The 72,089-nt window shown below is 35.6% G+C and overlaps 2 protein-coding genes across 2 annotated transcripts; both read left to right on the plus strand.

Moving 5' to 3' along the window:
* The first annotated feature begins 23,491 nt into the window (after positions 1–23,491).
* LOC129232854 (zinc finger protein 271-like) lies at positions 23,492–24,541 on the plus strand. The gene has a single exon (XM_054866953.1). It carries the CDS (start codon positions 23,492–23,494, stop codon positions 24,539–24,541), a length of 1,050 nt encoding a protein of 349 aa, XP_054722928.1.
* A 462-nt stretch (positions 24,542–25,003) lies between these two features.
* LOC129232855 (zinc finger protein 271-like) lies at positions 25,004–52,216 on the plus strand. Its single transcript, XM_054866954.1, has 2 exons — positions 25,004–25,282; positions 49,729–52,216. The coding sequence occupies exons 1-2, from the start codon at positions 25,004–25,006 to the stop codon at positions 50,620–50,622; spliced, it is 1,173 nt and encodes a 390-aa protein (XP_054722929.1). The 3' UTR covers positions 50,623–52,216.
* The last annotated feature ends 19,873 nt before the right edge of the window (positions 52,217–72,089 follow it).

Genomic DNA, 72,089 nt, shown 5'->3' on the forward strand with positions numbered 1-72,089 from the left:
TTAAAAAAGCACACATTTGCAGATTACTGCATACAACAGTTTCGGCGTTTAAGGGAACGCCTTTTTCAATGCAAAAAGTAAAGAGCTTATAGACTTTTTGCTTTGAAAAAGGCGTTCCCTGAAACGCTGAAACACATGTATGCAGTAATCTGCGAATTTGTGCTTTTTTGACGTTGTTTATGTTTACTTTACCACCTTAAACTGTTAAAAACCATTTCTTTAATTTGTAACTGAAAAAAGTGAAGAGGATGATTTATGCTGCGTGATCAAACTGTTATTCTAATATATTTTTAAATACAGTTGCTTCACTAGTTATTTTATAATGTTTCTATCTATTATAGCAACACCCCTCTTCCTGGTTTATTCACAATACAAGAACAGCTTCTATTTTCATAATTTTTTGCATTTTACTAAGATACTACTCGGTGAACTTTTAGATTTCCTTTTTCTTGACTTTTAATTGTTTGTATGGAAGATTCATTCATACCTAATTGTCGTGCTACCTTCGACGCAATTTTTAGTTGAGCTTCAGCTTTTCATGAAGCTTTAGCTTTTCTTAAATTGTCAGAAACTTTCTCTTTTTTTTTCTATCTTCACAAACTTGAAACAGCGCTCTTATATGTGTCATTATACTTCATCAACTTTTGCATTTAGAATGAAATAAATAAAGGAAAAATGAGGAGTAGTTGTTTGTGTAAGCGATGTTTACACTTGTACGGCGTGGGAATTTTCGCTCTCAGTGATGCTAAAAGGATGAAAGTTCATTCACGAAAAAAGAAAGCAGATAATAACAAAGCCGATACGTACACATCACGATTCTCATTGGAAAATTTTACGTTGCGGGTGAGGAATTCGCGTTAGGTCTAAAATTCTTCACTGTTGAAAAAAATCGCGTTATAGCCATTTCATGTAAGTCGGATCGCGTTGTAGCGGAAGTCGACTGTACTACTGTTTTTTCCTTCTTTTTTTTTAAATTTAAAACAATTTGTATTATTTATCATAAAATTTTTATTTGCGCTGCATTTTGGTTTTCCCTGCATTTTTTAAATCATTTTATCGCTATTTCAAAGCACGTGCTCTGTAGCACCTGCAAAACCGATCTTAACCGGTCTTAAACCCATTTTTTTTCTTTTTATAAACAATAATTTTACTCGATTTATGTTCTCTTGCACCGAATTTTATTATTTTGTCGCTTTATATGTCCATATTTAATTCTATGTGATGGTTTCAAATTTAACCGCGTGGTTTTCGGCTAAATGCATTGTTTTACCATGCCGATTTGTTGAAATAATAGGTTATTTCTTTGGTATTATTTCATTTTGTGACAGGTTTATTATTTTAATGTCATTTCATGATTTGTGCTGATTAAAATGGATATTTAGTTTTTTGACCACACTTGAAAACGCATCGTTTTACGATATCGAACTCTTCCCGAAAACGGATGATGAAACATCAAGAAAATCATTTGACAGCATCTTAATTATTAGTCCATCGTTTCACATTTCCAGGAATAATTCAGCCCTCCTTGTCCCAAGAACATTCATTGTATAGCTTTTAGGAATATTTCAAACAACTCTCTACCTCATTTAGAATATTTTGCATCTGTTCTGCTTAACGCTGATCGGATAAATAAATCCATCTCCACAGTTTTACGCAAATGGAGGGTTGAAGCAACATTCATTTTTTAATTTCCTTTTTTTCCAGGGTTGGCAAAAACCCGGGTTTTTTGGGTTGTTTAAATAAAACCCAACTAAAGCTGGGTTTTTTTAAAAGAAATGTGTTATTTTTTGTCTTTTTTTAAGGAAAATGTGGGGTACATGTAGCATATTTTAGCATAAGTATATAGACAAAGGGCAAAACTGTCTTGGAGTAAAAAAAAAGCTAGAAAATTCAGCGTTTTCTGAAGAAAAGTATAAAAGACGACGAAACCCAAGAATGGTGAAGTTTCAGATTTTTTAGTTTCCATGATTACCAACAGTTCAGGCAAAGTTACTTCTCGAGTGATAAAACCAATAGTTCTATTTTAATTACGTTTTTTTTTGCATTTTGCATTATCGTATTTCATTTTGTTATGTAAAACTACTGTAGAACCTCAAGTAGTTTGAATCCTTTTTTACTGAATTCCAGCTTAATCAAGACATTTCTTTGAATTTTATGTTGCCTCTTTTTTTATTTCTGTGTACAAAATAACAAATATTAAACTTTTTCCTAAGATAATGAAAATGCTGTGTATCCTATACTGTTTTCTGTCCGACCGTTTGTAAAACCTGTTAAGTTCTGAAAAATATACCTTGTTTATTCGAGATTTGTGACGTGTTCGTTTGCAGAAAATAATTCACATAAAAGCCTTTTAGATAGAGTAGTTTCCTTTCTACAACCTAGAAATATTGAGAAAATCAGACGTGACAGGACTTAGTCAAGATGATTTGAGTTATTTATTGACCAGTTAAAGATAAAAGTTAAATATATTTATTAAAATCTTTGAAGTATTTTTTTAATGCCGTTAAGAGTTAAGAAATACTGTTAAAGTTCAAAATTCATTTTTTATGTCCATTGTCTGTGGTGAAGAACAAATAAAAAGGAAGTTTAAATTGTGAAAGTATTTAAATTAATTTTATTTAAAACTTCTCAGAAATTTTTTAAAAAAACCCAAAAGTGGGCTAAATAATGGGTTTTTTTCAAAAAAAAAAAAAACATTGGGTCCAACCCAACTGGGTCTAATCCGGCCAACCCTGATCTGCACCCTACAAGTCAGCATTTTGACTTCAGACAAGGTGCGGCATTTCAGCATTTCATTTGGGGGAGTCGAGTTTCTTAAATATACCACAATACGAAACTGAACACACATTAGCTAACATAAAGTGGTCATAAAATGGGTTTAATATTTTTTTTAAAAAATAGTGTTTAGAAAAAATGTGAATTTTTATGACAAAATTTTTTTTTTCATTTTTACTTCCTTTTACAAAAAAGAAAGCATTGTACATATTCGCAAAAAAATTTTCACCCAAAAATCGGCCTTCATTTCCATTTTGCTCACCCCCGAATGAATGCTGAGCTTTTTTTTTCAACCCGACCACACGTGGAAATGTGCCTAGGAACGTACAGACACCCGAAATATCCATTTTGATAATCTCCGAGTTAATTACAACGAGTTTTCTCGTGACGTCTGTATGTGTGTATGTATGTCGCATAACTCAAGAACGAATGTCCTACAAAGTTGAAATTTGGTACCTAGTCTCCTAGTGGGGTCTAGTTGTGCACTTTCCTTTTTGGTTGCATTCGGATGCTCCAAAGGGGTCTTTTGCCCCTTTTTGGGGGGAAATCATTTTTAATTTCGATGTGAACTCAAGTGGTGTTATAATTTGGTGGGACTCTTGGCGATATATCGCCAGTCTTTTGGTCGCCAACTTGGCGACAAATTTGGCGTGTTTTTTTTAGTGTTTTTTTTTTAAGTAGATTTTTGTCACCTCTTTTTTTTTTTTTTTTGCTCCTGTTTACTTCCTTTTACAAAAAAGGAAGTATTGTATTCGCGAAAAAAATTTCACTCAAAAATCGGCCTTAATTTCCATTTTTCTCACCCCCGAATGAATGTTAAGTTTTTTTTTTTTTCGACCTGACCACACGTGGATATGTGCCTAGGAACATACAGACACCCGAAATATCCATTTTGTTGACCCCTCGAGTTAATTACAACGAATTTTCTCATGACGTCCGTATGTACGTATGTATGTGTGTACATATCTCACATAACTCAAAAGCGATACGTCCTAGAAAGTTGAAATTTGGTACGTAGACTCCTAGTGGAGCCTAGTTGTGCACCTCCCCTTTTGGTTTCATTTGGATCTTCCTAAGGGGGTCTTTCGCCCCTTTTTTGGAGGGAAATCGTTAATTTCGATGTAAACTAAAGTGGTGTTATAATTTGGCGGACACTTGGCGATGTATCGCCTTTTTTTGGTCGCCAAGATTTGTCGCCAACTTGGCGATTTTTTTTTTTTTTGATTTTTTTTTAAAAGTCTGGTTTCAATTTGGCCACTGTTGGTGATATTTAGAGAGTAAACTATTGAATCACATTAAAACTGCCAATAATGGGAAAATGACATCAAATTGGAGTAAAAGGAAGTCATGTGATGCACACATTAGCTCGTTTTTTCCTGTAATAGCATGCATTTTTAAGAAGTTTTATGAAATATAGTATGGCATTGAGTTGCTGAAATATGTTTCTAGCAGAAGGAAGTTATGAACATATATTAAATAATTATGCACTTAAAATATGAGCGTAAAAGTGACTCAAACAAGAAATAAAAAACGCACTTTTTTAATTTTAAATTTTGTATGAATAATGTTTTTGAATATGTTTATGGCAATTTAGATAAGTTAATCTACAGAGCGTATGTTCGTATGTATTGAAAATTTTTGTGTGTAGATTATCAGTATAGTTTATAAATTAAATACTTAAGCTTACTTATAATACTTATTAAATACTCAATTAAGTATGAACTACTCATTCATACGTGAAATACACCACCAGCTCAGTCATTTTCAGCCGAGGACTGCAGTTTCGTGCTTATTAGCACTCATCAGCCCGGCATAGGAGAGTGACTGAGCTGGAGGTGGAAAAACCTCTTAAGGAAGCCAAGAGTGCCAAATAAACTGGTAGCTAATGCAAAATTCGAGTTGAACCGAACCATTGCTTCGGTCACTCGTCTGATCTGTGCTAATTCTATATTAGCTACCAGTTTGTTTGGTACTCTAGGTTTCCTAAAGAGGTTTTCCATCTCCAGCTCAGTCCCTTTCCTATGCCGGGCTGATGAGTGCTAATAAGCAGGAAACTGCAGTCCTCGGCTGGAAATGACTGAGCTGGCGGTGTATTTCACGTATCTCTGCCTTTGCCCTGGCTATAGGGCGGTAACTTACTGAATACTCATTCATGTCCAAATATTTCTAAGTCATCAAATTAAAATAATTATTTTTATGCTTACAATATGTTTTTTCAGTATAATACATTACATAACGCACAATATATGTAATTTAAGAAGGTGCAATGAGGTTTTCACACTTTTATTTCTGTTTTAGTGTGTGAATTAACTAGCAAAATTATTAAATTTCAAAGACCTGTATCTTTTTGACAAACCAAATACACAAAACAGTATTTATAACATGTACAGTACTAGAATGAAAGGAGATTGGCTTCTCCTTTTTAAATTAGTGTTTTGTTTCGTCAAAATATGATTTTGTCCTTTTCTTGTTATTCAAATTTTTTGTCAACATATTGTTTCATACGTTATTTTAATGTTTGCGTGTTTTTATTACTTATTTTAAACTACTCATATCAGGGGCCAATCCAGGATATTTTTCTCGCTACCTATTTTTGTGAAAGTATTGCATCATTGTATTTTTGTGAAAGTTTTTTTTTTTATCAGCATTGTTTTTGTGAACTTTTAGAGGCATCCTAATTTTTGTAAAAGAGAAGTAGAACAAGCGAAATTTTAGTTTGAAAAGTGTAAATGTCATCTAGTATTATTTTTAACAGGTTTTGTTTTTTGGAGAGGGGGGGGGGGAGCTAAAAACCTAAGAAATACCAAAAATACCATCGTAATTTCAGCTTAATGGGCTATGTACTGTGTACAATATTGGAAATTATGAGAAAAACGGTTCCCCAAAACAGATGTTTAAAGATTGCGATAGTATTGCATAAATATACTTTGGCGAGAAACAGCTAAAAATTAGTTAAAATACCACAAAAAGGTTGCTATTTAAGCGATTGTTCATATAAACCTGCTTAGAATTTTATAAGTAAATTTTGTTTTAAACAGAGAAACAAATTTTATATTTTAAAATGCGAATTTTTGTGAAATTTTCGATGTTTTTGTGAAGCTACTTGATTTGATTTTCGTAAAAGTACCTATTTCAAAACACGATTTTTGTGAAGGTACCGAAAAACGGTAGCAAAATCAGCCTATATTAGGCCCTGCTAATTTATACCTTTCTCCTCAAAACATGCTTACTTTTATCATATCCTGACTTTATACTTATGTATATAATTGGTACTACTAAAAAATCGTTTGGCGCAGTATAGCCCTCAAGGGCTCTTGCGCCATTAAAAATAAACAAACCAACCAACCAACTAGAATGAAATATTCAATTGGCCAAGAAATTTTATTTTCAATTCCATACCCTTTTAGGTTTACAGGGGTCTAAAACTCATTTTTCCGATTTTTGAGGGTCTGTAATCTATGAAGGGTGAACAAATACACTGCAGCAGTTACTTATTCTTATTAGCGTGCAATTGCGCCCATATGCAAAATTGTAAGGGGGGGGGGCTCAGACATTTTTTCCATGGGTTAGGAGGGTATTTTCTCCATGGAAACCGATTTCAGGACAGATTAGAGTCATTGAAATATTTCATTTTTAATAACTTATTCATAAATGGCTGGAGAATAAATGTTTTTACATTTTTGCAAAGAAAAAAGTACCAAAAGCAATTAAGTTCTAATTTCAAAGGGGGGGGGGGCTTGAGCCCCCCTTACCCCCCTATATGGGCGCCCTTGTTGGCGTGGTTCCAGTGATTCGTTTTTGCCATATTTCATTTTGTGTTTCCGTCCCCTATGCGAGCTATCCCCTTTTGAAATGAGTAAAACTTTTACATTTGACCTTGAATTTTGACCTGTTACCAATATTTTAATTATTAAGTTACAGCCACGTAACTCTACATGTTAGACTGTCATCTTATGCACTTTAACATCAAAGCGTAAAATTAACTGCCGTAAATGTAATTCAAATAGATTTTGGTCGAAATGCAAAGGTCTAAAAGTTCCATTTTTGACTACAAAAACCACTTTTGATGACCTCTAGAAAGTCAAGGTCCTGTTTTGAAAAAATAAAATAAAAGTGGTTTTAAACGTCTTGCATATGCTGCTTTTAGGGATATGAGTTTCAAAAAATTAAAATTGATCATGCGCACTCACCCGTCGAACATCTATGGATTGACCCTTTCATGCCAAGCATTTAAAAACGAGCTGATGTGTGCATCACATGACTTCCTTTTACTCCAATTTAATGTCATTTCCCCATTATTGGTGGTTTTAATGTGATTCAATTCTTTACTCTCTAAATATCACCAACAGTGGACAAAGTGAAACCGGATTTAAAAAAAAAATCGCCAAATTTGTCGCCAAGTTGGCGACGAAACTTGGCGACCAAAAGACTGGCGATATATCGCCAAGTGTCCGACAAATTATAACACCACTTGAGTTTACATCGAAATTAACAATGATTTCCCCACAAAAAAAATGGCAAAAGACCTCCTTAGGATCATTCGAATGCAACCAAAAGAGAAGGTGCACAACTAGACTCCACTAGGAGTCTACGTGCCAAATTTCAACTTTCTAGGACATACCGTTTTTGAGTTATGCGAGATACATACACACATACATACGTACGTACGGACGTCACGAGAAAATTCGTTGTAATTAACTCGGGGGTCGTCAAAATGGATATTTCGGGTGTCTCTACGTTTCTAGGCATATATCCACGTGTGGTTGGGTCGAAAAAAAACAACTCAACATTAATTCGGGGGTGATCAAAATGGAAATGAAGGCCGAATTTTGAGTGAAAATTTTTTCGCGAATACAATACTTCCTTTTTTTTGGAAAAGGATGTAAAAATATTATCAAATTATCATGCCGTGGCGTGAGTTTCATTGTTGATGATGTCAGCATTATCAATTATTCGCTATTATATGTATATATATATATATATATATATATATATATATATATATATATATATATATGTAATATGAAAAATCCTTTGCTAGGTCTTTTCCATATTAAGTTCTGTTCACTTACATGTCAGCGCGTATGAGTCACAGACATTATTTATTACACACTTAAATGCTTCTCACACCATATATGGTTAGGTTCTGGGCTCAGATGAGATTCCCCTTAAAGTACCTACCAGACACTTTTTTTCCCTCCAGACTTAAGCCAGCCTCTGTCTGCGGTGCAAAGCCCAATAATATTTCGTTATTGCAATCTGCTCCTCCTATATAGATCACGTGAGATCACATGATCGAGGGATAATTATCTGTAATCTCTTAATGATATTCCCTATATAAAAATCGTGGCACAACTAAACAAGTTAGTTAAGAGAAGTTCCTGCTGTCATATTCCATGTAAAAATAAAGATGTGATTAGTGAATGTAGCTCTGTCCTCTTCCTACGTGGTAGATTATCACGCCACAACACTGCAACTTGCGAAAACAAGATTCGTAATAAGAACCGAGCGGCGGTTCTTACAAGCCGGTAGGATCATAAATGAGGGCAGAGCTGTAGCATTTTAAAATTTTTACAGCATTGAGTGATTTGCTTCATCCGCAAGAGGATCCTTTGCTTCAAGACATCGAAACAGTGTTTTTCGGAGTTAACCGCTAACAACAGTGAAACCACTTCAGAATATCCTAAAAAAGAAAAAGAAAGTTTTAAGTGCCAGATGGAGACCAGAGATCATTTCAGTGGAACTCCAGCGAAGATTTTTCCGAGTGTTGGTGCTCAGCGCATCTGTTGAATGTGAGAGTGTGACCCATCCAGTGTGCGAAAACATCATTAGGATCCACTTGCTGGTGATAAATTGTGCCACCATATGGTTTACTGTGATGATCAGATGAAAGGGGCCTCGCTCGTTGAAAGTTCGATTTGCAAGGATCTCTTGTGTGTTTTTTTCCCTTTCGTTCAATTGAAATCTTGAGATCAGGCTGGTGATTGAGTTACATTTGTTTTTAGATTTCGGAATATGATACTTTTACTTTCTTGAAATACGTATTTTCGTCCATATTGTGATTTTTAGGGAAAGGTTTTCATGATGTCTTTGCATTAATTATGGTTAATATGTATAATATTTATCGGCCAAGCTCTTTAAAAGGCTCATGCCGTTATGGTAGTATTTTGTTTGGTTGCCAAAAATGTTTCATGTAATGTAAATGTGTTTTCTGTTCTGATTTTAAGTAAGATAGTCTCTTTTGTGGTACTATTTTTATATGTCTTTAATTTGTATCATTTGTTAAAATTTTACTAAGTAATTTGAATAGGAATGTGGAAAGTAGAAGAAATGCTTTAAAGTTTGGTGAAATTAGAGATAATGATATTGCGTAGTGGCAAAACTAGTCAAAACCCTGAAATAGAAAATGACCCAGAAATAGTCCCTTCTAATAAAAATAATTCAAAAATGGAAAACAAAGAGTCAAATCGAAAAGATGCGGAAACTCAAGCTGAGGTACCACCTGAATTAAACGTAAATAACACAGATGCGGAATGCCAAACTGTGACTGAGAGAATACAAGAACTAAATTTAGCCGGGATTTCTGGTTCTGAAAATGAAGCAAAACAAACAAATACGGGTAGTAATCCAGAAATCTTATTGTTTGAGCCAGAGTTGGGAATAAATTTTTCAGCTTGGTTAGCTCATTTTAACCAACAAACGAACCTAAATAAATTAAATGATAGCTGGAAGTTAAAAAATTTTCAGAAATTTATTCGCGGATCCGCCTTAAAAATCTATATTAATCAATGTTTGTGTTGCACTTCTTTTCGCGAGATAATAGACATTTTTGAGGAACATTATTTCACCCCGATGAGTAGTTTCACAGATTTCCAGAACTTGAGATTCTCGGGAAACGCCAAAGAATTATTCTCTTATTTCACTGAAAAAGTAGAACTGGGGAGGAAAATAAATCTCAGTAACAAACATATTCTAGAAGGGCTCTCAGATGGGTTACCGCAACAAATTAAACCTTTTCTGCTAATTAAAGACCCGCAAACTCCTACAGAATGGCTTCAAGTGGTCACTAAGATAATTAACGAGATACCACACGAAATGTCAAAAAATGAATTTAAGACCAAGACACAACAACCAAGTGCTTATAGGGGACCTACCCAATTTTATCAAAACTGGGTACCGCGAAACCAAATGCAAAACAATTTTCGGCAAAACCCTAATTACGCTCACCAAAGTAGAAATAATTTTTCACGAAATAATTTTAGTCAACCACAGGACAACCAACGTCGTGTTTTAAACCAAAATGAGGGAAAGAACGCCCGTAAAAAACAAACAACACATTATACACTGGAGCTACCTCCTAATCCTTGTAAATTCTGCGCACAACAAGGAATTATTAACGCATATCATTGGGGACAAACCTGCATAAATAAACCAAATACCTCGACGGTTGAACCATTACTAAAGTCTCCGAATAAGGATAAACAATTTAGGGAAGGAGAGGAAAGTTCAAATGAAGCATGACAATTACTAGTTCCCGGGTATATAGAAAGCGAAATAATCTACAAAAGTGAAAAGAAATTATATAATGAAAATAAATTATATAATGAAGTGTACACTAAAAATAAAAGAAACTCGAGTTTATTACAAAAGATTTGTTTAAATTTAGATACAGGATCAACCTTAAACATTATTCCTAGTGTGATTGCAAAAACATTAAATGTCTCGATTGAAGAAAAAACAATCGTGAATGTTAAGCAAACCCAGGGAATTCTGTCACTTAACCGAACATGCACGCTCCACCTTAAAGTTGGTAATATTGTTAGACCGGTGGAATTTTTTATTCTAGACACCGATTTACCATATGCCATATTAGGTTTAAAGAGTTGCATTCGATTTCATTTAGTCATTGACTGTATGAGACGGGTCGTTATGCAGGATCGGAAAAAACTGATCACTTTTTCTGAGACCGCGCTAAATGATGTGTCTTTGCACATTTTGCCTGAAATCAAGGTTAAGGACAGTGAAAATATTGATCCTGGAAATGAAAATACTAAATTGAAGAAAAGTAAGCGTAGAAAAAAAGTTAACAAAACTAAAAAGAAAAAATGTTGTAAGGAAAATCGAATTGAAAATAGCATAAAAAAGGCAATTAATAGCACCAGTAATCAAGAAGGAGAAAAAAAGAAAATTTGGAGAAGCGAAATAAATGATAATCTTCATTTTTCTAAGGTTTCCGTGTTGGATTGCGGGGGTGGAGGCCTACGCTCACGTCAGTCAATCAACGGGAAATCGGAAAACGGAGAAAATGCGGATCTGAAGGAAATGCTCCAAAATTATAACGATATATTTTCGATAAATAAGTATGATGTTGGAACTATTAGAATTGAACCACAACGGGTAAGGTTAACATCAGACTTACCGGTGACATTAAGGGCATATAAAACGTCCCCTAAACAACAGGAAGAAATTGACAATCAAATTCGAGAATTGCTAAAAGCAAAAATAATAAAAGAGAGCTCAAGTCCTTATAGTGCACCTGTTACCCTAGTTTTTAAAAAAGACGAAAATAAAAAAAGTCGGTTATGCATAGACTACAGGAAATTGAACCAAATTACAAAATCAGATGCAGAACCATTGCCCTTAATAGAAACACTCATAGATAAATTAGGAAAAAGCCGATATTTCTCAAAATTAGACATGGCGTCGGGATATTGGCATATACCCATACATCCCCAAGATACAGAAAAGCTTGCATTTGTCACTAACAGTGGCCTATATGAGTGGAATAAATTACCGTTTGGTTGGAAAAATTCCGGAAGTATTTTCCAGAGAACTCTGCGCCGAATTCTGACAAAACAAAAAATTAAATTTGCAACTAACTATTTTGATGATATAATTATTTTTTCTGAGACTCTTACAGAACATTTAAATCACCTTAAACAAATCTTTGAAATGTGCAGGACAGAAAATATTAAGCTAAAAGCTTCTAAATGCTCTTTTTTACAGACAAAAATTGAATTTTTAGGTTATGAAATTTGTAACGGAATTGTTACCCCAGATAATAGTAATATTGAAGCTATTAAAAAATTGCAACCACCAACCAATGTCAAATCTCTTCAAAGATTTTTGGGGTCAATAAATGTGTATCACAAATTTATAAACAAGTATGCGACTATTAGAAATCCATTAAATCGTTTGCTGAAAAAAGACACAACTTGGCAATGGACAGATGAGTGCCAGGAAGCGTTTGAAGTTTTGAAAAATTCATTAATTTGTAAACCTATTTTAAAAATATTTGATCCCAGCAAAGAATGTCATATTTGTGTTGACGCTAGTCAAACTGGTGTGGGAGCAGTACTAAAACAGCCTGATGATTCTGGTACCTTACATCCTATAGCTTTCCATTCCCGCTCTTTAAAGGATTATGAAAAAAATTATGGAATTACGGAGCTGGAATGTCTGGCTGTAGTCGATTCTTTAAATAAATTCCATCACTATCTTTTTGGTCGAAAAATTACCATACATACTGATCACGCCTCGTTAGTTTGGCTCAAAAATGTAAAAAATTTAAAAGGACGTTTGTTCCGATGGTCCTTGTTATTAAGCATGTATGACTATGATATTAGGTACACGAAAGGTACCATGAATTTTGAGGCTGATATGCTCTCTAGAGATATACCTAAAAGTAATCTAAAAGAGGAAGATGCAGTAACAGTTACTGGAACCCAAGCTTCACATCTACTGCAATTGGAGGAAATTAAAGAGGCTCAAAAAAAGGACAATTTAACGGGTAATTTCATTGAAATTAATAATATTTTATGCCTGCGTAGAAAGGGTTTTACAAGAATTGTTGTTCCATTCTCCTTAAGATATAAACTACTCAAAACTGTCCATGAAAAATTTGGACATCCTGGAATTCAAAAAACAATTAATTTACTTACGCCTGTTTACTATTGGCAAAATATAACAATAGACATAACTAATTTTAACAAGCATTGTCATACGTGTCAGGTAAATAAAAAACCTCGGCAAAAAAGATTTGGCCTGCTACAAACCATGCCTCCGGTTGAAAAAGCATTTGATCTTGTTGCAGTAGATAGTGTGGCCGGTTTCAATTACTACAACTCCACTAAAAAGTATATGACATTAATCATTGACCATCATTCAAGATATATGTGGTCTTTTGCGTCAAAGTCAATTACTTCTGAAACATACATTAACTTTCTCAAGCAAGTCTTCAGCGTACAAGTGCCTAAAAGTATTTTGAGTGATAAGAATCCGGCATTTACGTCTTCTCATTTTAAGAAGTTTCTAAAGCACAATAAAATTAAACAATTGTTGACTACAGCACACAGGCCAGAATGTAATGGCAAAGTGGAAAGACTAAACCAAACAATTGTCACTCGATTAAAGTGTAAAGTAAATGAAACTTCTAAAAAAGTTCCTTGGCCTAAATTACTGGAGCAGGTGACTCAAGAATACAACTTGACTCCACACTCAGTAACAAAGTTTCCTCCTTCATATTTAATGTATGGTATTGTACCTTTTGAAAATCCAATAAAAGAAGACATATATCCTCCGGTCGAACAAGCAAGGAAATTGGCAGTTGAAAGAACTAAAGAATACCACGAAAGAAATAAGATATACTACGATGCAAGATTTGTGGACAAAACTTTTAACACAAATGACACTGTCATATATGAAGAATTCAAATACCCTAATTCTCGAAAACTGTCTCAACCATTCAGTGGACCATATAAAATTCTTCAAAAAATTTCAGATGTTAATTATGAAATTAACAAACCGAATGCGCATACCAAAGAAAAAACACAAACAGTTCATATATCTAAACTGAGGAAATATAATGTACCGAGCAACTTCAAGCTATCTCACGAGTGAAATGATATTATTGTTCATCGTTGAGCTAAAAGAAGAAAGAATGTTGAGTACATATGTTGAACTATGTAAAGAACTTACAAAAAGTATTGAGTGTTACATAATTTTACCTCAAACTAAAATGTCATTTTAATTGTACTGTGTTTTTATAACTTTAGTGTTATTGTATATGTAATGTGTATAATGTTATAACATTTCAGATTGAAGAAAAAAAAAGGAAAGAGGTTGCAGATAATTTCCCGTCTTCATTTTTTTTCTTCCCTTATTCAATCCTGTCGTATTCTTTGGGGGAGGGGGGATGTAATATGAAAAATCCTTTGCTAGGTCTTTTCCATATTAAGTTCTGTTCACTTACATGTCAGCGCGTATGAGTCACAGACATTATTTATTACACACTTAAATGCTTCTCACACCATATATGGTTAGGTTCTGGGCTCAGATGAGATTCCCCTTAAAGTACCTACCAGACACTTTTTTTCCCTCCAGACTTAAGCCAGCCTCTGTCTGCGGTGCAAAGCCCAATAATATTTCGTTATTGCAATCTGCTCCTCCTATATAGATCACGTGAGATCACATGATCGAGGGATAATTATCTGTAATCTCTTAATGATATTCCCTATATAAAAATCGTGGCACAACTAAACAAGTTAGTTAAGAGAAGTTCCTGCTGTCATATTCCATGTAAAAATAAAGATGTGATTAGTGAATGTAGCTCTGTCCTCTTCCTACGTGGTAGATTATCACGCCACAACACTGCAACTTGCGAAAACAAGATTCGTAATAAGAACCGAGCGGCGGTTCTTACATATATATATATATATATATGAGGATGTGTAGAAGAAAGTATTCGATGCTCGAAATATTTCGAATTTCGGCGAATTTGCATGTTTTGAGGCTGTTGAGTCCATTTTGACCATTTTTTGAAAATGTCTGCCTGTCCCGTGTTTTTTGTGACCGCTTTGGCGCAAAAACTACTGCATTAAATCGAACTCTTATGTGCCGCCGTATGAATTGATGCCCATTTTTTTTTTTTTTTTTTTTTTTCATCAATTCTTCCGAGGTGGTAAAGCAATCGAAGATTTTCTGTTTCTCGTGACTGCTATATCTCAGGAAGTAACATGCGGAATCGAACAAATATTGTCTTTTTGGTAGACCTTATAAGGTAAAGGTGCTGATTCAATTTTCGTATCCAATATCTCAAAGAGGGTTGAGCACTCGGACGTTTTTTTTTCTCGTTAGTTGTGACTGCTATATCTAAAGAAGTAATGGGTGGAATCAAGCAAAAATTGGTCCCCAGGTAGAGCTTAAAGAATGCAAGAACTGATTCCATTTTTGTGACAATAAATCCAAGGGGTAGTACAATGGAACATTCTTCTCTATTCACAGGGTTCGTACCCTCCTTCAAATCTCCTCCATTACTCATTTAGGAAATTTTTTTGAAGGGCCCTTCAAATTGGTTCATTTTGGTTTTAACTCCTTCATTTTTAGTTCAAGACTACATAATCTTCCTCTTTGACAGTCTTTTAAAATACTTCGATCAAGAACTGTTAACTTCGTCACGAGGGCAGGGAGGGGGGGGGGGGGTTCTCAACTGCGGTTGATCTCAGTTGGGAAAGAAAAATAAACAGGTTGAGATTTAGCATATTTTACTGAAAATTAAATTTTCTTTTTTTTAATAAATAAATTAAATGTAGGAATTTTGTATAGTTTGCCACTCAATTTTTACTACTTTGAGGGGAAAAAATCAAATTTAGAATGTTATTTGTTGTTTTTTACGAATGACAGCCATTTAAAAACAATAAGCAGAATATTGGGACATAAACAAAAAGTAAAGCTAAATGAATTTACAGTGTCAACACAGTGCAAAAATATTTAAAAAAAGACATGTGATAATTTTAACCATGAATTTATACAAAAATATTTCAGTGTTTTCTCTGTCTCTTCGTTTTTTGACAAATTTCAAAAATAAAATCAGGCAATGTTTTGAAAAAAACCACAGAGTTTTATTTAAAATGGCATAGGAATGACGCGAAAAAAATTTAGACTTCATAGTCGAATTCGGTTTCGCGTAATTTTGGGTTGACTACAAAATTTTAAGGTGTACGAACACTTTTGGGAGCCACTGTATATTTTAATGTTTTATGATTATTGCTTTTCACCTTACTACACTCTCTGCAGCAAAAGTCAGTTTGTCTAATTACTATTTAAATATTTAAAAATGCATAGGTAGATGTTTTTTTGTAGTGATTGTGTTAAAATAACAATTGTTTAGTAAATAACAGTTTTGACATGATAAATGGGATCTTCCTCAAGTGATGTCACTGAAGGGGAGACTGGTTCATGAAATTGTGACAAGAGTAGAGAGAGGGTGAGAAAAGTGACATCACAGTTATTAACATAATATGTTTACGAAAAATATGACATGTGACTAGGCCATGGGTAAGGTGTAGTGTGACACTTTGACAAAGAGGAAAGGGGTCAAATATGTTGAAAAAAAGTGTGACATTTATGCACTGCACTAAAGTACCCCTTCAAAATCTCATTTTACTCCTGCAAAACTCCTTCATTTTATTTTTGAAATTGAGTACGAACCCTGTGTTCATTGCGACTGCTATATTTCAAGAAGTAATGCTACGATTTAGATGAACTTCGGAATAAAAAATAGTGTTGTTTCAAAATTATCATTTCATAAAATAATGTATCAAATGTGATAAAAGTATATTGCGAAGTTTTTAAGTCATTTTTGGGCTCCCTGTTAATTCTGAGGGGAAGGTCAAGCTTCCTGATCCTTTTGGGTAATCAGGCCCTGACTCTAATCTCTCATTTCATAAAATAATTTATCAAATGTGATAATAGTTTATTGCGAAGTTTTTAAGTCATTTTTGGGCTCCCTGTTAATTCTGAGGGGAAGCTCAAGCTTCCTGATCCTTTTGGGTAATCAGGCCCTGACTCAAATCTCTCATTTCATAAAATAATTTATCAAATGTGATAAAAGTTTATTGCGAAGTTTTTAAGTCAATTTTGGGCTCCCTGTTAATTCTGAGGGGAAGCTCAAGCTTCCTGATCCTTTTGGGTAATCAGGCCCTGACTCTAATCTCTCATTTCATAAAATAATTTATCAAATGTGATAATAGTTTATTGCGAAGTTTTTAAGTCATTTTTGGGCTCCCTGTTAATTCTGAGGGGAAGCTCAAGCTTCCTGAGCCTTTTTGGGTAATCAGGCCCTGACTCTAATTCTAAATTCATTTAATTTCAGCTATAATTAGGATTGTTTGTTGTTGGAATACAACAAGTGTGATGCCGAACTTTGACGCGCTCCGTACTTCTGCTTTCGTCGAAGGGCTGATGTCAAAGTGATCGTCTGAGGAAAGTCAACTATGGTGAGATATCCCTACATTTATGTTCAAGACTTTGTATAAATTCCTCAGCCAATTGAGACACCAGCAAACAGAAGAACTGCATATTGTACAAAGTGCTGAATGCTCCAAGTCCGGATGTCGCCACTAGATATCTCAAGTTTAGCACGCATCAAATTCATGCTGCAGTAGTTCTTGCTTAGGTAAAGATCTGTTCATCTTAATATCACCATTGAATAAAATCTTATTTTGTTTAAGCAATCATTTGTGAAAAAAAATAGTTACGCCTTCTGTAGCAGGCAACTTTTTTTACAGATGTGAGTTTATAGTGTGGTACGTGGTCTATCATTTCGTGTTTCGCTAATCCGCCAAAACGAAAGCAGGCGGAAGAAACAATGTTCAAACTACTCCTTCAATTCTGAAGCTGAAGTCCTATTCTCCTGCCAACAACAGATGGTTAAATAAACAAAGACTTTGATAATCAGATGCGAATCATAATCAAAAATTCAATAGAAGTCAACATTGTTGTCTACCGAAATTTTCTCATTTAATTTCTGAAACTCATTTGACCGTGTGTTGTGTATTCATCAGTATCATGATACACATATACCAATGATACTAATTCCTTTGTATGGTAAACGCCACTCGGGTAAACTGACAGAAAGGGAAACTCTGACTTTTAGTTGAAAATAACTTGACTTATGTGACTCATAACCGAATGGTGCCCATGTAAAGATCTTGTTCTATTTTTTATTCTTCAAAGACCGCTTTAAAGCTTCATTTACGAATTAGAGTTGTCAGAACTACGCCTGTTGTTCTAACTATAGACTCGGCTTTTGTTTTTAAACACAATTTAATTCACAGCACAGGAAAGAGAGTGTGATGAAGATATTTACACTGATGAAGGTGACTCATTTTGATCATATGATCCGTACATCTTAAAGATGAATATATAACACAACTCTTTTCTTAACGTATGCGTAACGTAATTCTACATGAACGCTAATATTTTTGTTACCCTTTTTTAAAACCAAAAATGGGTTGCCAGATCTCAAGTTTGAATATGATGCAACGAGCACAGGAAATACAAAATTTGTTTGGAGTGGCAACACCTGTTAAGGCTTTCGGTTAATAGCTTGCACCAACAAACGTGAAAATTATTATTGAAAAATAAAACACTCTTACTCTTATAAGTTCTGACCTTTTCAAACGTTTTAAGACTGAAAGAACTTTTGAGAATCAAACTTTGTGAAAATCCATCATCTTGTGATTTGTAGCAAAGAACACTTTCATATTCTTTCGCAATGTCTTATCAGTGTGAGATCCATCATATCTCTAAAAACAGTTATTTATGCGAACATTGTTCAAAGCCATTTTCCAACGTCACACAATTAAAGAGACATCGGAGAGCACATACTGGCGAGAGACCGTATCCCTGTGACATTTGTTTCAAGACATTTTCCCGGCTTGAGCACTTAAAGACACATCTCAGAATCCACGCCGGCGAGAAACCATTTGCCTGTGAACATTGCCCAAAAGCCTTTTCCAGCGCTTCGAATTTAAAGACACATCTGAGGACCCATACGGGAGAGAAACCATTTGCCTGCGAACACTGCTCAAGGCGATTTTCCATCGCTTCCGATTTAAAGATTCATTTGAGTTACCATACTGGAGAGAAGGCATATTCCTGCGAAGTGTGTTCGAAGAGATTTTTTCAGCTGACGAGCCTGAAAGTGCACTTGAGGAACCATACTGGAGAAAAGCCCTTCTCCTGCGAAGTGTGTTCGAAGGAGTTTTCCCAACTTACGCACCTGAAAGTGCACAGGAGAACCCATACTGGCGAAAAGCCATTTCATTGTGAAGTGTGTTCTAAGAAATTTTCTAAACTGGCGAACTTGAAAGAACATTTTAGGACCCATACGGGAGAGAAGCCATTCTCCTGTGATGTTTGTTCGAAGGAATTTTCTCACCTAGTAACCCTGAGGGCGCACTTAAGAATCCATTCTGGGGAAAAGCCCTTCTCCTGCAAAGTGTGTTCTAAGAAGTTTTCTGTACAAGGAAACCTGAAAAGGCACTTGGCAATTCATTCTGGTGCAAAGCCATAGTTTGCGTTCGCAAACCTCGTGCGGTAGCTACTGGTCTGTTGATCACATGACAGCTAATGACGTCAGTGGTTACTAACCGGTTGTTCACCAACCAATGCTTCATCGTACGCTTTAGGTTGATCATCGGTTACTTGCGCAGACGAAGGACACGCAGGTGAAAAATACTCGTTGGGCAAAAATGTCACGGGGTTCAATCAACCAGCTTAAATTGCGGTCGACCGGTAGATCAACCAGTGAGGCTAATAGAACTACATCGATAGCAACCAGTTAACCGTTAGCTGTCATAGAACGCTGCGGTTAGTCACCGTACGACCAGCTGAGGTTTGCTAACGCAAGCATAATCACGTGAAACTTGATTTGAAAAAAAAAAAAAAATCAGAATGGACAAGTCTGGGAAAATACTTTTAGAGTCCGTACTGGGGAGGGACATCGTCGTCATAACGGTAAACCTGTATGACTTGTCACGAATTCATTTTGGTGGAAACCAAATTCTTGTAAAGTGTGTTTGTTAGAATTTATCAACTTGTAGTACTAATTGAACACTTAAGAATCTGTTCTGGTAAATGACCATTTTCTTGTTAATGTAGTTTGAAGCCATTTTCTGAACTAGGAAATTTGAAGGTACCTTTGAAATTCCATGCAGACAAGAAACAAATAAATGCCTGTGCCTGTCTGTTGCTATAGCAACGAGGCGTGTCTCATTTTTCCAAAGGAAGCCTAATGTTGGAAAAACCTGTACGACTGCGCACTGGCGAGAAGACGAGTGGCAAAATGGCTCCAAAAACCCCTCCTGCGAACCCTTGCAGACAATGAACGAAGTCTGTTTCTATAGCAGTAGATGGGCTCGGACTTAACGACGGGAGCTTTTCTCATGAAAGACAGACAGTACTGTACTATTTGAGCTGGTTCTTTATTGTAGAATGGCAACAGTTAAGTGTAAACAAACCGCCATTAAAGAATTCAGAACGTTTGATTTGATTTGTAGAGCTTGTTTCTTCTGCTTTTACTTTTCTTCAAGGGTGTTTGTAATACGAAAATTTTGTGTTGCTGTGTCCAAAAAAATTACCTGACAACATATTCTAAAATTGAAAAATTATTTTAAAATAAACTTTTATTTATTTATTTATGTTCAATGCTTTTTGAAAACATTGTAGAGTTTTTACGGGGAAAGGTCGAGCTTCCTCATAGTTTTAGAAATTTTCACTGTCTTCAGAAAATGTTTCTCGAGTCCACTACCTAACTTTTCAATAGAGGTGTAAGATATAAACGAAAATTTTCTGAAGAGTGCTCACCGAGTGACTTAAACCTCCGTTCAGTCAGAGAAAAGGAAATTTAAAAGAAGTACAGTGGTCGCTGAGTGCCCCCCCCCCAAGAAGGGCTGCTTTTTGCCTTTGTTTAGTTTCATTTCTTTTTTTTTCCTTCCCTTTCGCACATTTCGATCTTGATAGTTCTGAGTGTTCTCATCTCAGTGACTTCAATTTCGTATCGTATACCTCCTATCATCCATTTTATTTTAACAACTAGAAAATTACCCGTCGAGATATGACGGGTCAAAATTGCTTCTACATTTGAACGAAGCAATTTCCTGTTTGGTGGTATAATGATCAGTAGCGTAACTAGGGGTTGGCGCAGTAGTGACTCTCGCAAGGGGTGCAGCAGCCAAGGGGGGGGGGCGCCATTTCAGCTGATTAAAAAAAATTCTTAAGAGTTTTTTTTTAGATCATAGAGTTTGAAAAATGCTTTAAAAAAATGAATAAAGAAAACAACTCGCAAGAAAGAAGAGCTAAAGACACATAACATCTACTGAGAAGGAACATTGGGCATCATTGAAAACAATTCTAAAAACGGAAAATAAGAAAAAATTACAATGCTGCCTCCTATTTGACGAATCAACTAATCAAAATGTTCCTAACAAAAACAATTTTTTTTTTTTTTTTTGGAGTTGACAATGACTTCCGGTGACTTCCCATGTAGGCGCCCTGATGAGGGGGGGGGGCGCAATTTCTTTAGTTCGCCAGGGGCGCTAGACCCCATAGTTACGCTACTGATAATGATAGTTAACATTTTTACCCTAACTCGACTGCAAAAACTTCTACTGTAAAAAGACTCGCGTGGCCTCGTCTTACGCGACTTTAAGAGGAAATACATTCGCGTGTTCGACTGTATCTCCTCTTCTATTAGCTGAAGAAATATAGTCGAACTCGCGCATAACGAGCGCAAAAAGACCGCGGTATTTGCTTGTTATAACCATTGAGAACAGACAAAATGGAGGGAGTGAAGACTTTGTTACATGAACCAAGGACCCCAAGTCAAGTGATATTTTTTAAAGCAAAGCATTGGAAAAATTGGGTTTCTTTCGCTAGTTTTACGCAAAACGTGTCAACCATTCGGCCTTGTTGAATCACGTGACTTGGCGTCTTCGCCTCAGCATTTATCAAGCCAGTGAGTGGACTTTTTCCCTCCATTTATATTCCTGCTCTATGATTAAAACCGAGTGCTCGCACAAAACGAGTTCGTGGAAAAAAAAACGTAAAAATTTATCATTCTTTTTTTTGTGTCTTCTTTTTAATTTCTGTCCAGTACCAAAAAAGTTGGTTAATTTGCTTTGAACGGTCTGAATGTCTCTTTCTTGAGTCATTGTTTTTGAGCAATACACACATATAATTTTCCATTGCGTCTTTACTCCACAAATTAAAAAAAAAATTGTCATCGCTAGGTCTCAGGATTTATGGTTTATCATTAACTTTCGGTTGACGAATGCTAAAGAAAATTTACCAGAAAAAAATAATAATTTGAATTTTGATCTCTTGAATTCAAATTATGTTTTTCGCAATCACGAGTGTGTGTATGTAGGCATGTGTGTTTGTGTCTGTGTGCTGGCATAAGTGTGTGGGTAGTTGTGTGTATGAATGTGTGTGGGGGGTATGTGTATGTGTGTGTAGGCATATGTGTTTGTGTCTGTGTGCAGGCATGAATGTGTGGGTAGTTGTGTTTGTGTATGTTTTTGTGTATGTGTAGGTGTCTGTATGCATATGTATGAGTGTGTTTGTGTGTGTGTGTGTGTAGTTGTGTATGTGTGAGTGTGTGTGTGTAGTTGTGTATGTATGCGCGTGTGTGTTGGACATGGATGCAACCTGGAGACGCCTTTCGCTATAGGAGCAACATCGTGAAGAGCCGGTGGAAACGGTGATGGTGCGGAGGGTGGCAGCGGGAAAATAAAATGATAGAACGCCAATAAACAGTCAAATAAAAGCAATAAGCAATCGTGATCGCTCAAAAAAAAAAAAAAAAAAAAAAAAGCTAAGGTAAAAGTCAACAGAAATTTTATGAATCACAAAAATATTGTGCACAAGGTTCTCGTTATATGAGGCCTCGTTACAAGAGAGTTCGAATGTATTTTGTTTCGATAAATGACTTTTTATCTATTGTGATCAAAAAATATATTTTTTTTTTAATTCAAAGTAATAATTATTTCCGTTGTTTTCAGCAGCAAACTGGAATGCTAAACAGCAGACTTCAGCTGGGTGATATCGAATTTCACCTCTAAAAACACAAACCTTCTTCTGCGCATACATCTCAAGAAGTTCATCGAAATTAAGGTGTTAAGAAATTAGGCTTTCTCTGCTGAACGAGTTAAGAAAGAAGAGTGTTCCAATTGACGTCATAAAAGCTCTGACTCTCTGTTGTCATGTTGCCAATAATTATGTCCAATCCTGCATCCATTGAAATACGAAATAGTGGTCTTTTTTGCTTTTACTCATCTTTATAGAAAAGGAACTGTTGCTGCTCGTCATCTATAGAATTCCAGTGAATATCGTTAACAGCTAATAAGCAAAAAGAGATCTACAGTTTTTCAAACGACTTAAAACTCTCAGTGCACTTCACTTTTCTAAAAAAAAAAATTGCTTGGCAACAGTACAGTCCTCTTCATTTTTTGAAGTTGACATTACAATATTTTTTTTTTAAAGTGAGCAGGATGACGTAGAAGTCTTTTTTGTAGATAGAGATAGTGTTATGTGCGTCTATTTACGAAATCCTTTTTTTGATAATACTCTAACTAAAATACTATTTCTTGAAAAGTTAAGTTTGATCAGCTTGAAAAGGCTTGGTGTCTGATAAAGCTTCTAAGAAGGAATATTAGTGTAAAACATTTATTTTGTTTTACGATTTTCTGAAACTAATTTTGAAGATTGTTTACCGACACACCATGGCTCTCGAAAGCCCTGCCCGTCGAATATTTGTAGTAAAATTTTGTTTCCCAACTAATACAAAAAGTTATATGTGAAAAACACTCTTATACTTTCTAATTAAAGGCAAAATTTGAAAATCCATTTTGCGAAGTTTTAAGAAGTCTGTGCAATGGCATATCTTTCAAATATCCGTGTCGGTGAGAAACAGCATATATGTGAGCATTGCTCAAAGTCATTTTCTCGTGCTTCGGAGCTTAAGAGACACGTAAGGATCCATACTGGAGAAAAACCATTTTCTTGCGAGCATTGTCCTAAAGCATTCTCCCAATCATCGAGTTTCAAGAAACATTTGCGAGTCCATACTGGTGAAAAGCCCTTTCCGTGTGAATATTGCTCAAAAGCCTTTGCTTCGCGTTCAGACTTAAGCAGACACACCAGACTCCATACTGGGGAAAAGCCTTACTCATGCGAGTCTTGCTCGAAGAAATTTTCAGACGCTTCGAGTCTAAAGAAACATTTGAAATTTCACACTCCCGATAAGCCGTTTTCATGTGAACATTGCTGGAAGTCATTTTCTGATGAACCTGCTTTGATGACACATCTGAAAGTCCATACCAGTGAAAGGCCTTACTCGTGCGATCATTGCTCGAAGTCATTCACTCGATCTGAGCATTTGGTGACACATACCAGACTCCATACTGGTGAAAAGCCTTACTCTTGCGACTATTGCTCGAAGTCATTCACTCGATCTACAGATTTAATGGCACATGTCAGAATCCATACTGGTGAAAAGCCTTACTCTTGCGACTATTGTCCTAAGGCTTTCACTCGATCTTCACATTTAAGGGAACATATGAAGTTTCATTCTGAAGAAAAACCTTTTTCGTGTGTCTATTGTTCTAAGGAGTATGCTCAATCTTCGCACTTAATGGCACATTTGAGATCCCATACTGGTGACAAGCCCTTCCAGTGTGAACATTGTTCAAAAGCGTTTTCTGTGCGTTCATCCTTAAAGTCACATTTGAAAGTCCATACTGGCGAAAAGCCCTTTTCTTGTGAACATTGCTCCAAGACGTTCAGTCAATCTTCAAATTTAAGGACACATTTGAGAGTCCATTCAGGTGAAAAACCATATTGTTGTGAGTATTGTTTAAAAGCATTTTCTCAGGCTGAAAATTTGAAGAGACACTTAAGCGTTCACACGCAAGTGAAGCCCTAGTGCGGTTATCGTTCAAAGACACTTTATGACGCTTCAAACTTAAAGCAACACATGAACGTTCACATTGTCTTAGATCCGCATTCGTGTGAATATTGCTGGAAGTCATTTTCTGATGAACCTGCTTTAATGGTACATTTGAAAGTCCATACCAGTGAAAGGCCTTACTCGTGCGAACATTGCTCGAAGTCATTCACTCGATCTGAGTATTTGATGACACATACCAGACTCCATACTGGTGAAAAACCTTATTCTTGCGACTATTGCTCGAAGTCATTCACTCGATCTACAGATTTAATGGCACATATCAGAATCCATACTGGTGAAAAGCCTTACTCTTGCGACTATTGTCCTAAGGATTTCACTCGATCATCACATTTAAGTTAACATATAAAGTTTCATTCTGAAGGAAAACCTTTTGCATGTGTCTTTTGTTCCAAGGAATATGCTCAGTCTTCGCACTTAATGGCTCATTTGAGATCCCATACTGGTGACAAGCCCTTCCAGTGTGAACATTGTTCAAAAGCGTTTTCTGTGCGTTCATCCTTAAAGTCACATTTGAAAGTCCATACTGGCGAAAAGCCTTATTCTTGTGAGCATTGCTCCAAGACGTTCAGTCAATCTTCAAATTTAAGGACTCATTTGAGAGTCCATTCGGGTGAAAAACCATATTGTTGTGAATATTGTTTAAAAGCATTTTCTCGGGCTGAAAATTTGAAGAGACACTTTAGAGTTCACACTCAAGTGAAACCATAGTGCGATTATCGTTCAAAAACACTTTATGACGTTTCAAACTTAAAGCAACACATGAAAGTTTACATTGCCTTAGATCCATATTTGTATAAATAATTTTTATAATCGTTACTGTTTGATCATCGATTACATGTAAAGGCTAATATCCGGTTTATAGGTGGAAATGGACGTATCTATTAGTTTATAGGGATGTTAGTTGGTTTGTTTCAGATGTGCACTTTTGCCTCTCTGTTATTTAGCCTTAGTTTTGTAAAAATGAAAATTTGCTCACAGCAACATTTTTTAAATCTAAAATTCGATCTCTATTCTCACGGCAAAAATTAATTGATTTATTTATTCACAACAAAGTTCTTGAGCTTACCATTTCGATTTTACGTTCCTAAATGAAATGAAAACATTGTATTTTCTTTTTGTTGTTTCCATGGTAACTATTTTTGTTTCCCCTCATTTCATTTTAGAGAATGCAATAAATGAATAAGGCACTTGTGACATTATAAAACGCGTGCATTTGAAATCCCATCGTTATTTTCCCTTCTCCCCTGCCAGATTCATTCGGATGGAATCGTCTTTACTTGGCAGATTGCCGAATTACATACAATCCGTGGTCAAACAGTATGTGACAAATGAAACATAACGAGAGAGATACGAGAAACCACGCCACTGAAAAGTGTATTTCAGATTCAAAACTAAAACGTCTAACCGATATTTAAGCGATATAGAGCGATTTAAATTTGTTGATGGCAGCTTTCTTTTGTAAATTACCAGTCATTGGTGACAGTGGTACAAAATATTTTTCTGTAACCTTTTGTTGAATGAGATCTTCACATGTCTTAAGGGGGTCCGGGACACATTTTGAAATTTTTTTATTATATACTTTAGAGTTTTGAAATTTTTTGCAGATTCACCATTTATTTAATAAGCAAAATCATAACATAAATATGAAAAAAAAAATTATTTAAATTTAATTAGGTTTTTTTTTTTTAATGAGGTTGCTTTAAATTGCTATAACTCAAAATATTCTTGATCAGTTTTCAATTTTTTTAAAATAAATTACGCACAAATATTTAAGCTTTAATTTTTATTCGGCGATTTTAAAAATACTGATTAAATAAAAAATATTTGAAGAAAAATTCGAAGATACTTTTTTTTTTAAAAAAATCATAATTTTTGCAGTAAACTTTTTTTTTTTTTTTTTCAAATTCGCCGAATAAAAATTAAAGTTAACTGTTTGAAAAAGATATGCTCCAAGTTTCATTACTTTATCTTTATCGGTTCCTGACTTATAAGAGTTTGAACGCAAGAAATCGGGAAAAATTGCATCATGGAGAAAAACGCTTTTAAAGTTAAGTACACATTAGTTAGGTGCATGCAACAAAAATAATTATATCTTTCGTTCTATTTAAGATAGAAACAAGATTCAAACGTCCTTTTAAGCAGAAAAAAACTGAGTAATTTTTCATATGATAAAAAAAAAATTGCAAAATTTGGCGATTTTTGGTGTCTCGAACCCAGTTAACGGGAATTAAATGAACTAATTTCCTTTCACAAAAGTCTTTATTGGAAGTTTGGCACCACAGTGTCCCTCCTCGACAGAAGAAAGTCTAAATCCAATTTTACAAAGTTCATTTTCTTTTCTTTTGAAGACTTGTTCAATGAGTATTCATGACACTTATGTCATTCCTTACTTTTCGGCATTACTCTCTCTTGACCTTGTGCTAGTTTCACTCTGCGAGAAACACAACATACGTTGTCTATCCAGCTGTATGCTTTTCATGTCTTCCAAAAGCCTCAACCATTTCTACACAAAATCACGCTACAGCTCAAGCAACAAATTGAGCTCCGATTATACGTAATATTTTGGAATGGAGCTAATAGCCTACCAACAAACACGAGCATATGTTAATGTACATCACTGACATAACTAATGAATGCTAAAAGCGGAGATAGCGAAGACTTCGTTGCTGTCGCATTCAGCACAAAACCAGTAATAGAATTACTGTTACCTCAACGAAGATGCCTCTCTTTTCGTGTTTACAGTTTCGATTCCGTTTAAAAGTTTTCCAAGTCATGTCCGCCTTATGGAGACATCAATATGCACTCTGCCGAAAACTTTCTTTTATGTATATACCATTTCAAGGCATTGTTACAAACTTTTATAGAGAATAAAACTCTTCTCTTTACTTTTCCTTTGTTTTTAATTGTCTCTTTGGGTGTTACTTTTCCTAATCTTTACCATTATTTATAATACAACTCAAAATTGAAATAATTATGTATCAGACTATACTGAGATTTCATGTTTTTCTTCCACGTTTCAGTAAGAGGAATGGATTATGTATCTGAGAAATGGATCGAACTTCAGTGGAGCACCCGGGGGGGGGGGGACCTAAGAGAGATAAGCCCCTCTCAAAGGCCACAGGGAATGCAGAAAGGGTCATGACCTCCTTGGTCAAATCAAAAAGACGGCTGTAAAATTGCTCTTTTTAGCCTTTAACTATAGAAAATTTTTTGGGGAAGGGACCAAGACAACCACCCTATTCTATTTTTCAAAATTTTTAAAACTTCGATTTGAAATTTTTCCGATGAGATTCACTTAATGGCCTTGGGGACTTCAATTTCAGACTGCTTCCTATATGCCCCCCCCCCCCCGCCCAGCCTCTTGTTGCTGAAGGAAGCTTCATATTGTATTTTCAGTTGGTAGAAATCTCGAACATGCTACCTCTTTCAATAAAATGCTTAAAATTGCGGTTTTTTTTTTTTTTTGTAGGGAAATTTCTAGAAATCTGAACTTTTTCCCTTACCCAAAACACCAATAAATGTAGCCTAAAAGTGCAGTTTTAGTTTTTGAAGTTTCCAAGGGAAAACACCCACTCATCCCTTAACGTCTCAACATGTATCTTAAAATTGTGTTTCTGTTACTTTTCAGCCATAAACGTTTTGGGAAGGGTCCCCTGATATTTCTAATAACGGCAACAAAAATAGTCTAGAATATATTTTTAGGACTTCTAATTCAAAATAAATGCAGTTATAGTTCCTCTCCCCCAATACATTTCGTAGCTTTATTAACAAAAACTGACATTGCTTTATGGTTTAAATTTCGAAAAAATTGCGAAGGAGATCCTTAAATACCCCGTCCCCAACGTCCCCAAATGTAGCCTAAACTTGAATTTTAGAAACTTCAATTTCGAAAGATTTCCTGGGGAGGCTCCCCTAACCCTTCACCGGATCGTTACCTCACATAATATAAAATTTCACTTTTTGACAGTTCCGTGGTCTTTGAGTTCATCATAACCTTCTTTCCCAAGGATAGCATAAAATTGACTTTATTTTTGTAAATTATTTCAGTGGAGAAACTTCGAATTCCCGCTTACTCTTATCAAGCTCCCCCTTTTGTTATCAAGCAAAGCCTAAAGTCGCGTTTTTAAATTTTGAGGACTAAGGATTTAAAATTTTAAGGATTTAAGATTTCGACGAAAAATTCCCTGAGGACATCCACAGATCCATAACGCAAGCCATGTTGCTCGGAATTGCCTCTTATTCGATACTTAAATTTTGAAAAATTTACAGAGAGATCCTGAATCCTTTGCTTCCTCTAATGTCACCAAAGATAGCGTGTAACTGCGTTTTCAATGTTCAACGGTAGAAAATACTTGGACGAGAGAGCACTGAACTATCCCCGCTCCCTTATAGAACCAAAGACTACCGCGCGAAACCTGCGTTTTTAAACCCCAAACTCCAATTTTGAGACATTTCTAGACGCCCTCGACCCTCTAAGTTAACCCAAAATTAAGTTTGAAGAAGAAATTTATAGTTCAGAAAAGCAGTGTGGGGGAAGGTTCTGACCACCTTCATCCCCTAACACCGCTAAAATTGCTTTTTAAAAGAGTTCAATTGCGACGAAATAAATTGAGAATTTGTTTGCTTGAAGGGTGACTTGATACATCACAAAATCCAACCTTTTTTTACCCAAGGGGCACCGTGCAAATTTTTGAAGAGGAGGCGGGCCAACAATTCAGCAATATTTTAGTTTAGATGGTCTAGTTTGCACAAGCTACCGCATTTATCAACGAATTTTCATAATTTAAGCTCTCAATGGTGGATTCTGAGATTGTCTTAGTTTTCTTCAAAAAAAAAAAAAAATGAAGTTTTAAATAAGTGTTTTACAGTTTCTAAGCTTCTCGAGGGTCGGATGTGGGCCGTAGGTTGGAGACCCCTGATTTACATCCTTTCGAAATTCGTCTGAAAACGTTCATATTTCACTCTTCGGTGCAGGCCCAGATCTATAAATTTTGGGCCTCCTGCTAAAAATTAGCCGAGCCCCCAATTGCCTGCTGGATTTCTACGCCACTGAGAGCCGCGGGGTCTGCTGGTACGTAGATCAGGGGCTGCTTCGGTGCTCTTCCGATTCCGAGTCACAACTGACTACAACTGTATTTATGTCGAGGACTGCATACTAAGTGCCTTGCCTCCATTATTTTTTTTATACCGATAGATGGCAGCACCATCACCGGATCGAACAGTTATTGAGAATTTAGAACTAGTCCAGGAGCTAATAGCTACCTGGTGCTAGCACCCCCAGAGGTATCGTTTCACTTGGAGGACATTGAGACCACCAGCATATTTAACGTCGCCCAGTCCCCTTTAATGACGACGGTGGGTCTTCGACCATCGAGGTTCGAACCCAGGACCTTCGGCCCCGAATCCGACACTCTACCGATCGGACTACCGATCGGCCCTCATCCGCGATATGTTGCCCTGATGGTTTGAGTGCTCTCGTTCTTGGATTCCATTGAGCTTGATAAATGACAACACACCTCTCCTCCGGGTACCTTACCACTCTGCCTTTGTTTTCATAAACTCTTTCCCGCTTAACGGTAACCGTCACGTAAAGAGCGTCCGCTTGTTTACGTTTACAAATGCAGTGAGAGTTCGCTTACTCAATTCTGAGATAAATACCTTCTACAACTGACGTTTTTGAATGTCCAGATCATCCTTTTGAATGATCTGACCCAGAAAATGAATTTTCAGAATTAATTCAAAAAATAATATTTTCTTTTCAAGCTGCCGAATGGCCTAGATCGGACAATCATAGGTGCGTGTTGACTGAACTTTCAGTTAGCTCTATATATACTCGTTGGAAGAAGTAAGTGTACATCTTCGGAGATATTTCGATAATTGGGAATCTTGCGATCTTTCTTCATTGGCGTCAATTTTTGGCTAAAGCATTTGCGCGAGAGTTATTTTTCTTTGCAAATCTAAACAAAGAGGCAGGAAACATTTGTTGACCTACGGTTACTATAAATCAGCAGGGTTACCAATGTAAAATTATTTACGCCAAAAATAAGACGACCGTGCTAGATTCCCAATTATCGAAATATCCCCACATCTTGTTGTGTCTTGCTCTATTTGTCCAATTACACTTATAAAGTTATTAATTTATCATTTCACGAAGTCTTGGCTTCTAGAACGGATTTCCAGCAAATATCATTAATATTTCATGCATAGCAACATTGATAATTATTTAATTACAATGCAAATGCAGATATATTTTTAACAAGTGGTACCCGCACGGCTTTGCCCATAATAGAAAAATCAAAAGATCTTTTGGTTCGCCTGTATATTTACAAATAATGTATGGTGAATTTTCTCGCTAATTGGCTTGTACCCATGTTGCGGTTCCACGTTATGAAAATTTCGTATCTCGCCAATTGGCTCGTGCCCATGTTACGGTTCCACGTTATGATAATTTCGTAATTTACTCGTCCATCTTACGATAATTTTGTTCTTAAAATTGGAACAGAAAATAACCACAACGAATTTTCGAAAAATCGCTTTGAGGTTTACACCCCCACGCTACAAACTAACTTTGTGCCAAATTTCATGAAAATCGGCCGAGCGGTCTAGGCGCTATGCACGTCACAGAGATCCAGACATCCTCCAGACAGATAGACTTTCAGCTTTATTATTAGTAAAGATAAAGATAAAGAATACCCCAAATCAGTTTAACGTTACTTGTTAGGCGCAATTCCTTTTTATGTTTTGAAGAACTAAATGATACTTAAAAGGGTGCTTGTAAGAGAAACAAAAAATCTTAAAATGCAAAACTTTAATTTACTATTCATATTTTTTTCGGGCGAGTATTTTCTGGTACCCCCTTCCTCCCTTCCACACGCAAAAGGGTGGACGTATAATGGAAAGGTACCCAACATTTTTATATTAATTTCGAATATAATTGAACATGTAATCTGAAATATTTCTAGATGGTTCCATTATAGATAGGAATTAAATCTAATGTGTTAGCTTTTCAAAACTTTAATTAAAATTGAATGATACTAAAATAAAAAAAGGAACAAAACCTTAGTTTAGGGCGCCCTCTCACATCCTGGCGCCCGGGGCAATTGCCCCGTTCACCCCCTCTTCGGACGTTAAGATTCAAATATATTATGCTGGGATGCCCACCTAATGGGGTCATTAGAGTGGTTCAAAAATACATGGTAAAAAATAGTTTCTCCTAGATACCAGGACACCCCTCAATATTTTCGAACTTGTGGATAGTAATATACCGGAAGAATTGTAGCTTCCTATTTCAACAGAAAGATTGTGCTCAACCCCCTCCCCCAAACGTTATAAGTATAGGGAAGGGGGTTAAAAAACATTGAACTGGAAAAACAATGATACATCAGAGGCGGATCCAGAAATTTTCGTAAGGGGGGTCAAGTTTGAATGGCCAGCGTTATAACTCCAACGTGAAAAAAGTATCAGTGAAGCAGGGGTGCCCACCCCCCACCCCCACAAACAAGGAGGATGTGACACACACATGAGGGCCGTCTCCACGGACACTTTTGATCCCGGAAAAAACCTGCTTTTCACCGCATTCCGGTTATTTGCGGGGAAAATGTGGATTTTTCCTCCTCCTGCTAGCTTCTGGAGTGAAAGCGGTGTTTTTACCCAGAATGTATTACACAAAACAAGTTCGTCTACTAGCCGCTGGGTAAAAACCAGGGTTGGCCGGATTGGACCCAATGGGTTTTTTTGAAAAAACCCATTTAAAAAAACCCATTATTTAGCCCACTTTTGGGTTTTTTTAAATTTTTTGAGAAGTTTTTTAAAAAAAGTAATTAATTTAAATACTTTTACAATTTAAACTTCTATTTTGTTTGTTCTTCACCACAGATAATGGACATAAAAAATGAATTTTGAACTTCAATAGTATTTCTTAGTTCTTAACGGCATTAAAAATACTTCAAAGATTTAAAAAATATATATTTAACTTTTATCTTTAACTGATCAATAAATAACTCAAATTATCTTGACTAAGTCCTGTCACGTCTGGTTTTCTCAATATTTGTAGATTGTACAGAGGAAACTACTCCAGCTAAAAGGCTTTCATGTGAATTATTTTCTGCAACCCGACACGTCACAAATTTCGAATTAACAAGTTATATTTTTTTAGAAATTAACCGGTTTTACAAATGGTCGGACAGAAAACAGAATAGGATGTACAGTATTTTCATTATCTTACAAAAAAGTTTAATATTTCTTAATCTGTACACAGAAATAGAAAAACAGGCAACATAAAATTCAAAGAAATGTCTTGATTAAGCTGGAATTCAGTAAATAGGGATTTAAACTACTTGAGGTTCTACAGTAGTTTTGCATAAAAAAATGAAATACAATAAAGTAAAATGCAAAAAAAAAAAAAAAGTAGTAATTAAAAACGAACAATAGATTTTATCACTCAAGAAGTAATTTTGCCTTAACTGTTGGTAATCATGGAAACTAAAAAATCTGAAACTTCACCATTCTTGGGTTTTGTCGTCTTTCATACTCTTCTTCAGAAAATGCTGAATTTTAACTAGTTTTCCAGCTTTTTTTACCCCAAGACAATTCTTGTGCTTTGTTCATATACTTCGCTACAATATGCTACAAGTACCCTACATTTTCCCTAAAAAAAGACAAAAAAACCCACATTTCTTTTAAAAAACCCAGCTTTAGTTGAGTTTTTTGGGTTTTATTTAAAAAAACCCAAAAAACCCTGGGTCCATGGGCTTTTTTAAAAAAACCCGGGTTTTTGCCAACCCTGGTAAAAACCGCTTTCTCTGGTATATTGGGAGAACCTCTTTTTACATGGAAACGGAGAATTATTCAATCGTTTTTTTGCAGAGCCAAAGCGGGGATCGAAAAGTAAGTTGTGAACGTGGTTTTGGAGGAGGCTCACCTTCTCATAAGCTGCGGATTCCCCCCCCCCTCCAAATGAGATTAAATTTCTTATCCTTTCAAATTACTCCCCCCCCCATTCCTTCCCTAAATTTTGTGAAACTTACGCCATGTATCATATTCCCTCAAATTTTCAGTTAAAGTCATATTTCTTTAGTTAAACAAGCTGAACACGTTGTCGTAAACTTTGAATATATTTCTTTTGAAAATGAACAAAAATCTCAAAAGACCAATAGCCCAGTATCTGAACTCAGTCAATCCTTTGAAAAATAACATGCCGAGAAGAAATACCTTGTAGATAGAACCAAGCAATAAACGTTTAACATTGATTTCATGTACTATTTTTTCGGATCAAAAAATTGACGTTCAGTAATAATCATAACAAAATTCATGCCACAGGGGGGGGGGGGGGTCAGCTGGCCCTTTCACCCTCCCCTGAATCTGCCCATCCGATACATATTATAATATAAACTAAGAATATGCATTTACATTGCTATAAAATAATTATTTACAAAAAAATATTTTTTTTAAATTAATTTGAATTTTGACATCTTGAATTCAAATTATGTTTTTCGCAATCACGAGTGTGTGTGTGTATGTAGGCGTGTTTGTTTATGTGTGTGCGTGGGGTATGTGAGCTTTGTGTGTAGGGGTTATGTTCATGTGTAGGCATGTGTGTTTGTGTCTGCATGCAGGTATGAGTGTGTGGGTAGTTGTGTGTATGAATGTATGTGTGTGTGGGGGGCATGTGTACATGAGTGTAGGCATATGTGTTTGTGTCTGTGTGCAAACATGAATGTGTGTGGGGGGGGTAGTTGTGTGTATGTGTGTATATGTTTTTGTGTGTGTGTGTAGGTGTCTGTATGTATGTGTGTGTATATGTTTTTGTGTGTATGTTTTGTGTGTGTGTATGTGTAGGTGTCTGTATGTTGTGTGTGTATGTGTGTGTGTGCGTGTGTGTGGTTGTGTATGTGTGCGGTATGTGAGCTTTGTGTGTAGGGGTTATGTTCATGTGTAGGCATGTGTGTTTGTGTCTGCATGCAGGTATGAGTGTGTGGGTAGTTGTGTGTATGAATGTATGTGTGTGTGGGGGGCATGTGTACATGAGTGTAGGCATATGTGTTTGTGTCTGTGTGCAAACATGAATGTGTGTGGGGGGGGGTAGTTGTGTGTATGTGTGTATATGTTTTTGTGTGTGTGTGTAGGTGTCTGTATGTATGTGTGTGTATATGTTTTTGTGTGTATGTTTTGTGTGTGTGTATGTGTAGGTGTCTGTATGTTGTGTGTGTATGTGTGTGTGTGCGTGTGTGTGGTTGTGTATGTGTGCGGTATGTGAGCTTTGTGTGTAGGGGTTATGTTCATGTGTAGGCATGTGTGTTTGTGTCTGCATGCAGGTATGAGTGTGTGGGTAGTTGTGTGTATGAATGTATGTGTGTGTGGGGGGCATGTGTACATGAGTGTAGGCATATGTGTTTGTGTCTGTGTGCAAACATGAATGTGTGTGGGGGGGGGGGTAGTTGTGTGTATGTGTGTATATGTTTTTGTGTGTGTGTGTAGGTGTCTGTATGTATGTGTGTGTATATGTTTTTGTGTGTATGTTTTGTGTGTGTGTATGTGTAGGTGTCTGTATGTTGTGTGTGTGTGTATGTGTGTGTGTGCGTGTGTGTGGTTGTGTATGTGTGCGGTATGTGAGCTTTGTGTGTAGGGGTTATGTGCATGTGTAGGCATGTGTGTTTGTGTCTGCATGCAGGTATGAGTGTGTGGGTAGTTGTGTGTATGAATGTATGTGTGTGTGGGGGGGGGCATGTGTACATGAGTGTAGGCATATGTGTTTGTGTCTGTGTGCAAACATGAATGTGTGTGGGGGGGGGGGTAGTTGTGTGTATGTGTGTATATGTTTTTGTGTGTATGTGTAGGTGTCTGTATGTATGTGTGTGTATATGTTTTTGTGTGTATGTTTTGTGTGTGTGTATGTGTAGGTGTCTGTATGTTGTGTGTGTGTGTATGTGTGTGTGTGCGTGTGTGCGGTATGTGAGCTTTGTGTGTAGGGGTTATGTGCATGTGTAGGCATGTGTGTTTGTGTCTGCATGCAGGTATGAGTGTGTGGGTAGTTGTGTGTATGAATGTATGTGTGTGTGGGGGGGGCATGTGTACATGAGTGTAGGCATATGTGTTTGTGTCTGTGTGCAAACATGAATGTGTGGGGGGGGGGTAGTTGTGTGTATGTGTGTATATGTTTTTGTGTGTATGTGTAGGTGTCTGTATGTATGTGTGTGTATATGTTTTTGTGTGTATGTTTTGTGTGTGTGTATGTGTAGGTGTCTGTATGTTGTGTGTGTGTGTGTATGTGTGTGTGTGCGTGTGTGTAGTTGTGTATGTGTGCGGTATGTGAGCTTTGTGTGTAGGGGTTATGTTCATGTGTAGGCATGTGTGTTTGTGTCTGCATGCAGGTATGAGTGTGTGGGTAGTTGTGTGTATGAATGTATGTGTGTGTGGGGGGCATGTGTACATAAGTGTAGGCATATGTGTTTGTGTCTGTGTGCAAACATGAATGTGTGGGGGGGGGGGGGGTAGTTGTGTGTATGTGTGTATATGTTTTTGTGTGTATGTGTAGGTGTCTGTATGTTGTGTGTGTGTATGTGTTTGTGTGTGTGTGTGTGTGTGCGCGTGTGTACGTGTGTATGCGTGCGTGTGTGTAGGACATGGATGCAACCTGGAGACGGCTTTCGCTAGAGGAGCAGCATCGTGAGGAGCCGGTCGACGGTGATACTGCAGAGGGTGCTGGTGGGAAAATAAAATCAAAGGACATCAAAACAGTCAAGTGAGAACAATAAGCAATCGTGATTGATAAAAAAAAAAACTGGGGGAAATTAAATGTTAATAAATTTTTGGCATTTTCTATGCTACGGCTAATGTCAAATGGTGGGGTCATTGAGCACCCTCTTAAAATTTAAGTAAGAAGCTAAAACTTTTACAGCGTAATACCATTAGTAAGTCATAAAAATTTGGGGGTGTCCTGGACTGTAGCTGAAAAAAAGTTTTTTTGAACCACCCTAGGGGGTCATGGCACAGCCAGTTGCAGCGATTCGGGGGCAAGGGGGCGGTTGTTGTTTTTATGGTTGATTTATTTATTTTATGGTTGATTTATTTATTTTATTTTCCAATTTTTTATATCTTCCAATTAATTAAAACTTGAAATTACAAAAAAAGCAAAAATTTCAGATTATAATTATTGAGCAATCGCGATTGCTTAATGTTCTCATTTGACTGTTCTGATGTCCTTTGATTTTATTTTCCCACCAGCACCCTCTGCAGCACCACCGTCGACCGGCTCCTCACGATGCTGCACCTCTAGCGAAAGCCGTCTCCAGGTTGCATCCATATCCTACACTTACACGCATACATACACACACACACACCTACACCCACTTACACGCACTCAAGCACATACACACACATACAGACACCTGCACACACACCTACACACAACGACCCACACACTCATGCCTGCACACAGACACAAACACATATGCCTACACACACACACACATACCACGCCCCCACGCACACAAACACTCATACACACAACTACCCACACACTCATACCTGAACGCAGACACAAACACACATACCCCATACACACAAACACACATACCCCACACACACACATAAACACACCTACACACAACGACCCACACACTCATGCCTGCACACAGACACAAACACATATGTCTACACACACACACATACCACGCCCCCACGCACACAAACACTCATACACACAACTACCCACACACTCATACCTGCATGCAGACACAAACACACATGCCTACACATACACACACACATACCCCCTACACACACACACACATACCCCTACACACAAACACACATACCCTACACACACACATAAACACACACGCCTACATACACACACTCGTGATTGCGAAAAACATCATTTGAATTCAAGATGTCAAAATTCACATTATTATTATTTTTTTGTTTTGTTTATCTGTTTACGAAACATTATTTAGCACTGCTAGTAACTTTTAGCTTATGTATTTATTGCTTTATCAGAAGGTAAATTGTTTTACTTAGACAAGCCATACTTGTTCAATGAAATTATTGCCAAGTGTTTGTGAAACCTCAAAATACTTTGAGGTAAATAAGTTAGGTAGTTGAGGCAACAAATTCTTGTGTAAGTGTCTCCCTGGAAAGTTATTGTGCACATAATTCATTAAAATTTTAAGATAAACACGAGTTAAGTACATGAAATACACCACTAGCTCAGTCATTTCCAGCCAAGGATTGCAGTTTCATGCTTATTAGCACTCATCAGCCCGGCATAGGAAGTGGCTGAGCTGGAGATGGAAAACCTCTTAAGGAAGCCAAGAGTGCCAAACAAACTGGTAGCTAATACAGAATCAGCGCTGACCAGACGAGTGACCGAAGCAATGGTTCGGTTCAATTTGAAGATTGAAGGCAAGGCATGGTAATTTCAGTAATTCTTGCCTTCGTCAGTCTTGCCTTCAATCTTTGAGTTGAACCGAACCATTGCTTTGGTCACTCGTCTGGTCAGTGCTAATTCTTGTATTAGCTACCCGTTTGTTTGGCACTCTTGACTTCCTTAAGAGGTTTTCCACCTCCAGCTCAGTTAATCCTATGCCAGGCTGATGAGTGCTAATGCTAATAAGCACGAAACTGCAGTCCTCGGCTGGAATGACTGAATTGGCGGTGTATTTCATGTATTTCTGCCTTAGCCCTGGCTATAGGACAGTAACATACTGAAATGAGTTAATTAGTTAGATTTGTATCAATTACCACTTATCTGCTCTCAAAACCAGCCCTAAAAAAAATTGTGAACTTTTTTTTTCCTACTTTTTTTTTCCCATCTTTGTACTGCTCTTAAAAGTCCTAAGTTTCCCTCCTCCCCCCCCCACCTTATAAGCCTCAATCGCCGACTCTGGCACAGACTACACCATTTTAATAATTAGTGGCGTGCACTCTTGCCCTTTGTATTATGCATGCCTGCCGTTTCCCGCACTTCGTCAAATCCTAATAGAGATATAGGATACACAGGTACCAAACTCCTATTTTGAAGACCCATAATTGGATGTCTTAATTGCCTAATCGAGTAACCCCACTTTTTAAAAAAATCCTGATTTCTGATGTAATAGTGTTTAATCAATGCTTAGCATGTGAATTTATATTAAAGTTTTGGATTAGTACACTTTTGACTATGTGATGGCAGAAAATGTAACACAAGGGCCTGTATATACTCCTGTGGATAACACCAACCCCTTCATCACTTTTCTCTACTTTTCACTTCCTTTTACAAAAAAGGAAGTATTGTATTCGCGAAAGAATGTTCACCCAAAAAATCGGCCTTAATTTCTATTTTGCTCACCCCCCAAATGAATGTTGAGTTTTTTTTTTCAACTCGACCACACGTGGATATATGCCTAAGAATGTATAGACGCTCGAAATATCCATTTTGACGATCCCCGAGTTAATTACAACGCGTTTTCTCGTGACGTCTGTATGTACGTAAGTGTATGTATGTCGCATAACTCAAGAACGGAATGTCCTAGAAAGTTGAAATTTCGTACGTAGACACCTAGTAAGGTCTAGTTGTGCACCTTCCTTTTTGGTTGCATTCGGATGCTCCAAAGGGGGTCTTTTGCCCTTTTTGGGTGGAAATCATTGTTAATTTCGATGTAAACTCACGTGGTGTTATAATTTGGTGGACACTTGGCTATATATTGCCAGTCTTTTGGTCGCCAAGTTTTGTCGCCAACTTGGCAACAAATCTGGCATTTTTTTTTAACCTGTTTTTTTTTTTTAAATCTGGTTTCAATTTGGCCACTGTTGATGATATTTCGAGAGTAAACTACTGAATCCCATTAAAACTGCCGTTAATGAGAAAATGGCATTAAATTGGAGTAAAAGGAAGTCATGTGATGCACACATCAGCTCGTTTTTTTTATGGAGTTAGTTGATTTGGCAAGTGAGACATCCGTATGGTCTAGTGAGGAAGGTTACTGTAGCATACCTGCCAACCCTTCCGGATTTCCCGGAAGTTTTACGGATTTTTATGTCCTTTTCCGTTTTTCCGGTTATGAGCAAAGTCTTCCGGATTTTTCACGTTTTGTAGGAAAAATAATTATTTCGCCAATTTTGGCGCTAACGAGACCTTTGTGGAACGCGGCACCGCCTTATAGGCCAAGTAGCCAAGGAAAAGTTGCCGTAAGAGAATGGTACGAGAAGCGAGGCAAGATTATGACGTCACGGAGTGATACAGCGCATGACTACATCGGGATCCAATCAAAGCTAGTGTCGCGGCGGGCAACTAGGGGCACAATTTCGGCGCCAATTATCTTCTCATTCTCTCAATTCGAGCTGTTTTTGCTTCGTTCTTTTTTTAAGATGAGTAACAAATGTTATTTCCAAACTTTTAAAGAAAACAATAAAAGTAATATTTACTAAACGAAAGTAAGTTCAATTGATATAAAATTCATAACTAATATATTGTTAAATGTAAAGAGGGTAGGTGTCCTGTTTGATTTTATTTTGCGTTAAAATCTTGTATATAAAAATAAAAAAATCTTCCGGATTTTTTTTTCTCGGAGGTTTTCAGGTATGCTGTAGAACTTACGTTTATATGATCCAGGTACTGTGTTATTTTGTATTATGAGGATTATACCGGAAAGTTTTGTATGGCAGTAAGCTAATTCTTCTTGATTGCTTTGTGCTGTATTTTATGAATACTAGGGGTTGATTGCAGTTCTATATATTTTTCGGTTTTGAATCCAGCACTCCAGTTTTTACTTCCTTTTACGAAGAAAAGGAAGTATTGTATTCGCAAAAAAAAAAAAAAAAAAAACACTCAAAAATCGGCCTTAATTTCCATTTTTCTCGTGCCCGAATGAATATTGAATTTTTTTTCAACCCGACCACACGTGGATATATGCTTAAGAACGTATAAACACCCGAAATATCCATTTTGACGATCCCCGAGTTAATTACACAACGAGTTTCCTTGTGACGTCTGTATGTGCGTATGTATCTCGCATAACTCAAAAACGGTATGTCCTAGAAAAATGAAATTTGGTACGTAGACTCATGGTGGGATCTAGTTGTTCACCATCCTTTTTGGTTGCTTTCGGACATTCCTAAGGGGGTCTTTTACACATTTTTGGGGGGAAATCATTGTTAATTTCAATGCAAACTCAAGTGGTGTTAAAATTTGGCTAACACTTGGCGATACATTGCTAAGGTTTTGGTCGCCAAGTTTTTTCGCCAACTTGGCGACAAATTTGACGTTTCTGTTTAAAATCTGTTTTTTTTTTGACCACTATTGGTGAAATTTAGAGAGTTAACAATTGAATCACATTAAAAGGTCCAATATTGGGAGAGTTAATTTGTATAAAACGTTTTTTTTTTTTTTGCTTCCGTTCGCAACAAACTTCGGGTGAAAATATTTAAAGTGTTCCTTTAATTACTCGAAGTCCAAGGTACTATTATCATTAAATTGACGTAAAAGGAAGTCATGTGATGCACACATCAGCTCGTTTTATTATGTTACTAGTGGTACCCGCACGGCTTTGCCCGTAATAGAAAATCAAAAGGTCTTTTGGTTCGCCTGTACATTTACATATAATGTATGGTGAATTTTCTCGCCAATTGGCTTGAAGATATAATGATAATTTCGTAATTTACTCGTCCATCTAATGAGAATTTTGTTCTTAAAATTGGAATAGAAAAAGAACCACATCGAATTTTCGAAAAATCGCTTCGAGGTGCACACCCCCATGCTACAAACTAACTTTGTGCCAAATTTCATGAAAATCGGCCGAACGGTCTAGGCGCTATGCGCGTCACAGAGATCCTGACAGACTTTCAGCTTTATTATTAGTATAAAGATAGTGATTTAAAAAAAAAAAAAAAAAAACAAACCCTGTGATACGACAGCCCCTGAGGGCCAAGGCCTACTGTGCTCATCTGTAAGGTGGTGCAAGGCGGATGTTCCGATTAGGTGATCAGCCTGAAGTGGAACCCCCAGTGTTTGGTTCCCAAGTACGCTTGGTGCACTTTCTACAGGTTAGAGAGCATAAATGTCATGTTTTTCACTGCTTTCTTTTTCAAAGAAAAATGTTGTACACTTTTAGTATGTTAAGGGGTTAGAGTACCTCAAAAATGATGAATCGATCAAAAGGATTTTTATTGCTTATTTCAAAACTAAAAACTATTCTGAACACAGGGGAAAAGTTTCATTGCTGTAGTTCAAATATTTAAAAAGTTATGAGTGGTTTTAGGCCGTGCTCGCTATGTGTTCTTATGCAAAAGAAAAACTTTAAATTGCTTTTTCTCGATGATGGCTTTTTTGTGTTTTCATGTCATTAGACTCCCTAAGGATTTTTTTCTATTAAAGATACAGCTTTAAAGTAATACTTTTTGCAATTGGATAACATATTTGACAAAATTGTACATTGGATCAGTTATTTATAAATTACTCAAATGTTTAGAGCATGTTAAACCTTTAAAAACCAAATTATCTTAAAAAAACTTTGATTTTTTACGTAATTAATCACAGAAAATTTTCTAATAAACTCATAAGCAAATGAATGTACAGATTTTGAGCGACGATTATAATGATCGTTTAGCAAAAAACTTTTTTTAATGAGTGCAAAAATAAAAAAGCCTTAGGGATTTTAAAAAATTGAAATTTTCCTCTTTTTTTTTTTTTTTTTTTTTTTGAATTTTTAAAAAAAGTAGACAGCATTTTTAAATTTTGAAAATAAATTATTGATTACGAAATAAGTATATATGCATGTTATGGTTTCAAAGAAATATAAAATTTACTTAAATTTAAAAAGAATCTTTGAAAGGTACTGTTACCCCTTAGAGGTTTTGAGTGCATTCCTTAAGCTCATAGAAGCGTTCCAACATTGCATGCACGCTGCTCCAGGCGAATTTGCAATATGTAATACACTTTCTCATCCTTTTCTTAACCGCAAATTTCTGGGTTTAAATTTTAGTGATAATTTTCGAAAACGTTTATGTTTTTTATGAATTTTCTCGATTGTTAAACGTATGAAAACTGAAAAATCGAAAGAGACTACCAATTCTTTCGCAGAAAATATATAGAAGTTTGGTAAGACCTCATTTGGAGTATGCTGCTCAGTTTTGGTCTCCTTATCTTAAGAAAGATATCAATGTATTGAAAAGGGTTCAAAGGCGAGCTACAAGGCTAATAAATGGCCTTTCTCACGGGGCTGAAGTTTAGCACTGAAGACAGGACGAGGGGTCATTGTTTTAAGCTATTTAAATCTCAAGCTAACTTGGATATTAGGAAAAATTATTATTTTAGCAGGGTAGTGGAACCCTGGAACAGTTTATTGGAAGAGGTGGCGATGAGCATGGGAGTAGATAGTTTTAAGAGGGCCATTGATCTTCACTTGGGATTTTAAATTGACTAGGACCAGTCTAGCTGGGCCCAGAGCTGGTCGTCACTTTTGTTGCTGGTCGTCACTTTTGTATTTATTGTGTTCTTAAATGATAAATCCACCTTTCATCATATGAAACACAAAGTTTTTTCTGCTCTTCAAAAGATTCACGAGGAGGGTGACTCAAACTCTAGGTGGTGCTTGTAAAAATATTCGTTTCATGAGTGGCAAATGTTTGATAACGTTTCCATGGAGAAACTTTGCGGGATTGAAAATCTTGCAGGATTTTGCTCTGAAAGAAATTGAAAGAATTTTTTCTTTTGGTTCTGCTTTTGCGTCAAGCAAATTTTAGTAGTTGTGACTATCTTTTCTTTTTCCAGTTATTCATGATATCTAGAAATTAAAAAAAAAAAGACGCATAATCTGATCATATGTTAGAATATGTTTTCTGATCAGAGAGATTTTTCTTGATATAAGTTTGTTAAAGAAAGAAAAACAACGTTAAAAAAGCACAAATTTGCCAATTACAGCAGACACGTGTTTCGGCGTTACAGGGAACGCCTTTTTCGATGCAAAAAGTAATGAGCTTATGGATGAAAAGACATCCGACAATCTTTACTGTTCAGCACAAAGGTATTTATTTATCTTATAAATTTGTTAGTCAAAGTCGTTTTTTTTTAAATTATTTTTTTTTTTAAATTTAATCTTAGTTCTTGTTTTAGCAACATATTAATCAGTACATGAAATACACCTCCAGCTCAGTCAATTCCAGCCGAGGACTGCAGTTTCGTACTTATTAGCACTCATCAGCCCGGCGTAGGACTAACTGAGCTGGAGGTGGAAAACCTCTTAAGGAAGCCAAGAGTGCCAAACAAACTGGTAGCTAATACAGAATTAGCACTGACCAGACGAGTGACCGAAACAATGGTTCGGTTCAACTCGAATATTGCAGGCAAGGCAGGTATATTCAGTAAGTTACCACCCTATAGCCAGGGCTAAGGCATAAATGCATGAAATACACCGCCAGCTCAGTTGAGTGCTAATAAGCACGAAACTGCAGTCCTCGGCTGGAATTGACTGAGCTGGCGGTGTATTTCATATATTTATGCCTTAACCCTGGCTATAGGGCGGTAACTTACTGAATATTAATTAGTATTCAAGAAATTTTCTAAAAGTAACTTAAAAGTTTTTTTACCCAGTCCAGTGCTCAGCAGTTCTGTAATCTGAACTCTTGAAGTAGTTCTTTGTTACGGTTACTGTAGATCCACTTTTTTTGCTAGTAAATGTTATTTTTTGGCCTAAAAGCACAGTTTTTTTCCATTTCCAGAAAAAAGGCTACGTTTCTTAATTTTGGCCAAAATTTAAGTTGACCGAAAATCTCCAGATCAATGGTAATTTTAGCTCGTTAGCCGTGGCAAAAAGGGGCCCCATTGGCTACTTTTTATGCTATTAGAGCAACACTGTGGCCAATCACTACCGTTTCCTTTATTCAATGGGGTAAAGACACGGCATTGTTTCGGATTTTTGCAGGAGAGGGGGGAGGGGGCACCATTAAATAGCGAATAAGTTCTCTCACTCACTCGACGTTAAATCCCGGTTATCATAAATTTGCCATTTCAACTGCGCTTGCGCACGGACTTAGCTGATTTCAAAAGTCTTGCTAAAATTAGTTACAAATATTTTAAATTTGTTAATAAATATGAGATAGCAACAGAAAAAAATTAGAATTCACAAAGCTTTCTCTGATTTAGGTTTTAGGCCTCGGTAAAGATTGAGTTTTGCGTCTTAATTATTAATGGATTCAGAGTCTGATTTTTTTATCAAACGAAGGCCCTTTTCAGGCCCAAATTTGCCTGTATAATACTTGTTTACGCCTAACGTAAAATATCCGCAAAAGACGGATATCTGTATCATATTCCAATCATTTTTGAAGTACACAACGTGTTTGACGTTTATGTTAAATAAATATTTCCAAACCAATAAATATTGAAGTGTCATTTTTCTCTTTACATTATAAAGATTATCAATTATTCATATCCGTAGTTTCATCTTAATATATAAAAATCAATGTCCTGAGATAACATATATATATATATATATATATATATATATATATATATACATATATATATGTATATATCAACGCACAGCCGAAACCGCTGAAGCTTCAGACTTGAAATTTGGCAGGCATGTCCGCATGATTACGAAAGTAACGACTAAGAAAGGATTTTTTGAAATCTCAATTAGTTCGGGAGAAATTAATTAAAACCTCTTAATTTCTGCGAAATTAAAACCTGTCATTGAAATTCAAATCCCTTATTTTCGAAGGCTTTCCTCTATTCAAATCATTATTCAGTACTTCATCTCAACTTTTGGTCGATAGCGAACTATAAATTTGATATTGTTTTTGTTTCTGACGTGATTCTTCGAGGCTTTTCTCAAGTCAAATCATAATATTTCTGTCTTTTGCTTTCATTTTTTCAAAACTAGAAACGAAGCTTTTAAGAACATCATCACAGGCGGACTATCCTTTTGAAGTTAGAAGAGTGCAGTTTCCTGTTAAAGTTTGCTTTGCAATAACCATTAATAAGTCACAAGGACAGACATTAAAAGTAGCAGGGATCAATTTAAGAGAAGACTTTTTTTCACACGGCCAATGTTATGTAGCTTGCTCCAGAGTCAGTTCATCAAGCAGCTTAATAATTTTAGCACCAGGAAAAGAAAACTAAAAATGTTGTATACAAAGAAGTTCTTGCTTAAACATAGGTATAACAATAAAATGTGGATGGTCTGTGTTTGCAAAGATAATCAATACTTTAAAAGGATCGTTAATAGCAGTTAAAGATCGGTTAAGGACAAGGGCATATATATAAGGAGTCCAGGGACCCCGGGATCCTCCCAAAATTAGGAAAAATTATAGGTAGCTAGAGGACCCGACAGACGTTGTTCTGTTCAAACTTTGTAAATTGAAAAGTAAAAAAAATTCTATAAACTATCAAGTGTTTGAACCGTTTTGTTGAAAAAAAAATAAGTAAAACGAAAAGGTTTTAAGCTGCTTGGTGTCAGAATGCGTCTATTTATTACAACTTGATTTATCTAATGCCCACTGAGCAGTTGTTTTATTAACTATTTTTTCTCCCGTACTTGATGGTTTGTTCTTTCAGCCATACTCAAAGGATAAAAAGCGTCCTCAGATATTAAGTGTAAAAAACTAACTACCCATCTAGAACAAACGGGAAATCCCGTTGCAACATCCCACATATGAAAAAGAATAAAACAATGAAAAAGATATCGTTTAAAAAAATAATAAAGGTAAAAACAGTTCTCTGAATAAGCGAAAATCACTCATCCCTCCCCCTCCCTAACGATGTAAAATAAACGCTTTCTTCAACTAAAATGACTAAAAACTCTTTAAAAACGAAAAGTAACACTTTGCAATTGGAAATAATTCGCCAAATAAACAAAATATACAATAAATTACATTAACAGTAGCTTTAAAATGTAAACAAATGATCACACAACTCTATTGTTTACAGCGAAAGTCGCAAGCCACCACGTTACTGTAATCCAGCCGATCAATGAGCGAAGCCAACTCCGACCGATTAGCGCTCCGATCTTTTGAACGAAAACTTTTTAAACTTCATATATTGCCTAATTTGTTCTTTCAACCAAAGATAAAGATCTCCCACTGCACTGATCTTTCGTGTACAGAACTACCCTGTTGTAATTTATCTGGACGAAAATAAAATTTGTTTCGTCTTTAAATTCCATCATCTTTTCCTATAATGTACTGATTAGTTAGATAATCCTTAACGTATTCTTGACATTGGTGCCAAAACTCAGATGGATTTCAGCCGAGAAATAAATCTTGCTAAGTACGGACGGTACTTTCTGATCATTTGGTTAGGAAAATCTAAAGCACCGATCCGATCACATGGTTCAACTACGACGACAGAACACACGTTTTGCGTGAACCTTCCAGTACTTTACTTTAAAATCTATCACGGGACCTAAAATCGTTGCTTTTAAGAAATGGAAGGCTTCATTCTCTCTCTACGTTTTATCTATTCTCAATTGACATATCACAGTAGGAAATTTCATTACAAAAAGCAGAACTGGCTTTCTTTTTGTCTTTTGGCAACAGGTTAAATATTTATTTCAGTTCTCGCTCAACAATAGGTTAAAAGAAATATTAATCATTTGGGAGGTATAACCATCCAATGTTTAAATTAATTAATTAATCAACAAAAACGTTTCCGATTCGATCCATCGCGCTTCGAAACCATGCTTGCACACAAAAAATTTGATCAAAATTGGTCCAGCCGTTTAAAAGCCTTATGGTGACAAACGCCCGCACAGAAGATTTTTATATATTAAGATAAGTAATTATTATTACAGGGGATTTTCGAAACTAGGTGCACCAAGCACTGTTAACCCCAGCTAATTCCATTACCCGAGCAATGCCGGGTACGGGAATGCTAGTATAATATATCACGAAATCGGTGTAAAAATATTCTAATAGCATTCATTAATTTGTTGGGACTCTAGCTCAGCCTAAATATAAACAAGCAACACGAAATCTTAAAACAGAAAGCCCAAAAAAACTAAGTCCGCGCACAAGCGCAGTTGAAATGGCAAATTTGTGATAACCGGGATTTAACGTCTAGTCTCTCACTCCTACAATCTGATTGCCAAAGCAATGTGTAAAAGAAAAATAATTTTCCTTTTCATGGATTTTCGTGCATGAAATGAAAACGAATAAATCGTAAAACTTTTTACGTAATAGAAAGATCTAGATATAAAGACAAGTGCGTAATGCAAGACACTAAATTATTTTGAGATCCATTAAGAACCTTGAATTCTTGAGATAAAAGAATATTCAATTAATAAGGCTCCTAGTTTTTGCAAGTGTACTGTATGTTGAGTGTAAGTGTTTATTTGTGTGTCTGTTGTTAAGTTGAATGAGTACTTCGTGTTTTTAGACACATTCATATTCTTTTATACTATCAAAATATTTTATGTGTTTACTCGACTGCAATGTATATTTTTATTGCGATGAAAGTCATTTTCTTCACTGTTAACTAATTCTTTTCGTTATTTTCAGGAGTAGTTTGCTTTGCGTGGGATCGAACTTTAACTTCTAAGGGAACAATTTTCAACTCTAACAGTATAATCGTTCTTCGGAACTTTCATCCAAAGAACTTTCTTGAAATAAAAACTTAGAAGAATGCATTTCAAGTTCGATGTTCCTAAGCTTCCAGACTTGTAATGAAGCTGTGCGCTTCCTCAACTCAGTCAATCAAGAAAAGCAAAGTTCCCCAGCTGATGATGGACAATATGTTGCTATTAGCCCAGAGTACTTTTTGGAATGTCGCCAGTGTTCATGTCCAGCGTTGCATACATTCTAATCTGACGCAGTGTTCATTTTAGTTGATACACATTCAAATATCATTTTAAAAAGTCCTGTTTTTATGTACCTACCAAAAGAAGTGACAACGAAACTCATTAGCTGTTACTCTTTTTATGAAAGTTATTCTTTGGTTCCCCCATGTCTTTCTGATTTTTCCTTATTTTGGGGAAATGTGATACTTAAAGGAGGTGTGACTATCTAAAGTACTCATTGTAATTCTTAACCAAACGTGTTTATGCTGATAAAAAGAGATATCAGCCAAGACATTGTTAGTCATCAAAGCCATACGTTTTCCATGACTTGCTGCAGCTAAACTAAAGGAGGGCAAGTTTTTGTCTGGCACTAAACTTCCTAGCTAAAATCTCTTACCAAGTATTAAATTATCAACAAATAGCATGAGTTTAAAGTAATCTTCATTTCTATCCACGTGTTTCAGGAAGCCGCATGCAGCATTTAAAATTACCCAACATTACCCCATGTTGAGTTAAACAGACTGAAACACAATCTAAGGAATTTAAAAGAGTACTTCAATTTTGTTAAGAATGACAATTATCTGCATCCCACTTAGTCAAAACGATCTTTGATTAATCGATCTCAGGTAAATCGATTGGCAACACGCAACTGACCTTCCTTCATAATTACCCAACATTATTCCATGTTGAGTTAAACAGAACAAAGCACAATTTAAGGAATTTGAGTGTCCTTCAATTATGTTAAAAATGACAATTATCTGCATCCCACTTAGCCAAAACGATCTTTGATCGATCGATCTTAGTTAAATCGATTAGCAACATGCAACTGACCTTCATTTTCTGGTATTGGTGAGGAAATCTTCAAAGAACAAGAATGATGTAGAACTCTATCTGCACTCGAAAGATTTGTTTCACAGAGCTCGTGTTCTGTGTTAAGGTGGATATTCGTAGTGTAGTCACTTTCCTGAAAAGTTTGGTTTTTGTTACTCTGTGAACTCTAACTTGAAGAAATGGGGGATCTGATAAAACTTTTTAGAATGAGCACAAGTTTAAAGAGTTCGTTCCATTTTATACTCTTTGTAAAATGATTTTGAAGTTGATTACTGACAAGACACAGTTCGCCGGAGCCTTGCTTGTCGAATTTTTCGAGTGAAATTTTCTGACTCAACACGCGTAAAGAGTCGTTCTTGAAACCACTAAACTTTTGTAGTCAAATATTTGACTGTTGACTGATAGAAAATTCAAAAATTCATTTTTGCGAAAATACAGTCTTGTGAATTATTTTCAAACGCACTTTCATATTATCGAACAATGGCGTGTCATTCAGAGAGCCGTGTTGAGGTGAAACAGCTTTCATGTGAACTTTGTTCAGAGGTGTTTTCTTGCGTTTCACAGCTTAATAGGCACATGAGACTCCATTCCGACAAAAAGCCATATGCATGTGAAAGTTGTTCAAAGACATTTTTTGAAAGTGCCGACTTAGAGAGACATTTGCGTGTCCATACTGGGGAGAAGCCTTATTCTTGCGGACATTGTTCAAAGACATTTCAATCTGGTTCAAACTTCAAGACACATTTGAGAGTACACACTGGTGAAAAGCCTTATTCTTGTGACTATTGCTCAAGGGCGTTTTCTTTAAAGACAGACTTAATGAGACATTTGCGTATCCATACTGGGGAGAAACCTTATTCCTGTGAATATTGTTCAAAGACATTTTATTCTGGTTCAAACTTCAAGACACATTTGCGTGTCCATACCGGGGAGAAGCCTTATTCGTGTGGACAGTGTTCAAGGGCCTTTTCTCTAAGGTCAGACTTAACGAGACATTTGCGTATCCATACTGGAGAAAAACCTTATTCCTGTGAATATTGTTCAAAGACATTTCATTCTGGTTCAAACTTCAAGACGCATTTGAGAGTACACACTGGTGAAAAGCCTTATACTTGTGACTATTGCTCAAGGGCGTTTCCTAATGGCTCAAACTTAAAGACACATTTGAGAGTCCATACTGGGGAGAAACCTTATTCCTGTGAATATTGTTCAAAAACATGTAGCAGCCGTTCAAGCTTAAACAAACATTTGCGAGTCCATACTGGTGAAAAGCCTTATTCTTGCGAACATTGTTCAAAAGCATTCTCTGCGAGTTCAGGCTTATTGCGGCATTTGCGTGTCCACACTGGGGAGAAACCTTATTCTTGTGAACATTGTTCAATGACTTTTTCTGACTCTTCAGGCTTAAAAAGACATATGCGAATCCATACTGGAGAAAAGTCTTATTCGTGTGAATAAGAAGTATTTTCTGTTTGATCAGACTTAAAAAGACGTATGCGAGTCCATACTGTAGAAAAGTCTTATTCGTGTGAATAAGAGATATTTTCTGTTTGTTCAGACTTAAAAAGACGTATGCGAATCCATACTGGAGAAAAGTCTTATTCGTGTGAATAAGAGGTATTTTCTGTTTGATCAGACTTAAAAAGACATATGCGAGTTCATACTGGAGAAAAGTCTTATTCGTGTGAATAAGAGGTATTTTCTGTTTGTTCAGACTTGCGAGTCCATACTGGAGAAAAGTCTTATTCGTGTGAATAAGAAGTATTTTCTGTTTGATCAGACTTAAAAAAACGTATGCGAGTCCATACTGGAGAAAAGTCTTATTCGTGGGAATAAGAGGTATTTTCTGTTTAATCAGACTTAAAAAGACATACAAGTCCATACTGGGGAAAAGTCATATTCATGTGAATACTGTTCAGAGGTATTTTTTGTTTGCTGTGACTTAAATATTCGTTTGCCAGTCCAGGCAGATAAAAAGCTTTTAATATTGTAACTATAGTACGAAGGGATTTTCTTTTACTTGAAAATAGAATTTCAACATATCAGGGTTCGTTCTGATGAAAACTCTATTCTTGCCAGTTTTACGATAGTAAATTCATCTACGAGTGCAATGAAAAATATACCGTATTTTCCTGCTTATAATCCGCGAACTATCTGCTAAAAAAAGCAAAGTTTATGAGGTGCTGATTTTATGCAGCCGCGGATTATCTGTGATTATTTTTTTTTCCCCCTTAACACCAACGCATTGAACCTCAATATTTTTACAGTAGGATTCACCGATCGAGACCGCACGCAGACTGAGTTTTGTTTATTTTACGAAGCATGCATGTTGGTTATTTTACGTTGCTTGAACGTTCCTCTTGGTGATTCAGGTCATGTAAAATAAGCAACATTACAGTGAATAGGTAGCCATTTGCACAAGATTAGACTGTTTGCTCCTTTGTCTTGGCTCTTTGTTTTTCAAGTAATTAGCGTACTATAATCAAGATTTCAAGAAGAAATCATTATACTTTAGATTATAATTCAGATTAATTTTGATTATGCCTTCAAAGTAATTACTTTTTCACGTTTTTAGTTTAGTTGCTCAAATGCTATGTTAAATTCGAACTTTATCTTTTTACATCGTATTATCCGCGGATTATACGCCGCGCCGCCGCGGATTATACGAAGCTTTTTTTCTTCAGACCGATTTTAGGACCTGCGAATTATAGGCCGCTCGCGGAAAAATACTCTACGAATCCATGCCGGTAAAGCCTATTCGTGCGACTATTGTTCAAAGGCACTTCCTTATTGTTTAAACTTGAAGAAGCATTTGACACGCTGTGAAAAAGTCATACAAGCGTTTTCTTGCAAATGAAGCGTGAGAAACCATGTTGTTGAAAAAGTGCATCGTGTTAAATTAACTGATTAACTTTTTTCGCATGTCAGCACATAGCTGGATGTGAGCTGGCAATATTCTTGTTATATGACATCCTTGCAAGTCATGATGGGAATAAAATGAACTAATTTTTCACTCCATTGCAAATTTTGCATCAGTGTTTTCTTTAATAATCCCGAAAAAAATAAGCGAAGTTCCATATCTCTCATGTTTCATAAATCAGACCATTCAGAACTTCATGTCAGACTTACTTTTCCTGTTTTTTTTTTTTTTTTTTTTTTTTTTTTTTTTAAACCTTGTGACGGTTTTACTCGGTTCACGAGCGATACAAAAGACGTTGTGGTCAAACTAACCATATACGGGAATATAAGGCAGAGTGAAATAGTTAAGATATATAACTTACTTTTTTTTAAATAAACAATTTTACTATTTCCAAAATTCTTAAGCTGACACGAAGCGATAAAAATATACTATTAAACATCCGTTTTATTGTTTTACATACATTTATCTTGTGCCGAAATGATTCAGAGCTCACCACGTGCAGGCCCGTCATTTGAAATATTTCCAAGGGGGGGGGGGAGAGGGTGTAAATTCAATGGAAGTTTAAACGGAAAACAGCAAAAATCACGTCCACCCAAATGTAAATACATTTATTTTTCAAAACCGCGGTTGGGGGCAATGAACTACACCCTGACCCCCTAAATGACGGGCCTAATCACGTGGCGGTGGCAGCAAGTCGAGTACCCTTCACCACTCTACCTAATTAGCCAACCAATTTGGATGTGATTCATAATGTTAAAGATCTTTAAATTCTGACTTCGTATCAAATGTTCTTGATCTTATTGTTGTTTACTATGAAAACCTTCTCGGTTTTCACGCTTGCGACATTTTCCTTCGGCTTCTGTCACAAGTTTAGCTCATCTCTCTACCGATTAAGTGTGTTATCCAATATTCAAGTGATGGCAGGGCTTTGACTTTCAATGAATATTAAACATCCGTTTTAATGCTTTACTTACTTTCCATTATGTTAAAATGACTCAGGACTCACCACGTGTAGTTCTCCCCACCCCTCTCTGTGTACACCCTACCCAATTTGTGTGCGGTTTTTCTGTTGAAATCGTTTAAATTCTGACATAGTGACAAATTTTTTATCAGATCTTGATCGGAATATTGTCTGCTTAATAAAACCATTTTTGTTTTCATGCCACCAGGCTCTGTCACAAGTTTTACTCATCTCTCTACTGGCAGAGTATGACACGGAAATTTCACCTTTTCGTTGAAATTTCCATACCCCAAGCACAGACAAGTTTCAACAAGTGATCCAGAATTATCTGGTTAAGGGGGTCCGGGACACAAAAAATCCTCAAATTTTGCAATTTTTTTTTATAATTTGAAAAATTGCTTCGTTTTTTTCTGCTTAAGAGGACGTTTGAATCTTGTTTCTACCTTAAATAGAACGAAAGTTATAGTTATTTTTGTTGCATGCATCTAACGAATGTGTACATAACTTTAAAACTTTAAACGCGTTTTTCTCCATGATGCATTTTTTCCCGATTTCTTGCATTCAAACTCTTATAAGTCAGGAACCGATAGAGATAAAGTAATGAAACTTGGAGCATATCTTTTTCAAGCAATTTACTTTAATTTTTATTCGGCGAATTTGAAAAAAACGTTTACTGCAAAAATTATGATTTTTTTTAAAAAAAAAAAGTATCTTTGAATTTTTCGAAATTTTTCTTCAAATATTTTTTATTTTTTATTGAATCAATATTTTTAAAATCGCCGAATAAAAATTAAAGCTTAGATATTTGTGCATACTTTTTTGAAAAAAAATTGAAAATTAACCAACAACATTTTGAGTTATAGCAATTTAAAGCAACCCCATTTTTTTTGAAAAAAACTAATTAAATTTAAATAAAAAATTAATTTTTTTTCATATTTATTTTATGATTTTGCTTATTAAATAAATGATGAATCAGTTCAAAAAATTTCAAAACTCTAAAGTACATAAAAAATTTTTTTTCAAAATGTGTCCCGGCCCCCCCTTAAGAATCCCAGGCCTCTCGGTTATTCCCGACGGTTAACTGTGCTAACTGGGTGTTAGGATTTTATGTTTCCCAAATTAGTCCGACAAGCATAATGCAGATACTGAACATTTGGTGTTAATTGATTGGGAAGGGTGGTGAGTTGGACTCGAATTGCTGCCATCGCCACCTGATTAGCCCGTCATTTAGGATGTCAGAGAGGGCAAAAGCCCCCCACCACGGCTTTAAGAATTGAATGTATTTACGGTTGGGTTTGCGTGATCTTTGCTGTTTTGCGTTCAAACTTCTATTGAATTTGCAACCTTTGACCCCCCCCCCCCCCCCCCGGAAAAACTTGAAATGTTGGTCCTGCACGTGGTGAGTCCTGAGTCATTTCAGCATAAGAGAAATAAATGTATGTAAAATATTAAAATGGATGTTTTAATTTTATATTTTTATAGCTTTATGTCAGTGTTTAAGAATTTTTGAAATAATATAACTTTTACTTTAAAAATGGTATTCTAAGGTTTTCTGTGCGAGTTCAAATGATTGACAATGTGCCCCCAAGTTTTTTCTTTACATTGCGGTAACTACAAATAATTTTTATGCCATTAGAAATGAAGTGAGTCATTTTTTGAAAAAAAATACACGACTTTAAAAATTGCCGATTTTTTTCCTCAACCTGGGGGTCTTGCGCAATTTCAAAAATAATTCATACATTTTAAAACTTTTTTTCTCATTATTAGGATTCCGATGCGCAAGTTTTCCGCTCTATTAGAAATTGATTTTAGGGAAAAAAAAAGTTTTTCGCACCACCTTAGTGTACACGCATGCTACGCAAAATCTAACGAGCTCAAATTCACAAAATATTTGAATGTATTAGCGGCCAAACATACTCTAAGCTCTCAAAATTTCAGGCCTCGAGTGTTAAAAAATTGTTTTGCAACCTTAGTTTAAAGATGACAAGTTGTCACAAAAAGCTGATCCGCTGTTTTCCATAGCATTCTTAGGCGATCCTATGTCCTCAGGATTTAGATCTCGGAAGCTGAAAATTTGCATAGGTTAGTTTTTACACCTCTATAAAATTCTATGATCGAAGGAACGATTTGCAAAAAAGTGGCCACTTGACGTAGAATGACTCAAAATTGAAAAATTATTTTAAAAAAAAGTTTTTTTTTTTTTTTTGTTATTTTATACCAGTGGACTTTTTTTCTTAAATCAGTTACTTGGGCATATAAATATCCCCTATTTAAACTTAATTGCTATAAAAGAGACAATTGTTCCTGTTTTGCAGTCCTTGTTATTTGTTATGACCCTTAAAACTGTTTAACAAACAACCTACTGTCATCTTTTCAAAAGAAATATGAAAGTAAAAATAACAAATGTAGTTTAAATTAAGCGCCTCTAAAACTTAGCGCTCTAGGAAAAAAGGGTATGTTGTAACAAAATTTTAAAATCATCGCAAATATCGTCTGCGCGTTCTTTTTTTCTTTTCTTTTTTTTCCTTTCTTTCTTTTTTTTTTGTGAAACAATTTTTATTACAAATTAGTAAATAAAGCGAAAACGTGTCAAAAAGAAAAATAATTCTATCACTAATACAAATCTATTGTTTGCTGACTGAGAAAATGTAACAGAAATTTCAAAAAATTAAAATTGATACGCTTTCATTTTTCAAGAAGTTAAATTTTATTACTTATCTTTCTTTGTTAGTTATCTGTAATTTTAAATACCGTGATAATCTTTAACGTTACCTAATTAAGAAACAAAAAAAAAATAAATAAATAAAGTAAAATACATCAGACGTTAAGTTTATCAATACTTGTGAAGAGGTTTTCCATCATCAATAATACCTCCTGACGAAAAGAAGCAAAATATTGTTTAACTTATTAACACACTTGGTTAATTTGCATACGACCCCTTAAGAATTCTGGCATTGGCATAAGAAAATATTGGAATATTTGAAAATCGTGACTTACTAAAACTTTATAACTCTCAATTCTGTTCGTAGACGAGTGGATATTTTTAGTGTAATATGATATTCTTTCAAGACCATTTTACAAAATTTGATTTTTAGGACTGGGAGAATGTATCTGAAGTTAGTTTGTAATATTTTAATTTGATTTTTTAACTCTAACGTCTTAATTCCTTTCGAAGTTTTAAGATTTTTACCAATTGGCGTTTTTTTTTAATTTCTTGATTCGCAACTTTAGAGCTCGAATACGCTACCTTGCCGTGGTTAACAATACTAAAGAAAAAGGTAATACATTCCATTCCACCTGTTTTCTTTGGGGTAAATTAGAGGCTTCAGACAGTTTGTTGTGTAAGGTGTAATGTAATTTCAGAAGAATAGAAAAGAAAGCTTCCCACAAACACGATGAAAAATTGCTGTCATTCACTAAGCGTCAAAGCAAGTTGTAAGTTACGGCATTTGTTTTACCTTTTTCATCCGCCATTAGGCAGTGGCTGCAGCGCCCCTATAGTCTGTTTTAGTTGCGAATTGATACAAAAGTTATTTGCCTCTCCGAACCAGTGTTGCCAGATTGGGGGAAATGTCCCCATTTTGGGGAAATCTAGTGCTCTCTGGGGAAATGGGTTTTGAGGAGAATTCTTTGGGGAAAAAAAATTTTTCTTGGGGAAAACCTGGGAAAAAAAAACTCGAGGAAAAAAGAATTTTTTTCTTATTTAGATTCGCGTCAAGAAGTAGTAGTTACATGGTATCGTCACAGAGATCCTGACAGACAGAGAGACTTTCAGCTTTATTATTAGTACAGATAAAGAAAGATATTGATAAAGAAGACAAAAAAAAAAAAGGGAAGAAAAAAAAAAGTTGGGGAATTTTATAAGAAAATTTAGTTATTTGGGGAAAAATATTTTTTTCAAGAGACAAAAATATTAGAGGAAGTCGATTCATTTTCTGAAAATATTAGTGGAAATATAATTTTTGAATTTGGGGAATTTCGGTAGAAAACATCGCTTTTTGGGGAAAAATTGGAAGGAAATTGGGGAAATCTGGATTTGACCATCTGGCAACACTGCTCCGAACACACACAGGCAATATTTATCATCACCACGAGAAGGAAATAATACCCAGGGGCTCAGGCGGGAAATCGAAGGCCGCAACCTCTGAAAGAGGAAACACAGAGCGCTGCAAAGCGTTGAATCACCATTGCTGCTAACAATCCAGTTCGCTAAATAGCTCAGTTTGCGTTTTAAAAGCTGGAAGTGTCTGCTACTCCTCGATTTTTCTAGCAACCTTTGTAGTAACTTGGGCGGTGGTTTCAGACGTCCTCGATATTTGGCGATCACGTTCGCGTTGTTTATTCCAGCGAGAAACAACTGCGCCTCGTGCTTTTTCGGCATACTTTCCTATATGGATAGTATTTTAATGATCTAATTATTGTAATTATAGAGGAATGACTGTTGAAGTAGGGGCGAAGTTTTCTTCATTTGAAAGCTTACAAACAAATTACGGAAGAAGAGAATTTTGTGCATTTTTATGTGTAAGATTCCGCTAAATTGACGAGTGACGTTCATATTCAACACTTTACAAACATGGAAATGCTGAATTGGTGTATTACAAATTAAAATACACGAATGTTTTTAGCCAAAAAAAAGGAAAGAAAACAAAAATGAAAGGAAATCTATAAGTGAGTATAAGTTTTGTGTGTTCACCAGTACACCGAACTGACATATAAGAAATATAATCTAATTTTCTTACAAGTTGCTTCCTCTTTAAAAAATAATACTACGTTGCATGTATTAGCTGTTTTATAAGGTTATAAATAAATACACTGCTCAAAATGTGTCGCAATTCATTAATGACTCTAAGTTTGCCGATGATTGGTTTTATGAACCGTATTTAGTCACCAAAGAAGATATCTATTTTTTTGAGACCTCGATTTGGTGTATTTTTAATCAACATTAATGTAGCTTTCTGTTTGATAATACATTTATTGCATTGACTGACATTTTTTATACTAAGAGCTCCTACAGCTCAACAGGCAATTAAAATAGCAATAGCTAATTATTTTATACTTAATGCAAAATTGCTCCATGTAATATCTTTTCAATAGTGTTTTACAGCTCTTTTACTGTGTGGTATTCTTGTACTGTAATGTTTGTATTATATTCGTGGCTTCTTTTTTCTTTTCATGGCAATGCATTACTGGGCCAGTATTTGTGAGGCTACTTTTATCTAAATATGGACAGCATCTTGTCGAGTAGATGTAAATAACAGCTAAATCGTTAGTGATTTTGACCTGGAGTTTATGGCAACTATGACGTTTGGCGACTGCAATGGTTTGGCGCGCATGAACGAACGAAAAATACCCAAGGATAATTTGGTAAGGCAAATTTTAATAATTAAGTTTAATTTATGTTTCACAAAAGAACTAGATAAGTGCCTAAAAAAACAGTATTGAAAACTTCAATTCTTAAAGAATCAAAATATTTATTTAAAAATTGATGCACCTAGTTAATCTATTACAAAATTGTTTCGCTCCACCTTGCATATCGATAATATGATTTGATGCGGGTAAAATGTTACAATGTATTTAATATTTCGCTATTGAGGTGTAAATGATGTTTGATGCATTTTTGAATCCATTGGGAGACCTGGAATCCTATTTTCTCAAGTATTAACCTTGAAGTGGCTACTGCTGAAGCACTGATCACAACTGGTGTGTTTATCTTATATGTCTGTGAGCACTCCAGGTTAAAATGCATTGTGTGCAAAGCATTTCCCCGCTTGATAATTGGTATTCTTGATTTTTTTTCTATGCACAGAAGGCAGAAATTCATATTAATTTATTATAATTGTTCTCCTTTTGGATGCTATTCTATATTGTTCATCTGAGTAAGTAGAAACGTGGTGTAATAGACAACAGAAATATAATAATTTGTCTATGAAAACAGTGAAAACTCATGCATTGCATACTATTCCATTGTGATGCATTGTAAAATTGTTGCATTTGAGATTTAAATTAAGTTGTTTTTCCCCCCATAGTTAAAGAAGTATTTTGGGCGTGCAGCTTCAGAAACTGAATTCCTTACTGAATGGTACATGGTAGAGAGATTTGGCTTCATTTACTGTCAGTCATTTCCTCTGCTTGTACTTTTCAGTTTAGCCTGAACCTGAAGAGTAACAACTGAATCAACAGAAGTATGGATCTGTATGATGTTTCAAGGGTTTTCATTTGTAAGAGGTAATCAAGTAGAAAATCATACAACTTTAGTTGTATGTAGTATTTTTAAAGTAGATAAAGTAGTATTTTTACTTATTATCTTAGTAGTATTTTTAAAAGTTGATAAATGACACAAGCCTGCATGAACTTTTTCCCATGTGTTCTAACTTGTGATTGTTTATTGATTTGTGTTCAAAAAAAGTTAAGCAGAGTAAGCTATTAAAAACAGCTTGTTAACCTATTAAAACTATTAAATAAATGATTTAATTAGAAATAGATGAGAAATATAATGGTTTACTCTATCTAACGACTTTCAGGGGACCACAAAAAAATCGTACTTAAATAGAATGCTTCTAAAACTGCAGTGGAGTATCTGGGACTATGAAAAGTCATTCAATAGAATGCCGTTAAACAGAACCAACTGCAATTTGATATTTGAAAAAGGAGAAAAAACAATGCATTGATTATGATGCATGGCAATATTTGTGCATTTAAGTTATAAATTGTTTTTTCCCCCTCAGTCCAAGAAGTATTTCGCATGTGCAGATGCAAAAAACTGAAAATTCCTGACTAAATGGCACATAGTAGAGGGATTTGGCTTCATTTGCTGTCATTTCCTCTGCTTATGCTTTTCAATTTAGTTGGAGCCTGAAGAGTAATAACTGATTCAACAGAAGTATGAATGTGTGTGATATTTCATGAGTTTTAATCTGTAATAAGTAATCAAGGAGGAAATTATTCAACTTTAAAATCATCAAATAACAAGTGTACATGAATTTTTTTCTTATGTTCTAACTTTTTATTATTTATTGATTTGTGTTATGCAGTTGACTCTAATTCTAATATTTTTTTATCTCATAGATTTCATTGGGTCCCTAACTCTTGAGAAGGGCTGAGGTTGCTTCCCGTAACTCAATGGTTACAGCCGGTTTTTTCAGGACTTTGAGTACAGTGATTGAGAGTTAACTGTACTATGTAGTATTTTGTCTACACATCTGAGGAGCAAAAGCTAACTGTGTTAGCTTTTGCTAACTGAGCTGTTAGCGAAAGATAACAGCTCAGGCTCATTGATCTCTTGAATTTACAGTGATTGGCACAGCTAACCTAAATTAATTTTTGTATTTGTTAAGTAATTTTTATACCTTCTGACACCTTTTTACACACCCCTGATGAAAAAGTGTTACGCAATTTTACTACATATAGAGATGTTTAGAGCTTCTTTAGATCACCTGTTTATTCATGTCTTAATATCTCTTACCCCATCTTTGTTAATAGCACCCATAATTTTTGTAAAATAGTTTAAATGAAAATTCAGAAAGTAAATTTTTAAGCTCAATGGAAGACTAAGTAGGAGCATATTCTTGAAGATTTAAAGCTTGGATCCTCCTTTTTCTAGATATTTGCCTAGAAGCTTGTTAAGACATCTTTAAAGGCATCCTACGTAGAACATTGAAGGAACAGTGTGAAGCAGGATAATGGTAGAACTAACGAGACATTGGAGCAAAATATTGAAATTATTCTGTGTAATTTGTCTGCTTGTCATCAAAAAAGGGTGGAAGTATCTGAAGACATAACATGCCTCATAACAATTCATTTAAGAGGAATTGGTTAATTTTTTAAAAGGTTTTTACCATATTGTTTGGAGGCTTGCTCCATTTCCCTTGATCAAATCCAATTTGTTAAACAGATATATTTCTGTTTCATTCATGAAGAAATAAAGATTTGATCATTTGAATTGGTACCTACTATGCGTATATTTTTGGAAGCTATAAATAAAGTTCTTGTATCAAATGTCTGTGTCTGTATATTTAATGTTTTCTACTAGATTGTTATAAATTTTCTGCAGCCTCTCAAATTAGCTACGATATTTTTTAACAGCTACATCTAGCCATTTCATATAAATCTTAGAAGTGTGGTGGAAAAAAAACATTTTAATCATTTGAAGTTTGGTTGCTAATATTGCAAATAAGTGTTGGTTCAGTTATGTTAGGACAAATGATGAGTAAAAGAAATTGTCTCAGACATGCACTGATCATGGATCCTTCAAGTGTGCATATTAGAGAGGATACGTTTTTCTTTTTCAAATTAATACATAATTTATAATTATTTATCTGTTTTTAGCTGATAGCCCTCACACATTTTCACTTGTTTTAGTTTTAGCCATGATTTCTTAGATTTCAAAATTTTGTTTCTTTCCTCTCTTTTTCAAGATTCTGTCAATTTTTTTTTCAAGCATTTGCAGCGTAGCACATTCTAGTCAAGAGACCCCACATTAATACAAAGACCACACACAAACTTTGATTTCACAATTTTACTTCAAAACGTATAAATTGTAACTTGAAAAAAAAAAAAAGGCCCTGGCATTCATTTGAATTTTGATGTCTTGATTTCAAATTATGTTTTTCGAAATCACAAATTGCGATAGGACCCTATTCGTTGAGTTTCTTGTTTCTATGTATAGAATGGAAGTAGAGGACAAATTCTCACTCATCATATCATGACCAGTGATTTTCTAGGTTAGGTAAAAGGAGACATATTCTTAAAAAAACTAGTAATTAGGATGAGGTAATAAAGATATGACCAAATTGCACTTGTGCACTTTTCATAAAGATTAAACTTACAACGTATAATGTTATACTTTTATCCTTACCATAATTAAGTATTTTTAGATGTTTTTCCTGAAAATATTTGATTTTACATTTAAAAAAAACCCTTTGTGCAAAAACTATTTGAGATAAGCCTTGAATGCAGACGATTTGTAACCATGACGACGAAAATAAGTCTCGCTAAATAAATATTTAAAACATAAAATTTTTATTCGTTTATAAATATTTTGTTAATTCCCTCATTATTTGGGGTTTGAGTATACATATTTAATGTTTGTTTCCTCCTATTATGGGAAGAAAAAAGGAAAATAAATTTTTTGATTAATTTTGTATTTAATGACTCAAGAATCTCAACGGAATATCAATTTTCCTTGATGTGGAGTTGAGATACGTTCATTAATTAGCATATCGATCACTTAAATTTATTTTACCGATTAATCCGTGAAAAGATTATTCTTGGCGCTTCCCCCCCCCCCCTACCCTAACCTAAACTCCAAACCTACAGAATCTGCTTTTCCCACTTCTGTAATGCGCTAAGGCAGTTGTTCCTAACTATGACATGAACGGAAAAATCGCACTTTTTTTTCTTTCTAGGAATAAATGGTTTTGAGGTTTTTTTCTTTTTTTTTTGGACCAACGTTTCAGGAGAGGTTTTGTCACCAACCCTAATCTATGCTAGACTGGCTGGGAGTTGCGCCCCCCCCCCCCCAAAAAGGATGAATTAATTTCACTATTTTAGTTATTACTTTTTAATTGACTTTTCTTTTGCATTTTTTACGTAGTTAATTAAAAAGAACACAAAACACACACAGCATATTTGCTTGCTAAGGAAGTATTACTGGAGTCAGAGGCTCAGAGTTGCAGAATACATTTAACTCACTAGTTTCGAATTCAAGGGACCGTATTATCGCGATTCGTCCACTAATTCTTCTTTGATGGAATCAATAATTATTTTGATTTTTTTTTAATTTTATTTATTTATTTTTTTAAATTTGTAGGCGCACCTAAAAGAGTCATTTTGATCCAGGAACCTATTTGCGATTCTTTTTCAGCTTATAAAAAATGCAAAATGAAAGAAATCATATGGTAGTTTCTTGGAAAAACCATGATTTTTAATGGAAACGGCATGTGGTATCAATATGTTATCTCAACTGTATCATGGTTTCAAGAACAAATCAGCAATTGTTTTGAAATTCACACAAAAATAGTTTCTGAATTCTTCAGTAAAACTTATATGTTATGATTTTCTTTATAAATTAATTTAAAAAACTTCAAGTGAGGTATGGGTTTATTTAATAACTTTGCCCTTTTGTTATAACCTTAACGGCAATGTTTCTGAGTAAAACTGCTCATTGTCTAGCATCTCGGTGACATTATATTGGGTTTAGTATTTAAATGGCTTGAAACGTTAAAGATGTTTTCGGTTCATGTATTTCACATGTTTTCGGTCTACATTAAAAGTATATTAGTGCATAATATTCATGTACTTCGAAGTAGATTCCTCGATCTAAAGGAGAAATAAAAAACATGCACTTTTAAAAATAAAGTCATTAAAGCTTTGTTATGAAACATCAAAGGTGACGCGGGGGGGGGGGGGGGGCTATTCAATTTTCCGTACCCCCTCCAAATGATTTTTCTGTATCCGCCCCTGTGCTGGCTGGTCGTCGTATTCGTATTAGTTAATCAGCACAAAGTACTTTTTTTTTTAATCAGGGACAATTGCCACAATAGGCCATATGGTCGTGGGGAGGGAGGTTCAGGCTCGTTATTTGGATAGTTTGGTCTTAAAAAAAAGGTAGTCTCCGATTGAAAAAACTATAATATCTTGAAGGAAAACTCAAGCTCTGGCGGCCCTGTATTGGTAGGCCCAATTTTTTTCTTGAAGGGGCTCTGTTTTTCATTTTACTTTAAACTGAGCAGGACCGGATCTATAAATTTTGTGCCCCAAAATCAGTAGGGCCATTCCCCTAGTAGTATGTTTGTGACGTAATTAAGTCTTTGTGTAGTTTTTTATTTATTTATTTTTTTTTTTTAATTTTTTCCCCAATTTCTTGGGACATTGGGGCCCCCGCAACGCGGGGTCTGCAGGTACGCAGATCCAGCCCTGGAACCGAGGACACTCATGCTCCCCTCTCCCCATTGTGCATATATACAGTAGGGGATTCATAACTATATCGTCCAAATAAGCTGTGCTGACTGTGTGTAGATCAGAAACACGGTTACAAAGCAAGATTCATGCTTAGGAACATATGACGTTAACGTAATGCTGACGCGCGATATGCATACAAAGTCAGAAACCGAAACAGAGGCAGTGTCGGATTTCTCTCCTGAAGAAATACTAAAAATGATGCTGAACAAAAAAAGTCAACAGTTTCGGAATAGCATCGACCTTGCCAATGTTCATTAAGATAAAGTATAGTTGACATTAGTCCAAAACATTTTTTATAACGGGGGGGGGGGCAGTCGACACCTCCCTATCTCCAAAAGTGACTATCTTGGAATGAAGAAACAATTTAATAGTATCAAAAGAGTGCCTAAATCTTTCTCATGAGCGATGTCCTAACTCCATTTAACCCCTTGATATATCATATTGATCCCGGAAAATGGGAGCCCATATGCAACATTTTGAGAAGAGGGGGACCAGATATTTTCCTCATGGTGTAGCAGGATATATTTTCCCCGTGGAAACCGATTTCTGTACAGATTAGAGTTATTAAAATTTGACATTTTTAATAACTTATTCATTAGTAGCTAGAGAAATGTTAATACATTTTTGCGAAGAAAAAATACTAAAATCAAAGAAGTTCTGATTTCCGAGGGTGCCCACCTGGGATAGGGGGGGGGGGGGGGTCATGGCGCATACTGCGCCATTAAAATATTTATAGGGAGGGGTATTTTTCTCATTTGGGGGAAGGAGCTCAATATTGAGACGAGTGCGCCCTTGCCCTTAGGGTGACGCCTCTGTGATTTCTAAGGGGGAAGAGGGGAGGGCTTGAGCCCTCACTTGCCACCCATATGAGCGTCTATGACCGGAGTACCCCCCCCCCCCCCCCCATAAAGAGAGTCCCTCTAAAATGAGGATAAACATATCACTTAAAACTACCCCCTTAAAAAACTAGTTAAAGCAGCCTGTGCACCATGAACTCTCTCTCTCCGCGTATATTTCTTCCTAATAAATAACGTCAACAGTCCTGTTCAAGCGACGCATCAAATTAAGGACAGTAGTCCCTGAAAAGCTTCATTTGAATGACAGGGGTGCTCATCCCCGATGGGCAAGGGCGCATCTCCTCTCAATATCGCAAAAAACACCCGAGCAAGAGTCCCCCCGAATGAAAAAAATACCCCTAAAAGAATCCCCCTAAAAACGCCATGATCCTCGACCTAGGTCGGTACCCCTGTGAAGGAGGACATTTAATACTCAAGAAATCGAGCTATATTATGAAAAGAAAAACATTCCCCAAAAGTCTCCATTAGAGTATTAAGAGATCTCCTTTCCAATACATTCCTCTTAACCATTTCCGCCCTCTAAAAATCTCCGTAGGGACTCTATAATACTAGTTCGAAAACCCATGAGAACTCTAGTACTAGTGCATTCTCCCCCCCCACAAAAAAAAGGAAAAAAGCAAATTCAAGGGAAGTCCTCATCGCAATAAGGATCCCACAAAATTCTCATACACATCAGCATTTCTTAAGGAATAATTAAAAAGGAAACATTTAAATTGCTTTCGCTTACGACAAAGCCTCAAAGCTTTTGTAACATTGATTCCGAGCGTATTTCTCTGTACGCAAGAAAAAAATGGCAACCGACAATATTACTCAACTGTATAATTCGTCATGTAATTTATTTCCTGTAGAATTAGAAGTTTTTCGCCAAAATGAGCGATTATTTTGCCAATAAGTAAGCCCTACTGGAGTAGACTACGTTAGCCAATCATAGCTGCTTATTTTCGAGGAGTAGTAGCAACGTCCTTAAAAGCTTTCTCCCCTCCTTGCATGTTTTACGCTCCTCAAGTTCAATATCTGTGCTGCTTACTCACAACCGTCAGGACAATGGCGTTGGTTCGTGTTTACTCCGTAGCGTGGCACAATAGAATTATATTTTTGGCCTTTATTAATTAATAAACGCTTCTTTAAGGAGTTCAGGTTTTGATTTCTCCTTTTGTACTGTAGATTCAAAAACGAAAAGTGCGTATTCGTTCGAACATATGACAAGCTGCATCTAAAAAGTGATTGGTTCTGGTCGTCCTCGATATTGTCTCATTCATGAGGTAAGTTTTATTTATTATTTATTTATTTTTAACAATATTATATAATTCTGAAGTTTCTTGCATTTAATTACTGCAGTGATTGCGGTAACGGTTTATTTCATTCAGTGTCCGATCAAGCGTAATTACAATTTTTTAGCACTTTTGTTTTATTATGTTTTTTATGAACCTATGTAGGTAAATACAGTATACTCCCCATTATCCGTGTGCGGATTATCCGGTTTGCGTATTATCCGTGCATCATTTCGGAATCGCACTTTTCTAAAGCTTCGATGATAATATCGATAACATCATTGAGGAAGTTAAAGAAATCGAAGGTTTCGAATCGGTGGACGCGGAAAATGTCGAAGAGTGGTTTAAAAGCGACGAATGTGAATCAGGATTTCAATGTCTAACTGACGAAAATATCATTGAACTTGGTACTGAATCAAACGCAAGTGATGATACCGAAGATGAAGAACATGAAGAAAATACAATATGACATTTCTACAATCTGTGGAACATTTATTGGATTACATGAGTGAAAGAAGTTATGATTACGGAGAAATAATTGCAGTAAGAAAAATTCGTACGGACGTAAGCAACAATTTAAATAAAGAAAACAAAAATGTATCGCCAATTTTTTTCAAGCAATGAATTTCAAAGAAAAATTACTGGTTTGTGTGAGTGTGTGTGTGTATATATATATATATAATTTATTTTTTTCTGATTTCCCGTTAAATAGTTATCCTGCATATCTGCATATTCCTTAAATGATTTTTCGGATTATCCGTGTTTTTCGATTATCCGTGCTACGCCACTCGGTGATTAACACGGATAATCGGGAGTATACTGTACATTGACATAGATCGTCTTTGTTTTTTCAGTATATTTGTATAAGTACTACTATGTACTCAGTGCCCAATTTTCCAATTGGTAGAGTTGGCATCTGCCTAGGGCAGCAAAATTTTCAGGGGCTGCAAATTTTGCTTTCACCACACATTTTTTTTTTTTTTTGAATTATTTTTTTATTCTTGAAAGTAAAATCTTAGCATTCTTTCACATTTCACAGATACAAATTTTTCTTGTCATTTAATAATGATTACTTTCACACATCTTATGAAAATCAAATGTTTTTCAATCAATTGGTAATTGATCAATCAGCCTAAAATAGTAAGTGAAGACGAAAAGAGGGTGTCAATTTAGAAAGTGGTGTTGAGTTTAGCGAGAAATCGCAACGAGATTGGAGTTTGACTAAGATTTTAATGCTATACTTAAATTTATTCAGTACTGTTTTCTTGAGTGATTGATGTTTATTTTCTTTTTTACATTATTAATATTTAAAAATTGTTTTCTGTTAGTATTAAGTCTCGGAAGCTTTATCAGTTATGAATTAAGCTGTGGGTGGACTTAAAATGTTTCATAGTTTTCACAAGCTCTCAACAATTATCGAAAATGGGAATGTTGGGGGAACAACAATGGGTCACTTATTTTTCACGGTTTTTAGTTGCTTGAAGCTTCGTTTTATTCTCTATAGGGATGCTTTTGTCGTATTTTGTGTCATTTACTGTAAATAATGGCAAGAAAAGAAAGAAGAAAGCTTCGGGGGTTGCCCGCATTCGTGGGAGTTTTTGCAGAAGGTGCTGAGACTAGGGCTGGACGATATGCTGAGATATATCGATATATATTTATTATTGCGGTAACGATATTCAGATTTCAATCTGTCTGATACATCGTCGGACCGGACTTACCTAAGAACTAATTGAAATAATGACCTAAAGTTACATATTTACAGTCGAGTCCCGACTTACGCGAGGGATGCGTTCCAAGACCCCTCGCGTAAGTCCAAATTTCTCGTTGTGGAAAAGGGTATGTGTAAAAACTTTCATAAACCAGTGTTCGCGCTCAATTATCCGTAACTTGGGTCCCAAGGACCCATTAATGAAATAGATTTGGGTCCTTTGGCAGAAAAAATGAGTCCCGTAAATTTTAAACAGAAAATCTTAGCACATAATTGAATAATATACAACTATTTATACTTAGGGAAAAGAAACTATCCACATAGTTATTTTAAAAAGGTATGAAATAAACTAAATTGGTTAATTTTGCCCTTTTTTTCTGTGATTATCATATGTTCAAATAATACACTTGCAAGATTTAGTTATTTGAGAAACTATTTAGTCAGTTACAATGAGGTAAACTCAAAATTTACTTTAAAGTTTGATTTTACCATGAGATAAAAAATAAATGCCTTTGATTGATCAAGCAGAAAGCACTCCCTTAACCTTTGCTTTCATGAACATTTTTCTAGGTGAAAAAAAGCAACTAGCCCCCCCCCCCCTCCATCAATTATCAATGGCAATTTCATAGAAATAGAAAAAAAATCGCAAGCGAATTAACACAACGCAAAAATCGCGATCGCAAAAACGAAACATTTTCTCACATGAGTATAAAAATTGCTCATTTGCAATCTTAAATTAGAAAATTTGACTTCATTGTGACTCTTTTAAAATATCTGTGTTGGCTTTGGTGCTACTTTTAAAATTTCGCCATTTTCAAAATAGCGCGATCGATTAATACGTGACTTTTGCAAGTCCAAATAAAAATAGCCCCTCAGAAATAGGTGAATTACTAGAAAATGAACAAGGTTAAAGTGCTTTTGTATAAAATTCATATTCATAAGTAATTTAACAAGAAAAATGTTAAGTTCAGAACTTTGTGTTTTGCGCGATCGGGAAAATGTTCGCCATTTTTTTTTTTCACCTATCCTTTTATTGAGGATGCAAGATAATAATTTTCAAAAGTAATTCTGGTTAGGTGAATGCAAAATAGATAAGCTTTTACTACTCAGTTGTCCTGTATCAATCCTGAAGATTGCATTGAAACCACTCTTACTTTTGATCTTTATTGTTGTTTTCAGGAATTTCCCCAAGATAAAAGTTGAGGGAGAACTTATTCTTAGAATAGAGTACAATGGGCTATTTATGAACTTGCAATATTTTGCTCCTTGAGCTCTGCCCAGGAGGTCACTGTAAGCTCCAGTCTTATCACTAAAATTCCATTGACTGGTCAACAGTAGGGGTGTGTTTGAATAGCTGATACAGAGATAGGGTCATTTTAATCCTTTTCTGTTGATTCTCCTGGTCATTGAAGCTTAAAAGCATTCACTAGATAGATTTTCAGCATTTTCCACAATTTTTTTTCTGGTTTTTATCTTTTGGATGTTCTGGGTCCCTAGGACCCGAATTTTCGCGGAAGTTGCGTCCCTTTCCCGCGAATTTGCGTAAAAAACCCGCTATAGCGCGTAAACGCGAACCCTGTAAACGTACCCAATTATTTTAGACACTTGTAAACACACCCTCAACTGTTAAAAACCATTTCTTAACTATACATTATTGTTTCTTAAATAAAGAACTGAATGTTGAATTATATATTTTTTAAATACCGTTTTATTCAACATAAAATACTGCTACGATGCACAAAATCGATCAATGGGAAAGAAAGACATAAAGTAATCTAGTATACGGTACATACTAAGAAAAGTAAATGCACTATAGTTGTACTGTACAATAGATCCGGTAATGATATTTGCAACTTAAAAAAGTAAAGATGCTAATGATTTATGTTGCGTGATCAAACCGATTCTAATATATTTTCAAGTACAGTTGCTTCACTAGCTCTTTTATAACGTTTCCATCTATGGCATTGGCAGCACCTTTCTTCCTTGTTTCTTTAATTCACAATACAAGAGCAGCTTCCGTTTTCTATAAATGTTTGCATTACTCGGTGAACTGTTACGGATTTCCTTTTCTTGACTTTTAATTGTATGTATGGAAGATTCACTCATACCTAATTATCGTGCCACCTTCGACACATTTTTTTAGTTGAGATTCAGCGTTTTAAGAAGCCTTAGCATCTAGAAGCTTTAGCTTTCCTTTAATTGTCAAAAAAACTTTCTCTTTTTCTTTCTATCTTCACAAACTTTAGATGAAACAGTGCTCTTAGGGGTTATTATTTCATCAACTTTCTCATTTAGAATGGAAAAAAGTCAATGGAAAATAAGGAGTAGTTATTTGTATAAGCGATGTTCAGATTAGTACAGTGCGGGAACTTCCGCTCTCAGTGATGCGAAAGGGAGGAAGGTCTATTCACGAAAAAAATATATAGTAGCCAATAACAAAGCCAATACTTACAAACATAGGCGGATTTAGGACCGAGTTCCTGGGGGGGCAGGATTTTTTTTTGGAGCAACATTTTTAATTGCCCTCCCCCCCCCTTCCCATGTTTTTGTCTGTTTTCTGTTATGCGTAAGGCCATTCTTTACTTTTTTATGTGTCGTTTTCATTACTGTGTGTAATCATGCTGTCCTTTTTAAATTGACCTTAAAAGAGAGGGGGCTGCTATTAAGAGAGTAACGCAGTGCTCCCTTTTAAGTGGGATATAGAATATCTCCAGTTTTAGGGGGCCTGGGGGTTACTCCAAGGGGAAGAAATTATCTAAAATGGATATAAAATTCTGCATTTTGAAGTCTTATAAGGGTTAATTGGAAATAATAGGCAAATATTTTTTTTTTAAAGTTTTACGCTTTAAAAGTGCTTTGTGATGCAAGTTAATACTTTAAAAGAAATGGTGCACAGATTTAGAGAATAGGTATCAAGAGATTAACATACTACCCATTTGAACAATTCTTAATTTATACACTTGATAAGAAATAAAATTGAAGCACACTTTGCTTAGGAGTTTCAAAGACTTGTCTAATTATTTTCAAAGTTTGGTTGGTTAGATTGGGTTTTTCATCCAAGAGCCCTTGTAGGCTATACTGCGCCAATTCTTTTCAGGGATTTTAGAACCTATTAATAATTTGCACTTTCCAGCCTCTGAAATTGAGTAGTAGATTATACACTTGTACAGTAGTGTTCAATCTTTGTAAGAAACGGCTATTTTAAGTTTAAAAGAAAAAATAAACTTTAATTTCCTATTCAAAAAAGAAAAAAAATCATGTTTTTTTTTGTTGTAAGATTTTGGAAGATAAGTTGTTACTATATAAACTCTTCCCAAAACTGGGGAGCATTGTCCCCTTTGCCCCCCCCCCCCCTATAAATCCACCCATGCTCTTCTGAACTATTCAAAAACAAAAAAATAATGATTTTTTCTTTTTTTAAATTTTTGGAAGATGTGTTGTTACTACATAAAGTCCTCCCAAAACTGGGGGGGGGGCATTGCCCCCTCTGACCCCCCATAAATCCGCCCATGCTCGGGTTCGATCCTTGCTGGTCGAAGACCCACCGTCGTCATTAAAGGGGACTGGGCGACGTTAAATATGCTCGTGGTCTCAATGTCCTCCAAGTGAAACGATACCTCTGGGGGTGCTAGTACCAGGTAGCTATTAGCACTTGGACTAGTTCTAAATTCTCATTAACTGCTCGATTCGGTGATGGTGCTGCCATCTATCGGTATATAAAATAATGGAGGTAAGGCACTCAGTATGCAGACCTCGACATAAATGCAGTTGTAGTCAGTTGTGACTCTGAATAGGAATAGGAAGTTATTTGCCTCTCCGAACACACACAGGCAATATTTTCATCACCAGAGAAGGAAATAACACCGAGGGCTCAGGCGGAAATCGAACCCGCAACCTCTGGCTTAAAAGAGGAAAAACAGAGCCCTGCAAAGCGTTGAATCACCTTCGCTGCAAACACTCCAGTTCGCGAAATAGCTCAGTTTGTGTTTAAAGGCTTTTTCCCCTCCTTGCATGCTTACGCTCCTCAAGTTCAATATTTGTGCTGCTTACTCACAACCGTCAGGACAATGGCGTTGCTTCGTGTTTACTCCGTAGCGTGGCACAAATACAATTAAATTTTTGGCCTTTATTAATTAATAAACGCTTCTTTAAAAAGTTCAGGTTTTGATTTCTCCTTTTGTACTCTAGATTCAAAAACGAAAAGTGCGTATTCGTTTGGGCATCCGACAAGCTGCATCTAAAAAGTGAT

The sequence above is a fragment of the Uloborus diversus genome, unplaced genomic scaffold, assembly GCF_026930045.1.
Source record: "Uloborus diversus isolate 005 unplaced genomic scaffold, Udiv.v.3.1 scaffold_14, whole genome shotgun sequence".
NCBI lineage: Eukaryota > Metazoa > Arthropoda > Arachnida > Araneae > Uloboridae > Uloborus > Uloborus diversus.

Coding starts and splice junctions, on each gene's coding strand:
- LOC129232854 (XM_054866953.1), top strand. CDS start 23,492: ATGGCATATCTTTCAAATATCCGTGTCGGTGAGAAACAGCATATATGT.
- LOC129232855 (XM_054866954.1), top strand. CDS start 25,004: ATGGCTCATTTGAGATCCCATACTGGTGACAAGCCCTTCCAGTGTGAA. Junction 25,283..49,728: donor ACTTTAGAGTTCACACTCAA/GTGAAACCATAG, acceptor TGCGTTTCACAG/CTTAATAGGCACATGAGACT.